This window comes from Medicago truncatula, chromosome 2 (assembly GCF_003473485.1).
Source record: "Medicago truncatula cultivar Jemalong A17 chromosome 2, MtrunA17r5.0-ANR, whole genome shotgun sequence".
NCBI classification, from domain to species: domain Eukaryota; kingdom Viridiplantae; phylum Streptophyta; class Magnoliopsida; order Fabales; family Fabaceae; genus Medicago; species Medicago truncatula.
This window is the reverse complement of record NC_053043.1, coordinates 21,724,293-21,796,381: the sequence shown is the minus strand read 5'-3', so window position 1 is coordinate 21,796,381 and position 72,089 is coordinate 21,724,293. Positions and strand designations below refer to the sequence as shown.

General features: G+C 33.9%; 6 protein-coding genes across 8 annotated transcripts; 4 read left to right on the top strand and 2 right to left on the bottom strand.

The window, feature by feature from the left end:
- The first annotated feature begins 9,259 nt into the window (after positions 1 to 9,259).
- Positions 9,260 to 13,621, top strand: LOC11418299 (pentatricopeptide repeat-containing protein At2g30780). 2 transcript variants are annotated; one of them, XM_003595525.4, is made up of 3 exons: positions 9,260 to 9,775; positions 10,410 to 12,255; positions 13,083 to 13,621. In XM_003595525.4, the coding sequence occupies exons 1-2, from the start codon at positions 9,365 to 9,367 to the stop codon at positions 11,541 to 11,543; spliced, it is 1,545 nt and encodes a 514-aa protein (XP_003595573.2). In that variant the 5' UTR covers positions 9,260 to 9,364; the 3' UTR covers positions 11,544 to 12,255; positions 13,083 to 13,621. The 2 variants fall into 2 exon arrangements, with proteins under 2 accessions (XP_003595573.2, XP_024631402.1); XM_024775634.2 differs by having other exon boundaries at positions 10,410 to 12,263.
- A 5,147-nt stretch (positions 13,622 to 18,768) lies between these two features.
- On the top strand, positions 18,769 to 19,347 carry LOC11417692 (uncharacterized). The gene has a single exon (XM_003595524.1). The coding sequence runs from the start codon at positions 18,769 to 18,771 to the stop codon at positions 19,345 to 19,347; it is 579 nt and encodes a 192-aa protein (XP_003595572.1).
- A 113-nt stretch (positions 19,348 to 19,460) lies between these two features.
- Positions 19,461 to 23,531, bottom strand: LOC11417317 (phytochrome E). Its single transcript, XM_003595523.2, has 4 exons — positions 21,515 to 23,531; positions 20,381 to 21,188; positions 19,912 to 20,205; positions 19,461 to 19,713 (listed from the first exon to the last, which is right to left on the bottom strand). The coding sequence occupies exons 1-4, from the start codon at positions 23,529 to 23,531 to the stop codon at positions 19,464 to 19,466; spliced, it is 3,369 nt and encodes a 1,122-aa protein (XP_003595571.1). The 3' UTR covers positions 19,461 to 19,463.
- A 20,416-nt stretch (positions 23,532 to 43,947) lies between these two features.
- On the top strand, positions 43,948 to 44,793 carry LOC112419382 (uncharacterized). The gene is made up of 2 exons (XM_024777019.1): positions 43,948 to 44,175; positions 44,269 to 44,793. The coding sequence occupies exons 1-2, from the start codon at positions 43,948 to 43,950 to the stop codon at positions 44,791 to 44,793; spliced, it is 753 nt and encodes a 250-aa protein (XP_024632787.1).
- A 3,964-nt stretch (positions 44,794 to 48,757) lies between these two features.
- Positions 48,758 to 57,039, top strand: LOC11411659 (CTD small phosphatase-like protein). Of its 2 annotated transcripts, none has more exons than XM_003595517.4 (7): positions 48,758 to 48,916; positions 50,714 to 50,972; positions 52,398 to 52,498; positions 53,374 to 53,467; positions 54,104 to 54,625; positions 55,762 to 56,099; positions 56,527 to 57,039. In XM_003595517.4, the coding sequence occupies exons 2-7, from the start codon at positions 50,804 to 50,806 to the stop codon at positions 56,683 to 56,685; spliced, it is 1,383 nt and encodes a 460-aa protein (XP_003595565.1). In that variant the 5' UTR covers positions 48,758 to 48,916; positions 50,714 to 50,803; the 3' UTR covers positions 56,686 to 57,039. The 2 variants fall into 2 exon arrangements, with proteins under 2 accessions (XP_003595565.1, XP_003595566.1); XM_003595518.4 differs by having other exon boundaries at positions 52,398 to 52,525.
- A 4,977-nt stretch (positions 57,040 to 62,016) lies between these two features.
- LOC11411658 (polygalacturonase) lies at positions 62,017 to 65,414 on the bottom strand. Its single transcript, XM_003595515.4, has 4 exons — positions 64,936 to 65,414; positions 63,942 to 64,231; positions 63,144 to 63,369; positions 62,017 to 62,402 (listed from the first exon to the last, which is right to left on the bottom strand). The coding sequence occupies exons 1-4, from the start codon at positions 65,371 to 65,373 to the stop codon at positions 62,181 to 62,183; spliced, it is 1,176 nt and encodes a 391-aa protein (XP_003595563.1). The 5' UTR covers positions 65,374 to 65,414; the 3' UTR covers positions 62,017 to 62,180.
- Between the last annotated feature and the right edge of the window lie 6,675 nt (positions 65,415 to 72,089).

The following is a 72,089-nucleotide window of genomic DNA, read 5'->3' as shown; positions in this document are numbered from 1 at the left end:
CAACCAAGTTTCATATCCTAATCAACCAAGCCAAGACAAACTATGCCCTGTAATTTATTATTTTGTTAAACATACTCTAATATCATAGGTTAAATGCAGAATTTCAAATATGCAAATAGAGAAATATCATGGAATACCCCAAGTGAATAACTAAAATTTTTGGCATTCTTCTCCCAGCACCAAGTTTCATTAAAGAACAACTTAAAGTTTATAATATGTTTCGTTAAAGAACAACTTTGAACACCAAAGGCATACCAAAAGAGAAAATTCACTCACCCATACATACTTTTTCTTACAGCTACGTCAATTCAAAATAGTTCTGAACTAATACAAAAAACAATAGAGTTGCATCATATGATGGCTGCAAGATACACTTTATGCAGAAAAATTGCAGTAGGAATCAATAGGGTTAGAAACACTTTAAATCCTTAACACCAAAGATTAATGAATAACAAAACAAAATGCATGCACCATTTTTTCTTCAATTTATTACATGTTTAATATCCAACCAAGAATATATTCTTATAAATTATAAAAAATAAAAATAACTTTGGTAGTACCATTCCATATAGTCAATAATTTTCTGTTATTTGTTAGGCCAACTCATCTCATCATCTTTAAGAGAAAATCACAAAATAACAGAACTTGAAAACTGTTATTACACCGAACACCAATACTTTTTCCCACCTCTAAAATATCTTCCTCCATTACCTTCGCATTTCCATGAAGAACAACTCAATTCTCCCAATCTTTAGATTTATCGGAAGTTGCTTCATATCGGAAGTTGCTTGTCCATCCTCAAATTCATTGTCCATCTAAAAAAACAAAATAATCAAACCCAGAATCAGAATCAGAAAATCACAAAACAGTCAAGGCTAAAGTGCACTTTTTCCCCTAACTTTCAAAAACTTGCAATTTTGGCCCCCTAAGATTTTTTTTCTTCTTCTGATTTTTTAATTCTTTTTTAATTTATTTAATTTAAAAATTAATTTTTTGGTTTTTTAATTTTTTTTAATTAACTAATTACACATGTGGTCTGCCATGTAGGCGTTGAATAAGTCAAAATTGATCAAAATGACCAAAGATGCAAAGGGGCTAAATTTTTAGGGGCCAAAATTGCAAGTTTTTGAAAGTTAGAGGAAAAAGTGCACTTTAGCCAATAATCAAACCCAAAATAATCCAACAACATTAATTAGCATAATCCATAATCAGAAAATCAATAAAAAAACAAAATAATCGAACCCAGAAAATCACAAAAAAAAAACCAATGAACACAAAATCATAGAAACAACATGCAACATGCAACCCTAATCACCATCTACTCAATTTTTTTTTTGGAAAATCAAAAACTTTAACATGCAATCTAGAAAACCTGAAGAAGAAAACGTAAATTTGGAGGAAGAAGACGGTGGAGATTGGTGTGTTTGACGGCAAGATCGACGGCGACGGCAGAAACGGCGAGGTCGCGGGTGTGTGTAACGCATTTTAGAGAGAAACGTTTCTTTTTAAAGAGAGAGAATGTGTGCCTATTAAAAGAGAACTTCTATGGTACACTCACAATTTTGAGTGTACCGGTGCTCTTGTTTCACAAAATATATAAATTAACGATCACTTTAATGAAATAAAAATGTATTTTTCAATATTTATATTTTAGAAAATATCATTTCATAAGAAAAACCATCATTTCATTGTTTATAATGATCATATTAAAAATTCTTAAAAATTAAATTTTATTTTGTCGAAGCTTTTGGTAAATAAAATTTAATTATCTTAGTTGTCAATGATAGAAAATAGTAATTATTTTTCTTCAAAAAAACAACTCATTTATTATTAATTTTACGACTTGGTGTACCGATACACCCGAATTTATTGGGTGTACCATAGAATTTGCCCTATTAAAATGGTAAAAATTAGTGAATAAGAGAATTTAGCCTATATATAATTACCAAATCCACCAATTAGTGAATTACCAAAATGCCCCTCAAAAGGGCAAAATGGTAAAAAAAACTGACATTAACTTTTATAAATAGTATAGTAGATAATTAACAAATGAGAATAGTTTAGGTTCTTATGAGATGTTTTATGATGATTGTGTTTAATGTGGGAAATACTTGAGTGATTCTGCATTTTCGTGACTTTGATGACTTTAGTGTATTTCAGAAGAGAGAATGATAGATGAGTGATTAAAATAAATTATTTTGATGAGGAAAAATTATTGGTTAGGAAAGAGATAGAGACAAAGTCACCAAAATCACCCAAATTAAAATCACTTATGTGTTTCCTATTGATAACGATTCCTCCATAATAGGAGGGGTCCTTGAATCAAGATATGTTCATGTATTTTCGAAAGGAATCTTATATTATCAATTTTCATCTCATCTTTGAAAACTTAATCGTATAACTAAGAAGGAGGGGGATTTGGGATAATATTCAAATCATAGTATATCTTAAATCATAAATAGACCCTAATTTCCAAGCTATTTTTTTTTATCATTGTATATCTTAAATCATAATAAACTCTTCACACTACAAATTTTTATATTTGCTAATTAACCTTAGAAAATTAAATTAATTCAACATAGTAGTTTTTATGGGACGATATTTTTATTAAGATGATATATTCGTGCACTTGTGGTGTATCACTTTAGGAGTCTTACATTGAAAATTAGGATCATAAATCTTTACGAGGATTGATAAGTGTTTTTATGGATGTTGGGAAGTTCCCAACCAAGTGTAGAGGTTTGTAATTTGTCGTCATGAAGCAACAAGGTTGAAGAAACCGATGAGACTCAATAGATCATGTAGGAATTGTAAAAGTGATTGCTCATCTCCACCTTTATATGCTCAAATTAGTCAAAATACATTACTGAAAGATTGCTCGTGGTAGTGTATTTTCAAATCAAAGTAATACTTAGACCAGTGCGAAGTTTGATTATCTTATTGAAAAATAAATGTGGCAGTTGATTATGATATGAAATAATAGTTGTTGTTCAGCATGAGTTAATCTTTTCAAAAGACAACGACGACGATAACAACAATCAAATATTATCCTACTAAGACTTTCTTTTGGAGTTTGGAGGGGAGGGGTAAGAAAGGCTTTGAGGGGTGAAAAATATTAAGGAAAATGGAAAATTCTTTCACATTTTTTTGAAAGAGTGTTTTTTTAGAGAATGATAAATCAATGTTTAACAACATATATTAAATTTGATTAATTCATATAAACCCTCCAAAACTGCCCAAAACCCTCCTCTAATACAACTTTTTAGTTCCCCTAAATGAGGAGAGTTTTATATTATGAAGAAAAATTAATCCTCCAAAGCCCTTCCGTCCCGATGTCCTCTGTTTCTTCCACTTGCTCCTTCCTTTTTTTTTTTTAAACCCTCCCTTCCCTTCCCCTTCAAACTCGCAAACAATGCTTGAATGGGGTCGACTACATGGACCAAAATATGTCATATTGTTCTATCATAAACCAAATTTAGATCCAACTCATTAATCTATAAATATTTCCTAATAGTTTATCTTATAGTTTTTCTAGATCTTTCTATACCTCTTGTAATATGTCTATCTTCTATTTGATTTACTCTTCTTACTACATAATCTACATGTTTTTTATTTACATGTCCTAACCACCTAAACCTTTTTTTCCACAATATTTCATACTATAGGTGCTACCTCAACTATCTTTACAATGTTGTAATTTCTAATCTTATCTCATCTAGTCTTACCACACATCCAACTCAACATCTTTATCTCAACACACTTACTTTATTCTCGTGTTGGTTATTAACAGCTCAATACTATGTTCCATAAAACATCGTTGGTCTGACAACTGTCTAATATTTTTCACTTCAACTTAAACGGTACATTTGTATCACATAAATAAGATGAGATATCATTTGTTTAAAACCAAAAAAAGCAAAACAAATAGGAAGGAAATTTGCAACAAATTTTTTGGCTCCAAAAAGTTGTCTAAGAAATTTAAGAACTTTTATAAATAAGATACACTCTTAAAAACTCACTTTCAATAAAATGTCGCATTCTAAGGGGTTGAATGAGCAATCAACCATCTTGGACAAAAGATTTAGTGACTTTTTGGAGCAAAAACCACCTTATCTTTCATCTACCTCAATGATGAAACATCATAATATACACTAAAGTCAACTTGGTGAAGTATCTTAAACTTGTTTGAAAATTGTTATTCTGACTTTGAAACCTTCCTTATAACACATGAAAATTTCAAAAAAGCCCCTAGTGGTAGTTAACTACCGTTGTGAGATCTGGCAACAGTTAACTGCCGCTGAGGCCAGCGGTGGCTAACTACCGCTATAGCCAGCGGTTGTTAACTGTTGTTGCGTTCTTGGTTCAATTTCCAGCAGATAGCCTTCCATTTTCCCACATTTGAACATGTTTTTACACATACTTAAACAAATTTTTTCACTCCTTTCATCCAATTTCAAATTCATCAATATAAAAGGTACGAAGTAATTAACATGATAAAATTAAAACACAAGAAATAGTATAAAAGGCATGTATGTAATTGTCATAGAAATATCACAAGGTACAAATAGTGGCATAATAATACATCACCATTATCAAAGTCAAAATGTACATGAAAAAAATAGCCTAATGATAATCAACTCTGCTGCCTACGATGCCTCTGCCCCCTGAGATGCCTGACAATTCGATATGTAAGGGCAGGGCGACCAGTACTACCAATCCGGATCATCTCCTGCACAAGCTCCTCTTTAGTCATCTCTTCCTGCATGGCCACAACATTATCAGCCACCTGCACGACATCCCTGATGATTGTCAATGTGTCAGGGATCTCTCTACCATGCTCCTCCTCTATAATCTGCTCCACGTTCGCCAGCCTGGGAGGAGATCCTTCATCAGGTGGGATAATCTGACGGTGAGTGACTTTGGCATACCAAGCCATGTATCCAGGCTCATGTTGCCATGGTCTCCCACACCTTTGTCTCCAATCAAGGTAGAACCCCGCAATAGGGTCTATCAACACAGGAGCCAGCATCTCCTTAGGAATCTCAGCGACATCTGACGGATGTTTGGGAATGTCATGTACAAAGGAAAACTGCCACTTAACCCGCTCTGGTAAATGACAGTACACCCTCTTCTTCCCGCACATAAGCCATCCCGAGTAAGTGACAATAAGCTGAAATGGATGCATCTCTCTGTGATCATCATATGTAGACCACCTCACTTCATCCACCTCTAAGCGATCCAGGAGTACGCGATAATGGTGCACAAATGTATGCCCTCTGGTAGTAAGTCATCTCCCCGCACATGGTCTTTCCGGCTTCCAACTCTTGTTTTTCTTCCTTGAGTACGGACCTGGCAAATGCTCCAAAATTCATCCCTTCAACAAAAAAATAATGCACAAAAATAAATATTCGAGTTAAATATTAAATAAATATAATACATTATAAAAGCTTTGCAAAAATATTTAAATAAAATCCTAAATAAAGGTAGTCGAACTTAGGAAAAAAATAATCCAACCTGAGGAAAAAATATAAAATAAATTCATAAATAAATGAAGATAAATATTAAATTATTACCGTAAGAAGGGTCACACAACCAGCCATCGTCTTGTTATTCAAACGAATAGAATCATTAAGATAATCATATAGGTAAGCTAAGGTCATCTCTTCCCATGACCACTTCCCAATCGCCTACAAGTCCACCATACAATCAAAGCTCTCTCACCTTTCTCCATGAATTTATACACTTATACTCCTCATCATACCACATCTGAAAATCAAATGAATTAAGACATTATCACTATAAATTTCAAAGAATTTAAACATTTACGCTAATTTTTTTTTAAGAATTTAAACACTTACATTAAGATGGTTCACCCAAAGAAGAATCGCCACGTGCCTCGCATAGTCGGACAACAAATGTGTGGTCTCAGGACCTCCAGGAAAGGGAGGCCCTACAACAGGGCAGGATGGTATCAACGGAGCACGAAGACGACGTTGCCGAGGCTCGGGCTCAGGCTCAGGCACAATATCATCTGCCTCAAGATAATCTGCCTCAGCATCCTCGTCCTCTGCCACCTCCTCATCCTCTGCCTCCTCCTGCATCCGATTGTATACCTCAAATCCCCCCGCATACTCGACATACTCATGCGCTTGTGTCGGATCAACCACTCGGGAGGAGTAATCTATCTGTGACTGTGAGCTATCTCCAACTAGCCTCGGGTCCCTGCGTTTTCGAGTCTTTGGAACATACGAGTTTTGCTCCTCCCGATCTTTCTGATGGCTAGCGGTGGTCGCCTGTTTACCTTTACGCATCCTGGCCTCTCTTATAAGTCGTTGCTGCTCACCCTCCTCCTTAACCATATCTGTACAAAAAAAATATTAAAAATAACATAAATAAGTGGACAATGTATTTAGAAAATTCCTAAAAACTATACACTTTTATGGTAACACAACCTAAGGCATGGAACAATGGATCTAACCCTCACATTATACATAACACTAAAATGCAATTACATATCACCAAAACAAACTTATGTATAACATTATGTAATTCTTCAAACTTGACAAAAAAAAAAGGTAAAAATCCAAGCTTAGAATCATTATAACATATATACATTATAAAATTTAACATATTTGCAGAAAAATTACACACAAAAAAAAAGCAAGATTATCTCACTTAGGCATTTCATCAAACACCTTAAGTGCATTCTAAATTAGTAGCAGAATTAGTGCTATTTGAACAACTAAACAACTACATTGTACCTAAACTTACTCTAAGCAACAATGCCAGCATAAACAATCCATTACAACATTAAATTCTATCATAATTTGCAATTTCTAAACCTAACCTAACCACTAACATTTTGCTAAAATTATGAATATAACACCCTAAACAACCTTCATTGCATGTAAATAGGAATAAAGGTACTTACTTGAAGCAAATTCGAGGATTTTCGTGCAAATAAAGATTTGGGTGATTTTTGGTTATATTTGAGAAGGTTTGCATGTGTTTCTGTAAACTAGAATTTGGAGTTCCTGCGTTCTTAAGATACAGATCCCAGCGGCAGTTAACTGCCGTTGAGGCCAACGGTAGTTAACTACCGCTGAGGATATTTTATGATTTTTCATGTGTTATTAGGAAGATTGTGAAGTCAGAACATCAATTTTCAACTTGTTTTCCACATATGCTTTATAACATGGGTTGTGGGCTGGTTAACTAAACCAAACCCACAACAAGTTGTTACACGGTCAGTCTCTCCCCACACACAACATCAGGGACCGAGCCAGAAAAAAAAATATTGAGGGTGGCAGAAATATATCCTTTAAAAAAAAATATTCACAGTAATTAGTCTCTATTATTAATAATTGTATAAAACTTAATTTTAATAAAAAATTTAATCAAATTTCCTTTGAAGTTGCAAATACACACAAAAAGCATCGGTTTAGATCATGATAATCTTTGATTATTTGGAAAACTACACTTTCATACTTAATCTTTTTTTTTTTCTTAATTTAGTCATTTATGTTATAAAATGTTAATAACTATAATTTTATAAGAGATTTTTTCAGTGAAATATGAGCTTTAGGTTTGTATGACAAAGATTTGGATATATCTATGAGTTTTTGATGTTTTTTTTTTTTTAGTTTTTGAAAATAAATTATAAAAAAGGATAATTATGTTGACATTTTATAACAAAAAGGACTAAATTAAGATAAAAAAAATAAAGAACGAAAGTGTTACCTGTTTTAAGTTAAGGGGCAAATTGTGTAATTTTGCCTTGATTATTTGATAAAACTCTTCCCTGTTTTTTTTTTTTATGAAATCAAAATGGAATTAAATCACTAAGAGTGATTCATCTCGCATAAGATGTGCGAAAGAGAATCACCGAACAAGTTACAAGGTTAAGGTCTGTTACCAAAACAAATCCTGTAGTGTGGGTAAAAATTCTATTGTTTTTTTTCTTCCAAACAACCCAACAGCCGGCGTGCCAGATCATTTGGAGAAAAGAATGAGTAAACCACGGTAATCCCGCCAAGTGTCCAAACTGATGAAGATGTTCACGGATGGACTCTGGAGGTGTGAAATTGATGTCGATCCACTGGTAAACAAGGTGCCACAAGCTGCCAAAAATGTCACATATGAAGAAAAGGTGAACTGTATTCTCCGGGCAGCCACACTCGCCAACACAAAGCATGCCATCATGATGGAGGACTCTCCTACAAAAATGTTTATCTTTGGTAGGGAGTCTATTGCGAAGTAGTCGCCAAACGAACACGGAAACCTTTAACGGAACATGTTTCAACCAAGCTGCGTCAAAAAGACATGTCTCCATTGATGTGTCGGGCATCGTAAGATACTGATAAGTACCCTTAACGGAATAACCATTAATAGGATCAAGAATCCACCACCACCTGTCAAGAGAAGAATCCTGCAAAACAACATTACACAACAAGGACGGGCACTCCATAACAGAATCCTTTTCCCACGCCAAAACACGCCTCCTCCACTCCTAGGCTCCACCTCCGACCCCCACCATCTCCTTGCTATCTCCCTCACCGTCACCCCTTTGTTTTCAACCAGATCAAAAAGACGGGGAAATTGCTCGCGTAAAGACGCGCCCTCCACCTAATTACCTAACCAAAAATAAGTGTTACTTCCTCCACCGACCATCCTACGGACATTATCCTCGAACCAACTCCCTACCCCCAGCCCCACACCACTACGAATATCACACATCATCATCCACCAAAACGAAATGTCCCCCCGTCCTTCAACCGCCCTCCCTCCTCTCCTATCTCGCCTTTAAAACTCGATACCATAACCCCTCCTTATCAACAAACATACCCACCACCACTTCCCTAACAACGCTACATTAAATTCCCTCAACCTCCTGACACCTAACTCTCCCTCCTCCTTGGATAAGCATACATTATCCCAGTCAACCCATGTAATTTTCCTAACATCCTCACCACCCTCCAAATTTTTTTTTAAATAAAGATTCGATAGAAGAAATTATACTTGCGGGGGTTTGAAAAAAGAAAGAAAGTAAACCGGCGTTGCAATATATTTTTTAATATAACTAGTCAAATTATATCATCGAGAAAACCATCTCTCATTAAGTGTGGAGAATTGAGAGTTCAAAACCTCATTCCCTACCCATAATATCTCTGGTGGTAGATACCAATTGAACTACACTCGTCGTAAGACAACATTTTACTTTTATTGTAAAACACGATAGCGAGCCGCTTGGGTTTTAATATAACCATGTTCCGTCCTTGCACAATGCAATTTTTTTCCTTCTCTCTCACATTTTGGGTTTTAATCTCTCTCTGTAAAACCCTACCAAAATCCTTCACCATCAACAATGAAACATTTTTGGAGATTCACTTTGAAAGCATCAAAATCTTCCAAATTCAACCAATTGCATACCCTTTCAAATCCCACATTCATCAAAAGATATTCGAATTCCAATACGCCGCAAAATCCAAACAAGGTCTTAGACCTAGTTTCATTTCTCAAACCTTCAACATCCATTCCAAATCCAGAATCCACAGAACAAATACCAAACCAAGCCTTAGACCTTGTTTCACTGTTCAAACCTCTAAATCAAGAGGATAAAGTCGCAATTTTGGTCAAAGATTTGATTTGTGTAGCTTCTGATTCTGTTAGTGTTACGTCTATTTTGGATGAGAATTCTGAATTTTTGATTGGATCTCACCCTGTTTATATTCAACTTTTGAATCAATTGGATTCAAAACCTTCCCTTTTACTTGAGGTAATTTTATTCACATCCTTCAAAGCAATGCAGTTGTAGTTTGCAATGTAATTTTAGTTTGTTCTAATTCCATTATTATACATTGCAATACTTAGGCCTGTTTGATTAACTTATTTTAGACTGTTTGGATTGGCTGATTATGTTCATAAGCTGTTTTCAGCTTATTTTCATTGGATCTCCAAGCTAACTTTTAATACAGTTTATTCCTTATACCAAAATAATTTAGTTTTATATTTTGTTATTGAAACCATAAGGGCTGAACATGATAAGGGCTTATGCTATAAGCTGCAAAATAAGCCATTTATTCAAACAGGGTTTTAATACTAAGGGATTGTATGTTTTGGCTTATTAGCTTATTTGACCTTATCTACTGGCATAAGTTTTGTGAGACTGTTTAGAAGAACTTTTGAAAACAACCAATGACATTTTTCAGCTTATTTTTTTTTATGTTTTTCAAGATAGCTTGTGTTATAAGCTGCAAATAAGTTGTTTATATAAACAGGCCCTGAATAGGAACCGATAGCGATTTGTTTAAATTCTGATAACATAGCCCTATAGCTTCTATTTAACAACAGTGTTTTAAAGTAAATAAATGTTACTTACGCCTTGTGTTGTTAAAAAAATCAACTTTCAGGTGATTAATTGGAGAAGGAAGAGAAAGGTATCTTTTTCTGATGCTTGCAGGAATTCCATGCAGGCACATGAGTATTCAAAGGGCATTAAAGCGGCAGGAAGATCTAGGAATATTGATCTTGCTGTTGCGCTATTTAAGGAGGCAGAATTTAAGGGTGTGAAGATAACCAGCACTTACAATGCACTAATGGGTGCTTATATGTTCAATGGTCTTTCTGATAAATGCTACTCTTTGTTTCTTGACATGAAAAAGGATCCAACTTGCTTTCCTTCTGTTGCTACGTACAATATTGTTATATCTGTTTTTGGTCGCTTGATGCTCATTGATCACATGGAAGCAACATTCAAGGAGATGAATGAGTTACCCCTCGCACCTAATATATCCACTTATAATTATTTAATTGGTGGATACATCTCCACTTGGATGTGGGGTGATATGGAGAGAGTTTTTCAAGTGTTAAATTCAGGCCCTGTTGAGCCTAATATGAAAACTTACCTGTTAATGATTCGTGGTTATGCACACTTGGGTAATCTGGAGAAGATGGAAAAGATATATTCACTGGTAAAGGATAATGTAAACGACATGCCGATTATCAGGGTTATGATATGTGCCTATTGCAAAAGTTCTGATGCAGATAAAATGAATAAAGTAAAGGCGTTGTTAAAGTTGATCCCTGAAAAAGAATACAGGCCATGGTTAAATGTGTTGTTGATTAAGCTTTATGCCGAGGGGAACTGTTTAGAGGAAATGGATAATGCAATAAACGAGGCATTTGAGCGCAGAACCGTTGTTACGACCATGGGTATTATGAGGTGCATAATTACAGCTTATTTTCGGAACAATGCGATAGAAAGCCTTGAAAAATTCACCAGACGTTCTGTACTTGCAGGGTGGAGAATGTGCTACTCCTTGTATCATTCTAAGCTGGTCATGTATGGTTCACAAAAGAACCTTAGAGAAATGCAAAATGTCCTTGAGGAAATGGATAGCGTCAACATACAACGCACCAAGAAAACAATGTGGATAATGTACAAAGCTTACTGGAATTGTGGTCAGAGATCCATGGTTTTGAAAATATTGGGACAAATGTTCAAGCATGGTCATGAAGTTCCCATTGATGCATTTCCATCATAATTTATATTGCTGAGGTGCATCACATATGTCATTACTGTAGCTATAAACATGTTCTGTAGATAAACACGAAGATATTCCTGAATTAGATAAACACGAAGATATTCCTGAATTTGTCTACAGTTTTAGGAAAAAGGGCCTGCAACTCGTTGAATATATTTGATGATTGGATTGGATTGCGTTCAAGGAATTTCTGTAAATATGGTTATACATGATCTTTTTATTATTTATTTTTCTTACCAAATGGACTTCTTCAGCGAGGGGTTACAATCTCAAATAATCTGCAGGCATGCATCAATTCGCTGCTAGTAATAAAAGCAAGCCTTGTAAGGGTGAATTTGCAATTTAGGTCTAATTTTTCTGAAATGAACGCACTGCTCACCAAATACCACCAAGGTTGAATGAGCCAATGCAGAACATGGCCTCTGTTGTGATGGAACATGATAGTGAAGATGGAGGTAAATTAGACAGTCCTGATCCAAAACCATTTGCTACCTGCAGTTCATGAGATGTCAGAGAAGCAAACATGCACAACAAATTTATTCATTCCATCTTAGAGTGTGATGGCTTCATATGTTGTCAATGACTGCCACTGCCAGAGACATCTTCATTCAGTTTTGATTAAGGTGATTGAACAAAATCAAGTTTGTCTGAAAAGAATATGTGGAAAAGAGTACCGAAGAAACTCATGCTCTTGAGATTGTTCAGTGTCAAGGTCCGTGGGTATGCCTTTATTGAATTTTTTTGAATTATCAATTCTGAATCTTTAGATTTTGATAAGCATAAATTGTTCTAATCAAATCAAATCTAATATGTAAATTATAATGATGCAGTGATTCTATAAATTGTGTCTTGATATAACATTATTCCTTGATATAATGTTTTCATATAACATTATCTTTTGTTGACAGATCAATTTGTTTAATTTTTTTCCTATGATCATTTTTCTGATATAATTTGTCCTGGTTTTTGTGTTGAATTCAGACTAAACATATTACTAAAATTCCCACCCCATACAAATGTCTGTGTGTGTGTGTGTTTTCGAAAAAGCGAACTAATTAAATAACAGCAAAATTAGCGCTTTGTCAGAACAATGTTTTGATAAAATATCTAAAACAAAAAAGTCATAGACCTCCCAGATAGAAATCCTCATCTTGCATTAAATTAAACATGTTCTGTCCCTTGGTCTCAAACGCTATATCTTCCATATGCTTCAACTCTGCAATTGCAGAGGTTAAAAATTTATGTGTTGCAAATTTTTTTTATAATGTCGGTGCATAGTAATTAAATTATATATTTTAATGTATATATAAGGATGTTAAAGTTTTCTTATTTACTTATATGCCTATTAAGAATGATATTTTTGATGAATTATACTTGATACAAATCTCAGCCAAATTTGTTTGTTAAACATGTCAGGATTAATGTGGAGCATCCCATAAATTTTTCAATGCTTAGTGTGTTTACTTAATGCTTATAATCCATATTAAGTTTCTTGTTAATTTATGTTGAAGTGTAACTATGTTTCTTGTCCACCACCAGGAGATAGATACTTGAAACCATGGATAATTCCACTACGCAAAGTCAGTAAAGGAAAGGTGCCATATTCTAGCCGGTGATTGTTTATGGGATGTGATGACAAATGAAAAACTTGTGATGTTACTAAAAAATGAATCCTTCTTTGGCGTTAGTAAAATGATAATGATTTATCAACCGGACTAGGCAATGTAGTTGATCCTGCTGCTCGGTATGCTAGAGTTCAAGAGAAAAACAACCTTGTAAGAGTCCAAAATTTGCCTTTCAAAGGGGAGGCAAAGATACGGATTTGAAGGCTCAGACAGTTCAAGAGAAAAACGTATTTACATCCATACTACATTTTTTCTTCTTCAAATATCAGGCAAAGATGATACTCTTCTTTAGGAATGTTTATGGCTATACTACATTTTTTCTTCAAGTATTTCTCAGTTGCAGCATGTTTATTTAGCCCTTCAGTTTTTCATGGATTCAATCCATTTTACATACACTTAATTTACAGTACTATAATGTTAAGGGTTATTTCTAAATGACATCATACTATGAAACTGGGTATATGATATGGATAAGTTACGTCAATAAAATGTTATAGAAGTATCCGATTAAACTTTTTTTTTTTTGTAGTTTTAAAATTAGTTATGATGCTTTGCGCTTACACATAATTTGTTTTTTAAGTTAAGGGTTATTTCTAAATGACATTACATTATGAAGTCCGGATACGTAGTGCGGGTACAATGCATGGGTATGCAAAAAAAAAAATTAAGGATATGAAACGGCAAAATTATGTTAATAAAATATCCTATGAGTATATGTTACAAGACTGATATTTTTATGTGTCAAATCTCTGTGAAAATCAAATAGCGCAAAAAAATTAGGATTTTAACTTTAAGGTTGATATCTTAGAAATTCTAAAAAGTCTACTCATTTGTTCAGTTTACACAACCATTGTTAAATCAAGTGTAAGAACAAATTAACTTGTTTGTTGTTAGGGCAAACATTTTAGAAAAGTCTCTCGTCTGCGTGCTTTAGCATAGAAGTCCCTTGGTGAAACCTTGAGCACTTATGAAGTCTCTTGGAGTTGTCCTTGAGTAAGGAAAAGTCTTAAGCAGTTGTCCTTAACCAAAGGGAACTCTCTTGGAGTTGTCCTTCAGTTGAAGTCTTTAGGTAGTGTCCTAGAGCATAGAAGTCTCTTGCAGTTGTGCTTGAGCAAAAAAAAAAGTCTCTTGGTTGTGTCCTTGAGCGAGTTGTAATCCAGAGTGATTATAGTGAAATCTCTTTGAAAGTATAAGGGGATTGGACTACTCCTGTGTTGTGGGAGGAACATGTATAAATTGTTATGTGTATGTCTTCTCTCTCTCTGACTCTTTTATCTTTCTGTTTTGTATTTTCGCTGCATTCAGACTCGGAGTCAAAATCAACAATATCAAATTCTGACCAGGATTTTATATAAGTATCCGATTAAATTTTTTTTTTTTTTTTAAAATTAATTATGATGCTTTGAGCTTACACATAATTCTTTTTTTTTTTTTTAAGTTAAGGGTTATTTCTAAATGACATCACATTATAAAGTCCGGATACGTAGTGCGGATACAATGCATGGGTATGCGAAAAAAAATTAAGGATATGAAACGGCAAAATTATGTTAATAAAATATCCTATAAGTATATGTTACAAGACTATGATATCTTTATGTGTCAAATCTCTGTGAAAATCAAATAGCACAAAAAATTTAGGATTTTAACTTTAAGGTTGATATCTTAGAAATTCTAAAAAGTCTACTCATTTGTTCAGTTTACACAACCATTGTTAAATCAAGTGTAAGAACAAATTAACTTGTTTGCTGTTAGGGCAAACATTTTAGAAAAGTCTCTCGACTGCGTGCTTGACCATATAAGTCTCTTGATGAAACCTTTAGCGCTTAGGAAGTCTCTTGGAGTTGTCCTTGAGTAAGGAAAAGTCTTAAGTAGTTGTGTTTAAGCAAAGGGAACTCTCTTGGAGTTGTCCTTCAGAAGAAGTCTTTAGATAGTGTCCTAGAGTATAGAAGTTTCTTGCAGCTGTGCTTGAGCAAAAAGAAGTTGCTTGGTTGTGTCCTTGAGCAAGCTGTAATCGAGAGTGATTATAGTGAAATCCCTTGGAAGTGCAATGGGACTGGACTACTCCTGTGTTGTGGGAGGAACCGATATAAATTGGTTTATGTCTGTCTTCTCTCTCTCTGACTCTTTTATCTTTCTGTTTTGTATTTCCGCTGCATTCAGGCCCTGAGTCAGAATCAGCAGCATCAAATTCTGGTTAGGTTCTTATAAACACTTAGAAAAAGATATCATCAAAAAGGCCAACAAAATCCCCTCGCCCCCTTCTTGTGTGTTTTTCTCACCTTTAGATCAGGGAGCTATATCATTTGAAATAAAAGTGATCAATTCTTACTCCTAAAGATTTTGAGGTAAATCAGTTTGATAGAAAGAAGCTCTGCGCTATAGCTTTAAATTTCGCAAGTAAATAATTTCATAACATCACCATGTCGAAACCACAAGATTACAATCCTTGAAAGAAAGTGGTGAGCCAAAAGAATCGTATAGTAATCTAACTCTAAACCTCTAGAATCTAGAAATCATGCTCATCTATGAAAAAGATGAGATGGAATGAGAACTCTAAAGTTGCTAACTCTAGAATATTTTTTGTTATTGTGTTTGATTATTTTATGGTCCAACCTTTCTTTATGTGTGCCAGATCGTTATAATATTGATTCTTAGTTGCAAAGTTTTAAATGTCTCAACCTTCCGTTTTGTTAACAGTGCTACTGTAATGTACAAAACATATTTTTGGTTGCCCCAACAAAAAAATAAGGAATTGGGATGGATTATTATAAAATAAAAAATAAACATTACTACTGATTATAAACTAGTGAACGAAAAAAAAAATACTGATTGCATTATCTTTTCTTGCACAATAGTTAATATTTGTTTTAATTATTTTTTTTTGAAAGGAACTATTTCTATTTATATTTTTTTAAAACATAATATAATTCTACTTTGGTTTAGGTTTAAAAGCTCGTAGTCAATTTTATCAAAGAAAATTTTGTGGTAAACTTTTATAAAAAAAAAATAAATAAAAAAAAAGATATCATAGTCTGTTAGCAGTTTATTTTCAATGGTAACAAAAAAATTATAGATTTTTTATCAAAAATAATATTGATTCTATATATTCCCCCTTTATTTTGATAGATATATTTTCGAAAATAAAAGGCTCAACTCGTTCATTAAAACATTCTAAAAAATTAAAAATACTCACCACCTATATATTCATACTTGTTAAGTATTGATTCAAACATTACCTATTCTTTGGTAAAATGAAAAACCCTAACATTACCTTTTTGGATGAATCTTGCTACAACAGAGCATCACATGCAATTTGAGAGTCAACTACACTATGAAAGGTAAGAACCTTGATACAACTTTCTTTGTTATTGCATTTGAGAATTTGTTGTTACATTTTCTTGTTTTTTCTTTATTATATTGCTTTGAATTTGTTATGATCTTGATGAGTTTCTTGAATATTTGTTGTTATTAAATTTGGTTATTTTATGTTCCAGCCTTTCTTTATGTGTGTCAGATCTATAATATTGATTCTTAGTTGTAAAATTTTGGATGTCTCGACCTTCTTTTTTGTTAATAATGTTACAATAATAGACAACATATCATTGGTTTCCCCAACAACAACAAAAATAAAGAATTGAACTGAGTTATTATAAAATATAAAATAAACATGACCACGAATCTAAAACAGTGAATGAAAAAAGAATACTGATTTTTTTTTTTTCTATCACAATAGTTAATATCTGTTTTAGTTATATTTTTTGTGAAAGGTTTTGTTTTAATTATATTTTATTGAAAAATAAATTTTTAACAAATAATATGATTCCAGATTGGTTTAGGGTTTAAGATATTGTAGTTAATTTTTATCAAAGAAAATTTCTTGGTAAACTTTTATCAAAAGAAAAAATATATTGATTCTTTTATTAAATAAAAACAAGATTGATTCTATATATTTTTCAAGTTTATTTTTGAAATTAATAGGCCCAGCTTTTTCGTTAAAATATATTCTAAAAAAAATAAAAATATATCCAACTCACTACCTATAAAATTCATACTTGTTAAGTGTTCAAACATTATTTGTTCTTCGGTGAAAAAGAAAAACCCTAAAATTACCTTTTTCTCCGAATCTTGCTATAACAAAGCATCATACGTAGTTTGAGAGTCAACAATACTGTGAAAGGTAAGAACCTTGGAACAACTTTCTTTGTTATTATGTTTGAGAATTTGCTGTTTTGTTTTCTTGATTTTTCTTTATTATATTGCTTTGATTGTTTTATGATCTTGATGAGTTTTTTAAAATTTGTTTTTATTGTGTTTGATTATTTTATGTTCCAACCTTTCTTTATGTGCCCTAGATCATTATAATATTGATTCTTAGTTGTAAAGTTTTGAATGTTACATTAATAGACACATATCATTGGTTGCCCCAACAAGAAAATAAAAGAATTTCCTTCAAAAAAGAAAATAAAAGAATTGTAATGGGTTATTATAAAATATAAATTAAACATTACCACTGATTATAAACTAGTGAACAAAAAAATAATATTGATTATATTATCTTTTCTAGCACAATAGTTAATATCTATTTTAATTATATTTTTTTGAAAGAATTTGTTTTAATTTATATATTTTTTGAAAAGTAAATATTTTAACGCATAGTATGATTTCACTATATCGTAGTCAATTTTTATCAAAGAACATTTTATGGTAAAATTTTATAATAAAAAAATATATTTTGTAGCCTGTTAGCTATTTATTTCCAAAGGTAAAAAAAATGTATTGATTCTTTTGTAAAATATAAAAGATTGATTCTATATATTTCACATAAGTAAATATATTTTGTTTCATTTTCTTGTTTTTTCTTTATCATATTGCTTTGATTGTTTTATGGTTTTGATGAGTTTCTTGATGATTTGTTGTTATTGTATTTGAGTATTTTATGTTCCAGCCTTTTTTATGTGTGCAAGATCATTATAATATTGATTCTTAGTTCCTAAGTTTTGAATGTCTCAATCTTCCTTTTTGTTAATAATGTTTACTAGTAATGATTTTCTTTGAATTCTTTTTTTTTTTAAGGAAATTTTCTTTGAATTCTTATAAAATATCTAATATATATTCAATATAGACTTAACCATCCTAAACCTTCGTAAACCCCCCTCTCAAAGAAAACCTAAGGCTTTGTTTGCGAGTTCGAGGAGAAGGGAGGTGAGAGCTTTGCTTAAGAAGGAAAAAACACATATAAAGAATGAAGTGTTTTGGGAGGGGAAGGCTTTGTAAGTTTTAGTTTTCTAAATAATACAAAATTCTCATATTTTGGGGGAAACTGAAAAATTGTATTGGAGGAAGATTTTATAAGGTTTATATTAATTCTTCAAACTTAATACATGTTTTTAATTATATTTATCGAGTTCTAAATAATACAAATTCCTTTTAGAGGGTTTTCTAAATAATACAAATTCCTTTAAGAAAAAAAAAGTGATTTTGTGCAATTAAATTAAGTTCATAACGAAATACCAAGAGAATTAGAGCCTAACATAGTTTCTGTTTTAATTTGTTCCACCAAGTTATTTTTTATTAACACTTTTTCATTTTAATTTGTAGAAATGGGTCGTCCACGTGGAAAATTAACTTTGAAACAAATTCAAGATAAAAGAGCTCGGAAATTAGCTTTCAATCATAGAAGCAAGAGATTGGCAAAAAAAGTTTCTAAATTTTCTAACAAGTTTGGAGTTGAAGCTTGCTTGATTGTATATGATGGTTCTGGTGAAGGTAGACCAATAACTATGCCACAAGATTCGACAATTGTTCGGTCCATGCTTGAAAACTATGAGCAACAAAAGATTGAGAGTATAACTACAAAGATCTTTGATGTGAAGGACTATTTTGCAAATAAGAAGAATAAGATTGAAGGTGAGATTTCCAAAGTGCAGAAAGAGATTGTGAAGAACAAGTATCCAACTTGGGATCCATGTTTCATTAACATGGATGGTGAACAACTCAAAGCCTTCACTGCTATTGTAAATGCCAAGATTGAAGCTTGTGATCAAAGAATTAGCATGCTGAAAACTATGCACCAAGGTGATCAAACTAGTGCCTTGCATGACACTCCTCAAAGGCAGCATACCCTTCATTACGGGAGTGCCCGTCTGGACGCTAGTAATAATAATGACAATAGATTCTAAATGCACAAATCAAATCTGATTTCATTGCATAATAGTGTTTTCAACTTCAATATTAAGGCATCTATTTTGACCAAGTATTAGCCTGAACAAGTAGAATACAATGTTTTAAAGCTAGATTACAAACTTCTTATCATGCTTGTCTCTGTTTTCAAATTCCTTTGTCTTTCTTTTCTTGTTCTTAGTTCAAGGTCAATGAGGAAATAGCACTTATTTTGTTCTCTTACATAGTGGACATCACCATTCATCCTACTAAGGATTTTCCTTGACATAAATAGCCCTAGACCTTCCTGTGTAGTCCATTGATTCTCGCCGTAAAACATATCGTGTAGAATGGAAGAAGGAAGTCCTTGACCAGAATGTGTCATTCTGCATAAAAAATACGAAAATTTAAGCATCTAGTCTACATAATAATCTAACTTTGATACTTTCTTCGAAGTAACAAAAGGAAGAAATCAAGAAAGTATAATATATGACAAACACATCACTGAAAGGGAAATGTAACAGAAAACAAATTAACCAACTTTAAACGATGATTGAACGAAAATAAATTCATGGTTGCTGTACCTGAACTTTAAATGGATAAACTCATTCCCATCTTGTATTATTTTTAAACCAGGTGTAATCTTCATTTCTATCCAGCCGTTTGGAGACGGTGTATGGCTAACTATATTGTGCAAAATGTCAGACAAGACCATCTGAAGTCTAATTTGATCGCCGTAAAGAGAAAGTGTTTGGATTTTGTCGGATATTTCGTGAAACATCTGTAAATCCTTTCCTTTTATCAGCATCATGACTTGACTAACAACGGCATCTAAAATATTTCCCAGAAGAAATTCTTTCATGTTTAGCTTCCAAGTGCTGCTAGTTTTTTTTTAGCATAAGATGTGTCAAAATATAGTTAGACTTGATTGCAAGTATGCATGCAACATTTATAAAACTGAAATTTTGAACATCGAAAATAAGAAGTGAAGAAACGAAAGTTAAAGCTCAAACATATAATTCATTAATGTTAAAATGAAACAAGAACTCTTACCCTTCGTTAATACTTCCTAAATCTATATCCTCAATAATCGCCATTATTTGTCTTTCACAAGCTTCGCTAGTGTCAAGAAGTTGTTTCTGGTTTTCGGAGATGCCTGTATTTTCCAAAAGTTTGTGTGTGAATCGGATACCATTTAAAGGATTCTTCATCTCTTGAAGTATATAAGCTAACTCCTTAGACTTCGAGATCCTTTGTCTGCATTTAGACCTGTGTCCTTGAAAGGGTTGATTCAAATCTTCTGTCACAACATGCAAGAAGCAGAAACAACCGATTATATCTTCACTTGCATCTGTCCTTTTGTTTGTTGTTATATAAGTCTCTATAAACTTTCCATTTCTATCATAAAATCCGAATGGCGACTTCTCAGAATCTTGGCCACTTATTCCGTGATACAATAAAATCATAAAATCGGTTAGTGCATCTTGACCTTTCAATCGACAAAAACTTCCAAAAATTTCACCAAGAAGCATTTTCCCTATGACCTCGTCTTTTTTCCATCCGGTTACCCTTTCCATGGCTACATTCCATTCAGAGCAGCAAGCATTCTCATCAGAAGCGAATATTGGTGGAATCAGCGGATTAAGACTATGCATGATAGCTTTGTAATCGCCTTCCAACTTGATGAATTTCTTTACAATCACTTTTTCAAAAGTGATGTCTTGACCTACAAAGCCTACCCCAACAATAGCATTTGTGTAGTCTCTACTTATGCAAGAACTGATCATGAGATATACAACTTCCTTTTCTTGATGAAGCACAAAACGGTTTATTTTCAACTCAACATTTTTGTTATCTTGACCTGAAAATAGCATCATTAATCAAAATATATATCCTATTATATACTGAATTTTTCTTCAAAAACAAAAATATAAAACCAAATGAAGAAAAAACTATAAATTTTTCAACAATGGCAGGTTTTAGAGTGAAAATCAGAGATGGTTTGTTACATGATTTGAATATTTTAAAACATCATGGTGAAAACAAATTCTAATATATGGCCACATTAGCTGCTAACAAAAACAACAAAGCAATTTATTCAAACCATGAATAGAGAAAGATATTTGATCAATTTAATAATGTTAAGATTCCAGATTTACTAAAAAAAATCTACAAGAACTGGTTTACCTTGCAAAGCTCTTCTCAGAATATTTGTCAGAGTTTCTCGTGAGTCCACATGCACAACTTCATTTTCTAGGGATTTTCCCATAGCTTCACTGGTCGGCAGACCTGTCAATTCAGCAATTTTAACATTCCATCCGTTGATCAGGCCGTCTGAATCAACCCCAAATATTGGGACTGCTGCTGTTTCAATTAATCTCACCATTTCAAGTGCTATTGAACTGATTTCATGCGACCCTCCGATTAGAGCGTCACTTTTCTCAAAATCTTTTAGAGTCTTTGGACAAGTATTGTCTGTGTCTTGGAATAAATCTTGCATGATTAGTTGCAATGAGTGAATTGCGTTGATTTCTGATATTTCCCAAGGCAAACTTTTACTTTTAAGTACTTCAAGAAAAGCCTTAAACGATGTTCTTGGGTTCATTTTTCCTCCATCATCCTTATCAGTTGGATGGTGCTTGGCTCCTCCCCATTGTATTTCCTTAGCAGTGTGAGACCTGAACCAGAACAAGATATGCCTTTGGTTGATTCGTGCCGAGGCCATGCCACAAACTGCATCCCCCAACAAAGTAGCACCTGGATAACCAGCGTCGACCAAACTTTCAGTGGTCAAACCTGTTGAGTCGCTATAATTACTAAGTAACCATTCTGCTATGTCTTTCACCTGTAATTTAGTTGGGGTTATGCCTAACAACCAACAGTTTTCATCATAATACAAGGCAGCCCCATCACACTTCACAAGATCCATGATACTTGGGGATTGAGTCACAATACCAAATGGTGCATCGCGTAGGAGCATGTCACACAGCATGGTTTGTGTTTTAAGAATTCGCTTCTCTTCCATTTGTGAGGCCAGTTGAATCTCCATGTAAAGCTGCATTCCAAAAGTGTGCATTACAAACTCACAAGCATGGCGAACCGGGAAAGACACATGGTGTGGTGAAGTGTGATGACAAACTAGTAAACCCCAAAGCCTGGTTGTATCCTTTTCATTGATTACAACCGCCATCACAAGAGAGGCAATTGAGCCCATGTTAGCCATGTACTGTTTGTGACAGTCATGTGGTGACCTAAGGGTTGAGTTGACCAAGCAAAGAGGTTTTTTTAGTTCACGACTCTGAATGACCTTAACCGGCTTTGCATGGCAATCATAAATCAACCTGACTCGATTTTGTTTGAACAAAAACCGAGCAGCTTGAGGGATATCTATGGAAGGGTAATGCAACCCCAAATAAGACTCTAAATCAGACCTCCTGGTCTCAGATACAACCTCACCGTGATCATCCTCATGAAACTTATAAATCATAACCCTTTCATATCCAGTAAGCTTTTGAACTTCCTCAACAACAGTATCACACAACAAACTAATGTCTTCCCGACGACAAGATTGCAGCCTCGAAATTGCACTAACAGCCATCTTCTGTGATTGAAATGACCCCGAGAGTGACAAGGCAGGACCACTAGACCTTGCAGGCTCCAAATCAATCAAAACCCCAACATCAATCCTATGCAGTATGGCATAAAATGGCTTCTCTGTAGTCCTTGCACGGACCCAAATAGGGTTCAAACGTGAAATTTCCCTAGAAGCCACAGCTTTTACTAGGGAAGACCCTGAAGGGGGAGTAAACAGTGTTGTGGCATCAACACCAATTAGACCCATAAAATGTTCTGAACCAATATCACCTAACAATTGAAAGCAATTTTCACTGTAACCTATGATTCTAAATGTGGATTCTTCAATTACTACCAGACAACCAAAGGGTTGGATAAAGCCACCCCTTTGGATTCTAGACAAATATGTAATCATTTTCTCCTCAGAAACTAACCTGGGAGGATCAAGAATAGTCTTTGAGTATTCAAATGATTTGCCATAAACTCTAGATTGCTCAAACTCTGCAAGAAGCTCGGCATCTACACCATATTGAGCAAGTGTCTTCTCCGTCTCTTTGTTGGTGTTCATCTTGCTTTCAGCCGATGAACTCAAGCTTACGCCTTTCAATTTCTCTTTGCTTCCAAAACTCATTCTCAAGATTGCAAAACTCGAAAGGTAGTACGCTGGTGTTCTATATATCTATTTGTGTCTTATGCATGCATGATATAACTTTTATTTTGGAATGGAATGAGTTTCTACGTTCTGACAAACACACAATGAATTTCCAGGTGCATTCATCCAATATATTTAATGTATTTAATACATGCACTTAAAGCTCCTTGTGTCTCATGCATTCCTCTCGGTCCAATACCGATTCATGCAAAAATCGTATTTTGTGCATTGTTTTAATGTCAAACTATTGAAGGAGTAATTGATAAACATGAAATTGAAGAGTAAAGTAATATCAAATCAATAACATAAAAATTAAGTCAGAATACAATAACTTCCATAATGTCAACTTTAAGAAATTGGTATGTTGCATTCAGCATGCTGACAACAGTGACAAGAGGTTAGTCATCGTAATAGTATGATACTGTTAACAGGTGAGCAATATCAAAATGCAAAATGAAACCCGTTTCTTCTTAATCTGCAAAACCAGTTTCTTATGAATTTTTGAAAGGGAGAGAGAGAGAAGAGATGAGAGAGGAACAGAGAAGTTTTTTTTAATCTTTTTTTAGAATAATGACATTTTATTATATTTAATTATAAAAATTAAATAAAAAACTGGTGCATATTTGGCGATTTCAACGACATTCTGGATGATGATAGTGAAAAAAGAGGCCGCAATACTAGACCTCGTTGGCTAATTAATGGCTTCCGACAAGCTGTTCTTGACTCGGGTTTGTTAGATGTTCAGGTTGAAGGCTACCCGTTTACGTGGTTTAAAAGTCTTGGTACGCCACGCGCGATGGAAGAAAGGTTAGATCGTGCTCTTGCTAATAATTCTTGGTTGAATTTATTTCCGGAAGCTACTGTAGAAACTCTTGTGGCACCTGCTTCTGATCATTATCCCATCCTCCTTAACCGTACTGTGCCTCATCCTCATCTCAACAAACGTCATTTTCGTTATGAAAATGCGTGGCACTTGGAACCGGGGTTTAAGGATCTGGTTACTGATTCTTGGCTGGTATACTCTAGCAATCCTCTCATTCCAAAATTGTCCTCTTGTGCCGAAGATATGTCAGCTTGGAGTAAAGCTCATTGTAATAAGCTGAAAATTGATATTGAAGATTGTCGCCGTCAAATGAAAAATATTCGACTGAATTCTTCAGGTGATGCCAAGTTCAGATGTTTTAATTACGGAAGAGAATGCAGCGCTTACTAGCTCAAGATGATGCATATTGGCGTCAACGTGCCAAGACTCATTGGTACCGGGATGGAGACTGCAACACAAAATTTTTCCATGCATCAGCCACCGCTAGGAAGAAGTTAAATTGTATTATTTTTTCAACAGAGTTTCAAACTAAAAGGACCTATTTAAAACTTTTGAAATGGTGACGGTGAAATAGTTTATCAACTAAAAGGACCTTTTTGAAACTTAAAGGACTAACTTGAGAATTCTATCAAACTAAAAGGACTAAAAGTGGTATTTGGCCAATTTTTTATACTAAAACTTATATTCATGTAAAATAATCGAAGAAAATCAGTATTGATTACTCTTCATTATTATATTATTATAAAAGTCACAATTTTTTTAAAATAATACATGTGATCAAAATAAAAAAAATGTAAAATTTTCCTATAAAATTGAATCATATTCATTTCCATTGAATTTATACAACATTGTCTCACTTTTTTACTCTTCATCTTTTATGAGATACATATCTTTGAAGTATCTTTGTGTATCTGTAGAGTTTTTTTTTTTTTTTTTGGTGAAGGTCATAAAAAAACAAAAAACAAAAGCTAACTAGAAATCGAAAGCATCAAAGTTGAGCAATGAGAGCAGCTCATCAGGAGGTGTCGCCCAAGTTGTTACTCCAAGAGTAGAGTTCCTCCCCAACCTAGCCAAAAAGTCTGCACATACATTGTCTTCACGGAGCACATGTTTGAACACCAAACTTGGGAGATGATCCAACAAACTTATTATTTTAGCTAGTAAAGAAGCATAAGCATGGAATGAGTGAGATTGTCTGTCCATAAGTAGGTTTATGATCTCAGTGGAGTCTGTCTCACACTCAACATGCAATCGAATTGTTTATCAACAAGACCAAACCGTTATAAATTCCAAACAACTCAGCAATAAGCGCATCACCGATGACACCACTTTGGTCACAACTTCCGTCCACATTAAGTTTAAATTTACCGGATGGGGGAGTTTAAAGTTTGTTGCTGCTATATGGTGGATATGGCGCTGGAGGAACAACATTGTTTTGGGTGATAAAACTTGGAAAGCCAGCGATGTGATCCGACAAATTAACCTCGTGGTTGAGGATATGGTTTTGTTATCTACAACTAATAATAGAAGCAAGGTGTATTTGTGGAGTATCATATAAGTATCCCATCAAATATATTTTTAAAATTAAAATAATTAATTCTGATACTTCGGTTACGTATCCGTGGAGTATCGGTATCTGATACGTATCCGATACGGATATGTCTTTATTTTGGAGTATCCGATTTTCATAAAACGAAGTCTAATATTTGTTTTTTTAGTGAAAAAGTCTAATAACTGTTTTTTTTTTTTAAGGAAAGTCTAATAATTGTTGTTGCCAAAGAAAAATGTCAATGTAACAAAAAAAAATGTCGATAAAAATAAAAACAAATAGACTGAATTTAAAACAAATACGCGTGAAAATTGACTTTTATTATAAATCGGGTTTGATGGAAAACCGGTTTCAAAACGGATCCTAACTGGATCCGACCTATATCCAAATTGGTATGTTCCAGAAGACCAGTTTTTGGAGATGTGGTTTCAAGAGTAAAACCAAAATCAATAAAAACATATATTATTTGGAGAGGTTTAGTTTGATTTTTAAACCATGCACACCCCTATATATAATCAACTAAAAACATATTGTTACAGTATCAATAAAAAATATATATTATTTGATTTTTTATTTTTTATTATAATGTTAAAAAAATATTCATAATAATTGATCCTCTAAAAAAGATAATATTAATAATACTAGCTCGTATTTTCCCCCTTTTCTAAGAATTATTTTGGGGAAGTGAAAATAATATTAATAGTGATGGCACTAATATTAACTCAAATTTTTTTCTTTGTAGTCAATATTTTTCAAAAATGTAAAAGTCAAATCTTTTTTTTTTTTTTTGAATAAAAGTCAAATCTTCCAGCTGTTACTTGAGATTCTAGTTATATAGTTTAATCTTGTAATTAGCATATAATTAGAGAGTTAGTTCATCTCTATAAATACCCATTGTACTCTTCTTTTATGTTACGTTGAATGAAAGCTATTTTCACTTTCTCATTTCAATAATATGGTATCTAGAGCTTTTCTTTCCATTTCCATGGCGGAAAGTTGTTAGAAAGTTTGTTACAGCTTCATCTTCATCCTTTTATGAATCTTCACCTTTGTTTGACGATTCTTTGTGATTTTTGTCCCTTTCTTCACCATTCTTCTTCGTTTTCCTTTGAATCGGTGAATTTCTTCGTTTTTCGTCATGGTTCGTCAAAATCAACCGGACACTGAATCCGTTTTCTATGTTCATCCAAGTGAAGGACCGAATTCTGTTCTTATTTCACCTCCATTGGATGGATCGAATTACCTCGCTTGGAGTCGTTCCATGATTCGTGCGTTTGGCGCGAAGAACAAATTGAAGTTCATTGATGGATCCATGGAGATTCCTGATGAAGATGATTTGAATCGCAACGCTTGGGAACGTTGCAATCATCTTGTTCAATCCTGGATTATCAACTCTGTTTCACCTCAAATTGCTCAAACTCTCGTTTTCCATGAAAACGCCATTGATGCTTGGTCAGATCTTAAGGAACGCTTCTCCAAAGCTGATCGAATTCGCATAGCTTCTCTTCGCTTTAAAATCAACAAAATGAAGCAAGGTTCTAAATCAGTGTTAGAATACTTCACTGAAATGAAAACTCTGTGGGAAGAGTTGAATTCTCATTGACCTATGCCTCATTGTACTTGTCCACATCCTTGCCGTTGCGCTGCTATGAGAGAAGCTCGTTGTTACAGACTAGAAGACCAAGTCATCCAGTTTTTGACTGGTTTGAATGATCAATTCAACGTTGTTAAGACACAAGTGCTCATGCTAGATCCACTTCCTTCTATTAACAAGGTCTATTCATTGGTTGTTCAGGAAGAAAGCAATAATCTCTCATTAACTTCTTCCATTAATGAACCTTTCTCTGTTGTTAATGCCACTGATTCACGTAAACCTCAAGGTAGAGGTAGAGGATATTCTTCTGGTTTTAGGCCACCAAGACAATGCACTTTTTGTGGCAAAACTAATCATACTGTGGAGTATTGTTATCAGAAGCATGGACACCCTAATTTCCCTAAACAACATTCTTCTGTGAATGCCTCAAGTAGTAATGATAAAGTTGAGGTTCAACCAGGAAGTTGCAATACTTCTTCTACCAGTTTCAATATTTCTCAGGAAAAGTATGATCAACTTCTTAGCTTGTTACAACAAGTGAATTTGCTTCCTGCAGCTTCCACACCTTCTTCATTTGCCAGTGCCAATCATATTCATACTTCATTTGTTCCAGACTCCACACAGTCAGTATATCTTCCATTTTCTCTTGTTCTATTAATTCTAAATCTGATGTCTGGTTTTTAGACTCTGGTGCTAATGAGCATATTGTTAATAATACTCATTGGTTCACTTCATTTCACAAAATCAATCCTAGACCTGTTAATTTACCTAATGGTTCCTCTGTTTTGGTTGAATATGCTGGCACTATCCATTTTACACCTCAATTTTATCTTGAGAATGTTTTGTATTCTCCATCTTTTACTCTTAATCTCATTTCCATTTTCAAAGTGTGTTCCTCTTTGAATTGTTATGCTATTTTTCACAACAAACAATGTTTATTACAGGACCTTCACTCCCGGAAGATGATTGGTTTGGGTGAACAATTTGGAGGTCTCTATAGATTAGTTTTAGATTCTTCTCAAATTCCTTCACATAATAAAATCTCTGTCAATCATGTTGACACTGATAAGTTTACTATTCCTACATCTGCCTTATGGCACTTTAGACTTGGTCATGTTTCCCCTAAAAGACTTATTCATATGTCTCAATTGTATCCCACTTTAACTGTTGATGTTCATGCAACTTGTGATATTTGTCATTTTGCAAAACAAAAGAAGTTACCCTTTTCCAATAGCATTTCAGTTGCTTCTAGTAAATTTGAGTTGTTACACTTTGATATTTGGGGTCCTTTATCCATAACATCTATTCATAATCATAGATACTTTCTTACCATTCTTGATGACTATAGTAGATATGTTTGGATAGTTTTATTGAAATCTAAGTCTGAAGTTTCTCAGCATGTCAAAAATTTCATTAACCTCATTCAAACTCAATACAATATTACTCCTAAAACTGTCAGATCAGATAATGGCCCAGAGTTTTTACTTCATTCCTTTTATGCTTCTAAGGGCATTGTGCATCACAGATCCTGTGTTGAAACTCCCCAACAGAATGGGAGAGTTGAGAGAAAGCACCAATATATTTTGAATGTAGGCAGAGCTCTTCTTTACCAATCCAAATTACCTGTTTCTTATTGGTCTTATGCCCTCCTACATGCCACTTTTATCATCAATAGAGTTACTTCTCCCACTCTCCACAATAAATCTCCTTATCAACTTCTTCATGACACCATACCTGCTGAACACACTTTCAAAGTGTTTGGTTCTCTTTGCTACTCCACTACCCTTCATTCACATAGAACCAAATTATCTGCTAGAGCAAGAAAATCTGTTTTTTTAGGATATACTGTTGGTTTTAAAGGGTATGTTCTTTTAGACATCCATACTAGAGAGATTCACATCTCTAGACATGTTCAATTCTATGAACATATTTTACCTTATCCTGCTACTTCATCATCTATAACCACTGCTTGGGAATATTTCTCTTCTGATACCTTTTCCTCAAGCAATCCCATTTCTGACACTCCTATCACTTTACCTTCATCTCCTCCACCATTTATAGATGTTGATATTCCACCAACTGATCATGAACATCCCATTTCATCTATACCATCTCCATCCCCACCTATCATCAGAAAATCTATTAGAAATACTCACCCACCCACTCATTTACAAGATTATGTTTGTAATACTTCCACTGCCTTTGTATTGTCTGACAATTCTTTTGTTCACCACCCCATTTCCCATTACTATTCATACAATAACTTGTCTTCTTGTCATTGTGCTTTTGCTATGTCTCTTGATTCACACACTGAACCAACCACATATGCTGAGGCAAGCAAATTTGATTGTTGGAAGCAAGCTATGAAAGTTGAATTGTCTGCTCTTGAGAATACTAAAACATGGAGACTGGTTGATCTACCACCTAATGTCAAACCTATAGGTTGCAGATGGATATATAAAATCAAGTATCATGCAGATGGCTCTATTGAGAGGTACAAAGCACTCCTTGTTGCTAAAGGATACAATCAAATTAAGGGTTTGGACTACTTTGACACTTATTCACCAGTTGCTAAATTAACAACTGTGAGAACTGTTATTGCTTTAGCCTCTATGAATCACTGGCACATTCATCAACTTGATGTCAATAATGCTTTTTTACATGGTGATCTGCAAGAAGACGTTTATATGCTTGTTCCACAAGGCATCACTCCCTCCAAACCAAATCAAGTTTGCAAACTCATTAAATCCCTATATGGTCTTAAACAAGCAAGCAGAAAGTGGTATGAGAAGCTCACTTCTTTGCTTATACATCATCATTATGTTCAATCTGCTTCTGATCACTCTCTCTTCATCAAGAAGACTGCTTCTTCATTCACAATTTTACTTGTGTATGTTGATGATGTGATCCTAGCTGGAAATTCTATCTCTGAATTCCAAGATATTAAAGCCATTCTGCATTCTTCTTTTAAGATCAAGGATCTTGGCCAGTTAAAATACTTTCTTGGTTTAGAGGTTGCTCATTCTTCACAAGGAATCTCTCTTTGTCAAAGAAAGTATTGTCTTGATCTTTTAACTAATACATGATTTTTAGCTTCCAAACCTATTTCTACGCCATCTGACCCTTCCTGCAAATTACACACTGATTCTAGTTCTCCTTATGATGATGTTCCCTCCTATAGAAGACTCATAGGAAGACTGCTTTACCTTACAAACACCAGACCAAATATCACTTATGCTACACAACAACTCAGTCAATTTTTAAATTCTCCTACTGCAAAACACTACACAGCTGCTACAAGAATCTTGAAATACTTGAAATATTCTCCTGGTCAAGGCTTGTTCTTTCCTAGAAATTCTTCTTTATTCCTGACAGGATATTCAGATGCTGATTGGGCTGGTTGTTTAGATTCCAGAAGGTCTATATCTGGACAATGCTTCTTCCTTGGTAAATCTCTCATTTCTTGGAGAACCAAAAAGCAGTTGACTGTTTCCAGATCTTCCTCAGAAGCAGAATATAGAGCTTTGGGTGCAGCTACTTGTGAATTGCAGTGGCTTCTCTACCTTCTTCAGGATCTTCATGTCACCACAGTTAAACTCCAAGTACTTTATTGTGATAATCAAAGTGCTTTGCATATAGCAGCAAATCCTGTGTTTCATGAAAGAACAAAACACCTTGAAATTGACTGTCACTTAGTTAGAGAGAAACTGCAAGTTGGAATCATGAAGCTTCTACCTGTCTCTTCCAATGATCAATTAGCAGACTTCTTTACAAAGCCATTGCTTCCACAACCTTTTCACCATCTCCTAATCAAGCTGGGAATGCTTAATATATACCATTCTCCAGCTTGTGGGGGGATATTAGAGCAAGAAGAACAACAAAGCCAAGATATTCCAACTGTTACTTGAGATTCTAGTTATATAGTTTAATCTTGTAATTAGCATATAATTAGAGAGTTAGTTCATCTCTATAAATACTCATTGTACTCTCCTTTTATGTTATGTTGAATGAAAGCTATTTTCACTTTCTCATTTCAATAATATGAATAAAAGTCAAATCTTTTTTTATTAATACAAACAATAATATAAAATTATGAAATGTGATTATATATATTGAACAACCATGTTAGTGAAAGGTATCACGAGAAATAAATCATAAGGTGAAATCTTTTACGATGGCCTTTCGCATCCATCAACTTTTTCTTTTATTCATATTATGTCATGCTGCAATTTCGCTCTCAGGTAATGGAAAAATGTTATTCTTGACTATTTAATTGAATTTATGATAAAATTTTCAAATTCAAAATATAAATTATATTGTTCCATCTATTTGTTTTCATAGTCCTAATTACAACAACAAACAAACAAAAAAAACTTTACTTGTTAAGGACGAGTAAAAGTTTAAACCTATTATTGTATTTTTTTTCCTGATATTTTTAAATTTGTAAAATGAGGCTTTGAAAAGGGTGGAACTCGTATTGTTTACCTTAACCAATGTTTACGTTGTTGTTGCTACAAGGATTAGTTCTTGTAACCATAAGTATACCTAAATAAATTAAATAAAACGTGTATTAAATATTGCGATATTTAATACGGGTAAAAAATATTTGATTACAAATATTAGAATTTGCAATAATATTGTGAACTACTAAAAAATCTTTGAATCATTGTATTTGATTACAAATGTTAGTTAAACTTCATTGGTTTGTTCTTCTGAGTTGTGAAATTTATTCACCGAAACTATTCAACAGTTAAATTTGCATAAATTATAAAATCACGACTGAATTATCACATAATCTCCCCACCCACACACACACCCCCCGAAATGGTATCATGGAAGCATTTATAGTTGGAGAAATGATATTTGTACAATCATTTAGTGACAACTTTTAGACAATTTTCTCTCTCATACTTACATTATATTCTTACTCTCTCTTTTTCTTTTTCTCTCTCTATTGCTTTTGACCAATGGGAAGAGAGAATAAGAAGGTTGTCAAAAAGATTGTACCAAATGGTTGTTAAAATATCATTGCTCTTCTAGTTAAGGACATTGAATCAATCAAGTCATCCATCCAAAATGGAATAAAAAAACATAGATACTTCGTCTATTCGAGATCTCTTTTTCATACAACCATTCATGTCTAATCACTTACTCTTAAAGCTTATTAGGTCATGCTATTAGTTAACCTAATTTTTTCCCTCTAAATCCATGCCATTAATTGCTAATGACCTAATTTTTCCCTCCTATTACATGTTAAATTTGAATTTCAAATTTTTGCTTCACAATTGTTATTTTCCCTCTTCTATGCGTGTCTTATTGATGTTTGGGAATAGCACTGTTACCATGCTATTAAATATGACGTTTATAATATCCTTGGCAGTTTCCAAAGCATTTATTTGCATCTATTCACTCTCCCTTTTATACGTGGAAGACAGAAGAATTTTTTTCAAACTTTCCCTGCTTGATATAAGTAAAGCATTAAATTGTGTGTATTGGAAACTAATCTTCCCATAATTATCCACCATATCTCATGCTATAAATGTACACTCCTCAAACGGTGCCATACAATTCTCCTGGTCATTACCTTAAAAAAAAAAAAAAAAAAACTCCTGGTTATTTGACATGCTAATTCTTCTTCTGTCTATTTCACTTTCTCTTTCCTCTTTACCCCTTCATTTTCTAGGTCTCAATCCTTTCTCCCTCATCTAATCCATCTCTTTCTCTCATGAGCATCCTTCATAACAGCTCCTGCAATTTTTGCTTTCTACTTCTCTATTTCCTCCTGTAATCGGATCTCAAACTGCTGCTCTTCCTAATACGCTGAAATCCAGATTAGTATATCTCTTAAGAAGGTTTGTGCGTGGTAGCTGCTTGCAGCAGTGATGGCTTATGTGACAGTGTTTACTTGTGGTGGCTCACAGAAGGAAAAAAAAAGTTTGTTTCTCAATATCTAAAGGAACTATAGTTTTGGATTAAGTTTCAGGAAAATGAGTAAATAACGAGACTAAATTTTTTATACTATTTGGCTTCAAGGTCATATGTAAATATTTCAGTTAATATATGCATAATATTTCAATTTGGCAGCTGTATCTTGAGTGGGGAGTAGATCTATCAGTATCGACATTATATTTTAAGCTGTTTTTCTTCTCACCACTTTCATTTGGACTGCTGCTGTATTTGTTGAGTGGTGTAATTTGGTTACGTGATCAACTTATTAACATTGAACACATGACAGCAGTCACTACTTTAACCACTAGGCTGCTCACATTTTTGCTGAAATAATGGTTTTAAAGTAACTAACATTAGCGGTTCCTTTTTTTTAGCAGTTCCTTTTCATATTTTTATAGCAGTTCATTTCTTATTATTATTATTATTATTATTATTATTATTATTATGATTTAGGCTTCTTTATTATTTATAGCAGTTCATGTATTTTTATAGCAGTTCATCTCTGTGTTGTGCTTTTTGATTGTATCATGAAAATGTATCGAAGAACATATGTTGGAACTAAGTTTAACATCATGCAGAATATATTAGTATTATTTGGTTTGTAGGTGGGTGTTGTATAAGGAGAAGAAGCAACGCTGGAGCGAGTCAAAGGAATAGGTGTTGTTTTGTTTTATAAATGATAAAGTGTTGGTTGACATACCATGGTTTTCATGTAATATGATTCTAAGTATGAGACTTAGCCTATCTTTATGTGCCAGTATTATTTTGTTTTTTCTTAAAGAATTATGTACTTCCATATAAATTTTTGTTTTGCCAAAAAAAAAAAAAGGTACTTGCATTAAGAGAAGAAAACGTAACAAATATAAGTTGCATTATTTTTACGGGGATGTTAAGTTACTTTCTTTAAGTAAAAAAAATTCTAATTTATTTTCTTTATATTTTGTAAAATTGTCATTGAAGGCGTAGTTTGTAAAACTTTATTTGCTTTGTTTTCTTTGACTATTAGAGATTATTTGGTGAAGGTAATAATATTCATGAAGTTATCATTTCATATTTATCATTTGACTTTTCTATTAATTTGCAAAATAATGAATATGCAAATCAATGAATTAAATGCTTGAAATAGATAATATTGATCAATATCTTAAGGTTTAATAATAGCAATATACATTACACGTTACTTTTAGTTTTGTTTTTTAGTTAAATTCATAACTATAATTTTATTTATGTCAATTATTATTTTACTGTTTCATATTTATCATAACTGTAATTTTAGTTAAACCTGGTCATTTGCAACTGTTTTTGCCATTATGATGTGGATTCAAGAAGGATTCACCATACAAGGATCTTTGACCTAAGTGTAAATTTCTTGAATTGAGATAGAAAATGAAGGAAAATGATAGAAAATCTAAGAAAATTGACCAAACTAGGAATAGAAAGAAAACATACAAATGGAATTAGATGAGAAGTGGGAAGAACGATCGCCACATTCAAGATGAACGATAAGATCGAATCGCGGATCCGCCACAAGAATAAGATGCTCTTGATAAGGATCTAGAATTGGTTCATCCAAGAACCTAGAAGAGCAATTCTAACTCTCCCTTCAATCAAAGATTGAAAATATCAAATTGTATTAACCTCCTTCAAAATGATAACAAAGTTGTTATTTATACCTACTCATTGGCCATCACCTATAAGGCCCAATAAGGAACTAGAAAAACAAGGAGCATTATACAACTCCAAATTAAAAGTAATCTAAATTTTAAAACTAAACTATTTATTACAAACAAGATTCACTAAAGAAAGTGTAAGATAGTATGGATTATTATGGGAACAATCTTGGTGTCCAAAAATAATGAGATTTGATCTTCAAGATTTTCCCTTAATTTCTTCACCCTAGCCCTTGTCATGGGGCCACCAACTCCTTTGATATCAACTTGTTGACTCTTGTAACTCGTTCCTTGATCCTTATTATGCTCCCCCTCTTCAAGACAATTCGTCCTCGAATTTAATGGCTCATCACCTACATCAAAAGGAGACAAGTCACTAACATTAAAAGTGGCACTAACAGTATACTCACCGGGGAGGTCAAGCTTGTAAGCATTGTCATTAAAGCGCTCTAGCACTTGAAAAGGACCATCACCCCTTGGCTACAGTTTGGATTTCCTTAGAGAAGGAAATCTTTCCTTCCTGAGATGTACCCAAACCCAATCACCTGGTTCAAAGACCATTCGTTTCTTACTCTTGTTGGCACTTCTAGCATAGTGCTCAATCTTCTTTTCAATGTTGCTTTTTACTTGAGCATGCAAATCCTGAACATACTTGGCCCTAGCCTCTGCATCTTTATGCACCAGATCAGTACTAATAGGCAAAGGAAGTAAATCAAGTGGAGTAAGTGGTTTAAAACCATAAGCAATCTCAAAAGGTGAGAAAGAAGTAGTATTATGTGGCACCCTGTTATATGCAAACTCAATAAAAGGCAAACATTCTTCCCAAGATTTCAAATTTGATTTTAAAAATGTTCTAAGTAAGGTGCCAAGTGTTCTATTAACCACTTCAGTTTGCCCATCGGTTTGAGGGTGGCATGTAGTGGAAAATAGAAGCTTGGTGCCTAACTTAGCCCACAAAGTCTTCCAAAAATGACTCAAAAACTTAGAATCTCTATCCGACACAATGGATTTTGGAATGCCATGCAATCTAACAACCTCTTTAAAAAATAAATTTGCAATATGACAAGAATCATCCACCTTGTGACAAGGAATAAAATGTGCCATTTTTGAAAATCTATCCACAACAACAAAAATAGAATCACGACCAAACTTGTTTTTGGGCAGCCCCAAAACAAAGTCCATGGATAGGTCAACCCAAGGAGAAGAGGGAATGGGAAGGGGAGTGTATAAACCATGTGGCATTGCCTTTGATTTGGCTCTTTTATAAACAATACACCTAGAACAAATTAAATGTATGTCATGCTTCATTTTTGGCCAATAAAAGTGATCATGCAGCATGTCATATGTCTTATGTTCCCCAAAATGTCCCATCAATCCGCCCTCATGCACTTCCCTCACAAGTAATTCACGCAAAGAGCACTTAGGAATGCATAAGCGACTGCCATTAAACAAATATCCATCATGTCTAAAGAAGCTATCATGTGACATCAATTCACAATCAAGGAAAATACCAGCAAAATCCTCATCAACAGCATATAAATTTCTAATATGTTCAAAGCCTAGAAGTCTAGTTTGAAGAGTAGAGATTAAAGAGTACCTCCTTGAAAGAGCATCCGCCACCACATTAGCTTTACTTTTCTTGTGCTTTATGACATATGGAAACTGCTCCAAAAATTCAACCCATTTGGCATGTCTTTTGCTTAGTTTACCTTGACCTTTGAGATACTTTAAGGACTCGTGATCACTATGGATAACAAACTCCTTAGGAAACAAATAATGTTGCCAAGTATGTAATGCTCTAACTAAGGCATACAGCTCTTTGTCATAAGTGGAATAGTTAGCATGTGCTCCACTTAATTTTTCACTAAAATAAGCAATGGGATGCCCTTCTTGTAACAAAACAGCCCCTATGCCAATGTTAGATGCATCACATTCAATTTCAAAAGTTTTTCAAAATTAGGCAAAGACAAAACAGGGGCATTCATCAATATATCCTTAAGAGCATTGAAAGCCTCTTCTTGTTCTTTACCCCATGAAAATACCACATTCTTTTTCACAATTTCATTTAAGGGAGCAGCCAAAGTGCTAAAATTAGGTACAAAACGCCTATAGAAACTAGCTAAGCCATGAAAGCTCCTCACTTCACTCATACGCTTAGGCCGCGGCCAATCCTTGATAGCCTTGATCTTTTCCTCATCAACTTTGACACCTTGAGCACTTACTACAGAGCCTAGGAATATCACTTCACTTTTACAAAAAGTACACTTTTCAAAATTAGCATATAATTTTTCATCCCTCAAAACCATAGTTTTAAAACTCGGCTCGGTCATCGACTCGGTAGGGGTACCGGGTCACTGGGTCAATGGTCGAATCACTGGGTCACTGGTTGAACTGCATGACTGAATCGGATTAAATCGGATAACTCGGTTAAATGACTCGGTCTTAAGATTAAATATTTATAGGTATTTAACTAGATTAAAATACATATCAAACTAGATTTATACTTTATAAAAAATTAATGTTAACTTGTAATTGTCAAAAACATTACATTGCCTTTTAAAAAATATAAATATATAATTATTCACAAATATATAAATAAATAACATTGCTTTATATTTTTGGTTAGACACTTTTGTAATTGCAGGTTCTTAGAAACATTACAATTGGGCTTATTTGAGTAGCCCATTATACACCACAAAGTGAAAACCTAAAGATATAGCTATAACACAAACCATGAACATTAGCCGCCGCATGGCATAACATAGCAACAATATAACTTTTCTTTCTCATTCCATTCTATGCTTGTTTGAGTCTTCAATGGAGCTTTCAACAAAAATCTGCAAGGGAATTCATATGCGGTTTCAGTTACTTCTCTCTTTCCAATCGCAGCTTAAGACCAAAATCCCCAAACCTTTCTTCTTCCATTTTTTTTTTCCTTTCCTGAGAATGTTAAACATTGGACCGGCCGGTTCTTTAAACCGACCGAGTCACCGGTTTTGACCGGTTTTTATCGAGTCGTGCTGGTTTATGCCGGTCTGATTGCATGACCGATCCAATGAGAAGCTCGAACCGGACACCTCACCGGTTAACGGTCGGACCGACCGGTCCGGTCCGGTTTTTAAAACTATGCTCAAAACTAGCAATACACTTCGCAAATGTTCAATATGATCATTCAAATTCAAGCTATACACAAGAATGTCATCAAAGTAAACTACAACAAATTTTCCAATGAAATGCCTTAAAATATGGTTCATCAATCGCATAAAAGTACTAGGGGCATTGGTTAGACCGAATGGCATCACTAGCCACTCATAAAGGCCAAATTTAGTTTTAAAGGCTGTTTTCCACTCATCCCCTTCTCTAATTCGAATTTGATGATAACCACTTTTTAAGTCAATTTTGGAAAAGACACACGCACCATGTAACTCATCTAACATATCATCAAGCCTAGGAATAGGATGCCTATACTTGATGGTGATGTTATTAATGGCACGACAATTGGTGCACATGCGCCATGTACCATCTTTCTTTGGTACCAAAATTACCGGCATGGCACAAGGACTTAGGCTATCTTGAAACCAACCATTTTCCAAAAGTTTATGGACTTGTGTTTCAATTTCTTTAGTTTGTTCCGGATTACTCCTATAAGGAGGCCTGTTAGGCAAAGAAGCACTAGGAATCAAATCAATGTGGTGTTCAATGCCTCTAAGAGGAGGTAGGCCATGAGGGAGTTCCTTAGGGAACACATCAGCAAAATCTTTCAAAAGGTAATTCAAGGAAGAAGGAATAACATCATGTGAGGCAGACAAACACAAATCATTGCAATAAAGAAAGTATATAGGTTTTCTACTCAATAAAGCTTTCCCAACCACATGCTCTCTAATAAACAAACTTTCAACTCTAGGTGTGGGGTCATGATTATGCGATTCATTAGCATGCATGATGGATTTGCCACTTTTCTCTTTAATCTCCTTTTCCCTTTTTAGTTTCAAGGTCAATTCATCTTGACAAATTTCCTTGGGACTAAGAGGTAAAAGAGATATTTTATGCTTTTTATGAACAAAAGTGAAAGTGTTAGCTTTTCCATCATGAAAAACATTTCTATCAAATTGCCAAGGTCGCCCCAACAAGATGTGGCCAGCTTCCATAGGCACTACATCACATAATATCTCATCATTATATTTGCCTATGCTAAAATTAACCAAAACCTGTTTATCTACTAAAAGTTCCACACCTTCCTTTAGCCATTGAAGCTTATATGGCCGTGGATGTGGGGTTGTTTCCAAACCAAGTTTTGTGACTAATCTAGTGCTAGCCACATTTGTACAACTACCACTGTCAATAATCAAAGAGCAGACTTTTCCACTAACTAGGCATCTAGTATGAAAAATGTTTTCCCTTTGAGAATTATCATTATCCTTAATCTGGACTCCAAGGAGTCTTCTAACCATAAGCAAATCTCCTTCAACAGGAGCTACTTCACATTCAATTTCATTGTCACTTGAAGATGAATGTGAAGAAGAATGAGATGAAGAGGAAGCGGTTTCATACAAATCTTTACCTAATGAAATCATAGACCTTTTATTAGGGCAATTTGATGCTATGTGACCTCTTCCCAAACATTTGAAACATTTAATTGAGGAATGAGAAGAATTAGGAGGTGGGTCTTTATATTTAGAAGACTTACCTTCTTTGGCAGAAGCCAATGTGGATAATTCTTCCTTCTTGTGCTTTTCCTTCCAATGCGAGGAGTCTTTGTTTGAGGAATGTTTTTTATAAGTGCTCTGATACCACTTGATGTGGATCCAAGAAGGATTCACCATACAAGGATCTTTGACCTAAGTGTAAATTTCTTGAATTGAGATAGAAAATGAAGGAAAATGATAGAAAATCTAAGAAAATTGACCAAACTAGGAATAGAAAGAAAACATACAAATGGAATTAGATGAGAAGTGGGAAGAACGATCGCCACATTCAAGATGAACGATAAGATCGAATCGCGGATCCGCCACAAGAATAAGATGCTCTTGATAAGGATCTAGAATTGGTTCATCCAAGAACCTAGAAGAGCAATTCTAACTCTCCCTTCAATCAAAGATTGAAAATATCAAATTGTATTAACCTCCTTCAAAATGATAACAAAGTTGTTATTTATACCTACTCATTGGCCATCACCTATAAGGCCCAATAAGGAACTAGAAAAACAAGGAGCATTATACAACTCCAAATTAAAAGTAATCTAAATTTTAAAACTAAACTATTTATTACAAACAAGATTCACTAAAGAAAGTGTAAGATAGTATGGATTATTATTGGGAACAATCTTGGTGTCCAAAATAATGAGATTTGATCTTCAAGATTTTCCCTTAATTTCTTCACCCTAGCCCTTGTCATGGGGCCACCAACTCCTTTGATATCAACTTGTTGACTCTTGTAACTCGTTCCTTGATCCTCATTACATTATGACACACATTTTGGTTGAATTAATTTCGTTTTTAAAATAAGTATTCACGACATAGGGCCCACATTATGCTTAATCTCTTTTGCCTAATACATGTTTTGGCGCCTTGCAATTTTGCTCTAATCACCCAACTGCCTGTATTAAATGACCTGGTGTTGGCCCCCACAAAGTATTTGCAAGCAAATGATTCATTAATTATTCTGCCAGCCATGTAATGCTTAGGAACAAATGCAACCGTTTTTTTTTTTGTTTAACCAATGCAAACTATCTGCATGCCCTAGGTATCATTCAATGCCATCTAAGTGAAGATGCCTTCAAACACTCCAAACCTCCTCAGATAAACGAGCCAACTAATTTTGCATTGAAGCAATCCATATTTGTGCTGCTCAAGATGATAAGTTGGTTTGCTGGTAGAGCTTACAACTCATACACTCATTAATGTGCAGACTTTCAACTGCATTTTTTGTGCTCAATGTAAGTTTGTCTTGCAATTCCCTTGACATCTGATTAATTACACACCATTGAGACATACAACTTATAGACAACATTTATTTCTTTGTCTCAAGGCCAAATCGAATTGCTCAAGTCCTATGATCTATTCCTATAAATATGAGTTACTCTGAGTTTTGTTTGTTCCATTCTCTCAAAATATACTTTAAGTTCATATCAGAGTGCATCCGAAACTATCACGTTAGAAAGCCAATCTTGCATACTCACTCATGGCAAACAAAGGTTAGTTTTCATGTTTTCATGTATGGTTTTGTTTGTAACATGACATATCTTCGTAAATACTGATGATGTTGTTGGTTTGTAGGAAAAGCTCCAAAGCTAAGGAAATTTGATGAGATTGTTGGTGGAAAAATTGAGTTCCAGATCCAAGGTAGAGTGCTTAACCTGTGGACTACTCCTGACCGTTTCAACACAACTGATGTTGGCATGATTCATATGATACTGGTGGATGCTGAGGTAATAGAGTCAGTCTGTAATTGATATAATCATATAAGCGATTTAGATACGCGCATTGCACTTTACAGACTGCTTCGTGTTTTATTTTCATTATACAGTGATTTAATTCAATCTGTTTTGCTTTTGTTTTGTTGTAAGGCATGAAAGTTCATGCAAGTGTGAGAAAAAATTTGTTACCTATGTTTAAGGATCACTTTGAAGAAAGGTAGTCTACACTTTGCTCCAATTGTTTTGCAAATGACCCATGTTCGTTTGAAACTTATAATTTACATCGAATAACTGTACTGCCGTGTGATTGTGCTCCTACAGAATGAATGAGGCGAACATGGAATTTACTGAAGTAGATAGTTAGATGACTGGACCTATTGTTGTTCCGTTGGCTGATGATTTGCTCGCTACTCCGAGAACGACTATCGAAGATTTGATTGAATCAACTGAGATGTTTATTACTTTTTCATATACGGCTTCATTTAATTATGTAAGATCCCTCCTGTATCATACACACTATATATAACTGTAAATGCCTGATTTATATGTAGAAATGCGTGGGAGCTGTTTTGGCACGGACATGTGAGCTTGAGGTCGATGCTAGGTGGTTCTATATATCGTGCATGCACTAAATGTGCATCAAGGATTACCGTTATCAATGGACAGATTTGTTGTGATAAGTGTAGCAAGAGTATGGGAAAGAGAGGTTCTGAGGATGTGGAGTCATTAGATGACATTGTTCTTACTGCATACGACACATCTACAACTAAGGAGCTGAGGATTGTGTCTGTCAAGGTTGAAGATTCTGATTGATTGTCATGCAACTTCACAATGTCTGCGTTTCTTTTAAATGTGTTATGTGGTTTTCTGTTTGTTCCCAGTTAGACTCATCTATGGTCTTCTTATTCTGTTTTGTTGTTTCTTAATTTAACATGCATAATATTGCATGTAATTTTGGATGTATAATGACTCTTTTGAATTGTCTAATGGATTTGGTTCTACTATGTATTCTCAATTAATATTTGAAAGCAAGCTGTTACGTTTTACATAAATTCATCATTGCAACTTCCATCGTTTGTGGTTTACAAAGGTTGATCTGCATAATGGTGTTTTGTATCCTCAATGGCCTCTGTGACATGTTTACTGCAACCATAGTTACAATCTTATTTGAAGACAGATAATTAATTATTCTATATAGACAGATAATTAAAAATGTTCCTTGATTTAGAATCTGAACTATTTGTAATGAAGCAGGCGCATAGCAAATTTAAAATAGCTCACAAATGAACTACTTTTAGAGATTATAATAATTAACCCTCACAATATGAATGTGTATTTATGTGATTTTGTTATGGCTGCCGTAATTTCAATTTTGAATACAGAAAATATATTATGTTTATTACTTAGGAAACATCTGTAATTACCGTTACCGTAATTTATAATCTATGTACTCCATGTTTATAACAGAGTCTATATATTCTGTTAAGTTATTACTCAGGAAATATATTCTGTTATGGTTGCATATTGAACGAGAGTCTATAACAGACCCGCGCGATAGCGTGGGTTTAAAGTCTAGTATGAATTAATATTGTTTAGATCCCTCTAACACATACTCCCTCCGGTCCTTATTATAAGAAACAAAATCAAAAAACATCAAAACCAATATAATCATTGATTAAAGAAACTTTTTGAATATTTTTACAAATATACCCTCATAAAAAAATTGTGAAACATTAAATACACACACTAATATTAAAAAGAGAAGTATCTTTTAAACAATTAATACACCTTAAAAGTTGTGAATTTTTCTTATAAATTGGACCAAATTTTTTTTTTGAAAATTTTCTTATGATAAGGACCTAAGGGAGTATTAGATAATACGATGGAAATAAAATTGATATTTTTTCTTTTAAAAATTTATATAAGACGAATTAAAGTATTATAGGAATACAATGGATACATGAACTTTTCATTGAACCATTAAATTAATATTTATTTTCATTCCCATCTTTATTGGTTTAGTAGTTCAGTTTAGTTAGTTTTAGCTTCTGATGTGCAGCTTCTGATGTCTTCAGAAGCAGAGTCTAGTAACAAACCATGGTTAGCGTGTTAACCAAGGTAGTTAGTTTGTTAGAGGAGTTTGTTACAACGTCCAGTTGTATATATACTTACTCATGTGTTATAAATATATGACAATTCATTCAATAAAATTACACAAGTCTTTTACTCATATCTCTTTTTTCTCTCAAAATCATAGAAACCCATAATCTCAATTCCATCTTCTTCAATTGAACACAGTTTTAAGTGCTAGTTTCATTCTAATTTCATACATTGTTCCATCAAATTGGTATAACAGAGCCTGGTTCGTTCATTGTTGTTAGAGAATTCGTGAAGAATGGCAACTCATAACAACAACATTCCTACGCATCTACCAATCTTTGAAGACAAGAACTTTGATCAATGGATCGTGAAGATGAAGGTGATCTTCAGGTTCCAGGATGTACTTGAAGTTGTGAATGAAGGGATACCAGCACTGGCAGCGAATGCAACTGATGTACAACAAGCAGCACATAAAGAATTGCAAAAGAAAGATGGAAAAGCTTTGTTCTTGATGCATCAGAGTGTAAGCAATGAGATCTTTGAGAAGATCATGCATTATGAAAGCGCGTAGGAGACATGGGATGCATTAGAGAAACTGTATTCTGGTGATGGTAAGTTGAAGAAGGTGAGACTTCAAGCTTTGAGAAGACAGTATGAAGTGTTGACAATGGAAGAAGAAGAATTTGTTAGTCAATACTTTGATAAGGTGATCAATCTTACAAATCAGATGACAAGGAATGGTGAAACTGTCACTGATGTGATGAAGGTGGAAAAGGTTCTCAGAACCTTAACATCAAGATTTGATCACATTGTAGTGGCCCTAGAGGAATCTAAAGACTTAGATTCTATGAAGATAGAGGAACTGCAGGCAAGTCTTGAAGCACATGAGTTAAGGTTGATTGATAGGAATAGAGAAAGAGGAAAAAGTGTATCATCTGATCAAGCTTTGCAAGCTCAGTATGAGAAGAGAGAAAAATTCAAGAAAGGGAAGAAATCCTGGAACAATCAATCTCATAAGGATGGTGAAGGTTCTAGCAAGAATCAAGAAAAGAATGATGCAAAGTTTGATCAAAAGAAGAAAGATAAGAAAGACATTCAATCCTATAATTGTCAGAAAATCTTCAATATCTTGATATGTTAGAGCTATTTTGCTAATGCTATATCAATGTCTTTCATCAACGACAAGATCTGTTTGATGGTGGTCGAAAATCTTCAACATCTTGATGTGTTAGAGCTATGTTTTTAAGTTGGTTGATTGATCTTTTATGCTTTTAGATTTTTATTGAATATAATGCTTGAGTTTAATTTTTGATAATTTCATTTCTCCCCATTCTAAAAATTTGAATTTTTTAATATTTCATGAATATTATGCAAACGAAGCTTTAGATCAGAAAAAATGAGGGGAAATTGGAAAAAAAATTGATTTGAACTAATGATGTAAAAAACAAGTATGTTAATGTCCAACCTGAAAAACGGATATTTAATATAAGAGCAATGATACATGAACCACCTTATGTGGATGTACCACTTTTAGCTGTAACACATCAACATTCTCTCTTCCTCCACATCCAACCATCATAGACCACCGATGTCATTTTCTCTCTCACAGCCGCCGGTTTATCCATCGGCCACCATATCCCCCTCTCCACTGAACTCACAAACCAGCGATGACGACAACGTCGAAATACAAAAAAACTCAGATATGCGCCAATAGTTCCAAATTTTGTCACCACCATCACCAAAATCAAGAGACTGCATAAAACACACAACAACCTTGCATTTTGATTTGTTTTTTTTACTGGTCTGCGTTTTCAGATCTACTGTGAAAGAGAAAAAAGGGAGGCGGCGGCGATGAGAGAGACTGCGATAAAGATGTCCGACGGTGCTGAGGCGGAGGGCGACTGCGAGATGGTCAGAGAAGAAAGGAAGATATTTCTGTAAAAGGCAACCTAAATGGGTTTTTGTAACCATAAGGATGTCTAAATAAATTAAATATAAACATGTATCACCTTTCCGACTTAGAATTTGCAAGATTAATTTTTATAAAAGAGAGTATTATTAGAAAGAAAAATGAGAACAAAGATAATTTGTGGGCCTAATATCTAAACCCAATGTAACAAGAAAAAAAAAAGTGAGAAATAAGCTAAAAATACTACTACCACAACAAAGTCTTAAAGACCGAGGATCAAAGAAAACATTCATAGTAAGAAAATCAAGTGTCTAAGCACTTAAACATAGAGTTTCGAAGAGATATCCAATCCACAAAGGGAAAATTGAAGCAACATTCTCTGTAGAAAAAACAAGCTCCAAAGATCTACCAACAGAGAGTTGGAAATTAAGAAGCTGTAAGTCCGAACCGGCTAAAATCCGATAATTATTGTCTCAAAAACTATAATAATTAGAGTTGTGTAGATGAAGAAAAAAAGAAGCAGGAAGAATGAAATTGAAACTCGAATTCCTAACTCATTTTTATTTTATTTTGGCATTTTGTGATTCACCCTCTCTTCTAGGTTTCATTGTTTCTTTATATTTGTGACGACGACCAAACCTACCGCAATATGAGGTCGCCATCAATCCCTCTCCTTTTCTCCTTCTCTGTCTTCTTGCTACTTGAGTGGCTTAGTACTAGACTTCGGTGCTTTTCCATTCTTTTTGCTCGAGCTTTGTCATCCGATTGAAGTCTTCTTGTCCCACTTTTTAGCATTGTTTCACGTCATTTTAAATGAGGTTATTTTTTTACCGGTCACCGTTGCCTCTTGGCGAAGCTGTTAGTGTTGTTGTCCTTTTGTTCGCTTTGGTGCAATTTGATCACATATTTAGACCTGATCTGAATCCATTAACATTAAGATAGGAAAATCATTGTAAATTTGTGGTTATCTCTATCATCTTATTCATATTTTCGTTTTCGTTTTTTTAAAAAAAAAAATACATAAATGCACTCACAGTGTCTTTCTCACATCTAAATTCACTGAACCTCAGTCTATTTGAAACCACAAAACATGATTTTATGTTTCCTATAATCAAGACTAGGGTTGGGCATAATTGACCGATTCGAACATAACCGATCGACCCACATGGATTGAAGTGCTAACAGGCCGATTATGTCCGATCTTTGGATCCAATGGGTTGTCTTTTTTGGATTTGCGGATTACGTCGGTTCAGGTCGGGTGGTTTCTTTCTTCCATCGGTGATCGAACCCAACCAAACCATATGTGTGTTAAATGATAGGCCTTATGCACCACAAAAAAAAACTAAAACGCCAAACGAAACAACCCTAACACTAGATCCTTCTCTATCACTTTCTCTCTCTGCATCTGACATTCTTCTCCTTCCCGCAACATATCTTCATTCTCCATCACTCAACAAAAGTTCTCTCTCAACCACCACACCATCCTCTCATAATAATCTTTCATGACTGTTTTGCTAACCCTCAAAATGTTTGGGTTGTGGTTGTTGAGAGCTAGATTTATGTCATTTTTATATTTTGCTAATGCTAGATCAATGTCCTTCATCAACGACAAGATATGTTTGATGGTGGTCAAAAATCTTCAACATCTTGATGTGTTAGAGCTATGTTTTTAAGTTGGTTGATTGATCTTTTATGTTTTTGGATCTTTATTGAATATAATTCTTGAGTTTATTTTTTGATAATTCCATTTCTCCTCATTCTAAAAATTTGAATATTTGAATATTTTATGAACATCATGCAAACGAAGCTTTAGACCAGAAAAAAATGAGGGAAAATTGAAAGAAAAAAAGAAGTTGATTTGAACAATTGATTTAAAAAGACAAGTATGTTAATGTCCAATCTGAAAAACTGATATTTAATATAAGAGCAATGATACATATACGTACCACCTTATGTGGTGGCTACCATTGTTGTACCACTTTTAGCTGGCGCATTTTATATTTATAATTAAAAAATCATGTTTATTCCTATTTGGCATTTATTTTTTATTTATTTATTTTATTAATCAACTAAGAACAACACATCAACATTCTCTCTTCCTCCACATCCAACCACTCTCTTTTCCTTTGTCTACCTCACCGACCGCCGACCATCGACCACCGTCGTGTTCGTCTCTCTCACCCCAACCATCATAGACCACTGATATCATTTTCTCTCTCACAGCCGCCGGTTTATCCATCGGCCACCATATCCCCCTCTCCACCGAACTCACAAACCGGCGACGACGACAACGCCGAAATACAAAAAAACTCAGATCTGCGTCAACAGTTCCAACTTTTGTCACCACCATCACCAAAATCCATAGACCGCATAAAAAACACAACAACCTTGTATTTTGGTTCATTTTTTATTACTGATCTGCGTTTTTAGATCTACTGTGATAGAGAAGAAAGGGAGGCGGCGGTGAGAGAGACTGAGATAAAGATGTCCGACGATGTTGGGGCGGAGGGCGACGGCGAGATGGTCGGAGGAGAAAGGGAGTGATTTCTATAAAAGAGGTTGAGAGAGTTGGAAAGAGAGTGTGAGGGACCGAGGGCGATGCAAGTGAGGAGAGAGAATGGTTGGTGGAAATAAGTGATAAATAATATATATATATTTTTTTTAAAGAAATGCCACATAAGGGTGGTACAAGAGTGGTATGGGAGAAAGGGTGTCTACCAAACATAATCCTTAATATAATTTTGTTAAGAGCTTCATCCATCATGTGTTGGTTGAACTAATTTGAAGGTTTGAACCTGAACCAACCTGTATCGATGTCCATCCCTATAAATAATTAAGTCAGAAGATAATTATGATTAAATAGATTTTTATTGAGAAAATAAATAAAAGACTTTCAATTCTTCCTAAAATGCAAAATATTTGACCAACAAAGTTGACCTCAAGCTTCACTAACAGCCACAAAAAGAACAAGAAAGAAAGAAGCCATAACATTGAACTTGAAAGACCAACCAAGCAAGTTGAAGAACAGAACTCGAAAGTAACATCCACGCACTCCGCAACGCGCGTATGACAGCGCCACACCCTCTCTTTCCGCGAAGCAGCACGTGTCGACGCGTCTTCTTTAGCTGGTACAACACTCCACGTGGCACATTCCCAACCGTGAAATCACCAGATATCATCCCAGCCGTCAAAAACATTACCCAACAGCGCATACTCACGAACATACACTAAACCATTTCTCTTCTCTCTCTTTCTCTTTTCAGTTCTCTCTGACTCGCGGTAACGAAAATTCAATGGAATTTTAGAGAGAGAAAGTAGAGAGAGAAAGTGTTTAGTTCAGTTGCTTCTATCAAAGGTATTCAATCTCTTCTTGTGTTGTACTTTGTTTTATTCACTTTCTTTATCAAAATTACACTTATTTTTTGTTGCTTTGATCTTTGAACTGTTTTTTAATTTTGTTAGTTAAAATAACTAATTCTGTTGCATAACTGTTAATATTGTTAGTTTTCTCGGTTTTTGGACCGGATATCAAGTTTTAATTTTTTTTTTATTAGTTTCATTTTTTTATATTTTGTTTGTTATGAATTATGAAAGTTTTCTAAGTTGACTTCAGATTTGGTGTGTCAATTAATCACTTTTTGTGTGATTAGATTTTGACTTGTCATTTTTTGTGGATGAATTCTGGTTAGTTTTGTGTGTGTTGGAAAATTGGAATTGGAAATTAACTAGCCATGTTAACAAGCATCAGAAAGTGATCAAAATATGCATTTTTATTTACTTTTGATTGTGTATATAATTTTTATAACTTGATTTTGAAGCTCAACAATATATTTTTTATACGAATTTGGTGTTTGTGTTTATATATTTGGGTCAAATAGAAAAAATCATACACCTGAAGTGTGTGTGGAGAAGTGTGGGAATCTTGGGTTGGTAGTTGGAACCCACACCCCAATACACCAAATGTCCCTCCAGCTACTAATTGAGTTGTACTAACTGAAGTTCTACATATGGATAGACGTTTGCATTTTTATACACTTAGGCCCGTTTGGATTGAGCTTATGAAAAATAACTTATGCAAATAAATAAGCTTTTATATTAATTCATAAGCTCTCACTAACGAAAATTTTATCTTCATAAGTTGTTTTTTCATAAACTATCTTAACAAGCTTATGAATAATAAATAAAAGCTTATTTATTTGCATAAGATGTTTTGCATAAACTCAAAATAAGCTCAATCCAAACAGGCCAATATACTAGTGCTTATCTACTGACATAAGTTCTGACATTGTTCATTTGTTGTTTTCAACTTATTTTCATAAGTTCTCTTATATAACTTATGAAAAGATCATGTTTATACAAAAACACTTTAATGTAATTTTATCTTTTTTCTATAAAATAGCTTATGCATTGTGTTATAAGCGGCAAATAAGTTGTTTATATCCAAACAGGTCCTGAGTTTTCTATATGGCTTCAAAGCATTTTCCATTAGGCTTTTTTTGCTTCTTGGTAAAATCATTATTAGGTCTGCAATTTTACTTTATACATGTTTTTTTTTTGTTGTCTTGGATGTCTTCAATGTTCGAGTAATTTGTCCTAATTAATTGACATGGAATGTAAATATATTTGAATATAAGGTTTGGGATTTTACTTTTATACATGCTCATCTTTGTTTTCTGGATGTTTGAGTAATTTGTCAAACTAAGATTTGGGTAAACCCAATATTTGAGTATTACCCTTACAGCTTAATTTTTTTTGGATTGGTCACTGGTTCATCTTGTATTTTATTAAAGAGATAAGGCGTAAAAAGTGTTTATAAAATATGGATACCCTTACCTTACAAATTGGTTTTGCGGGATAGAATTAAAATCTCTTAAAATTCTAATTTATTTTAAATTTTGTTATACTTATGTACTATCTTGTTATCCGTCACCTATATTTTCTTAATGATATCATCATCTATTATAACCCAAAGAAGAAAAGAGTTGGCTTTTAAGTTTACTGTTCTTACATTCACATTTCTCAGTGCTAATACTAATTAATTGCTCGGTCCTTGTGTATCAGTTTTTCTATCAAAATATCTGCAATGAATATTTTTTGTCTACGGATTATATAATTCACAGCTTGGTATCTTTGTTCCCGTTTTTTGCAACAGCCTCGGCTGCTTTCACAGTCAAGAGGGACCTTGGTTCCCCACAGATGTGCCGAAAGCAAGATTGCTGTACCTATTATAAGCGCAAATCAAATGCCATCCCTAAAAATGAAGAGCAAAGTAAGTGTGAGCTGTTTGACAGAGAGAAAGGATCTTCAAATCTGTCCGAAATCAAAAGTAATCTCCAAAAACTCATGTTCTAAAATGATGATTTCTGCGCAAGATGCAGAGCTCGATGCAACTATTCAGAATTGTATAGATGGTAAGAAGATACTTGAGATGGCTTAACTTTAATCTTTCTTTGATGTTTCTGTCTAAGTATCTATGTGATTTATTTTTTCCTTACTAGTGTCTTTAAGAAGGACCCTTGTTTTTGCTGCATTTGTTCTTTTTCGGTATCTTTTTACAGCTTTTCAACATACAATACATAACATGCTGCTTGTAGGATCTTTATTGGTGGCTTGCATGGCCTATATTTTGTCTTAATTTGTATCTTCTCTTAATAAGTATTAAAATGAAGATTGATATGATATAAGTGTTCTACTAAAAAGGTAATTTATGATCATTTATGTACTTGTACATGTTACTATCTCCATCCCTCCTAAATATAGGATTCTCTTGAGTTTTTTTCTTGTACCTTTTTATTAACCCCCTTTCAAATTTCTAAGTGCATTAGTTATTTTTTTACCAACATACCCCTAATTATGTTACATCTTTTTCTCCAATGTGTAATTAATACTCTTATGCAAACATTTAATGTTCTCTCTCATAAAGGGTAAAATTGTAAAACTATACAAATTGTCAATAAATAATACTACAACAACTTTCTTAATTCCCATTATTTACTCAAGGGGGTCCTATATTTAGGGATAGAGGTAGTATTTAGGAATGTGAATCTTCTCAGATGACTGTGTTATATAAAAAGTCTTCCTGCATAGGTTGCCGCACCCTTACACTTAGTCACTTACTCACAAGTTGTTCTATGAAAGGCGTTAATGTCAATCTCTCACTACATGACACACACCAGAGGACAGAGAGAAAATACATATAGCACAATATACTAAAAAGAAAAGAAAATCCTCACTTAGACTAAATGGTTTATCAGTCTTTGCCTTGGTCAGGTGAGTTGAGCCTTTGGAGCCAATTAGAAGAGGAGGTAAAAGAACTGTCTGTAATGTGATGTAACTATGGACTTACCATCGAGTTGAATTGTCCAATTTGGTTTATGCTCTGAACTTTAAAGCATTTCTAAAGATGTGGCCTCAGAATTTCTATAGGGTCATAAATTTGTTCTTCTGTCACAATAAAAATCATGGGAGTTAAGATTTAGCTGCTAGGTATCAGAATCTTCGGATCAGAGTTTCCAAAACTGTATGTGTGAAAAGTCTATTATTAAAATGTGGAGTAGAGAAAATTGTTTCTATGATCTTCCAATAGTATAAAAGACAAGTACTTAATTTTTTAGATGAATGAAGTGGCCAGGTATGATATGAAGTAGGCCCATAGAATTGTGTATCCATTTTTTATTGTTAATTTTCGTTCTTGATATAGTTAATTTTGATTCTGTTATAATAGGCAGTATCACTTTCTGTCACTTGCAAATTACAATCTTCTTTGATTTATGCCGTTTTTAGATTGTAATTATTTTGATTCCATACATTTGATAGTTCTTGCTATTTGTCTATAGTTTCTTCAAGGACGCTACCTAAAGACAATGCAAGTAATCAATCTAATGACGGCAAAGAATTTCTGGAAGATGAAGACTCTGAATCTCAACACCAATTTTCTGTATGTTCCTCTGTCCTGGGAAGAATGGTAGAGTTTGGTTTTATTTAATTAGATTATATTTATTTGGATCTTGTGATATCCCCATTTCTTTCTTGCTGTAATATTAAGTTTTCCTGCACGTACCACATAGACTTCCGTCCCAGTCTAATAAATTTATACTTTTAGTTGTCCAGCACTTGATACAATATGTTCAGTTAAGTATATTAAAAGATATATTTGCATTAGCAGAGCATAATCAAGAGCTAAAAAATATTCTCCCTCTCTTACCTACATTGAAAAGTAGAATGTCCATAATTTAATGCATGAATAAATGAGATATTTTATAGGTCAAAATATTAACTATTTATTTTAGAACTAACTTTTTTGTTTTAATCTAGTTTGAGTTTTAAATTAACTAAATAAGAATCAATTTTTTTTTTTTGTGTGTAAACCCTCCGCTCTGGTTCCTAAGGGTAAGTAAAGCTTGGCCAAGAATTGTTTCACCCATACCGAACTTGGGTTCTCTCGAACACTTCATCCTTTGGTGGAGCTCATTAACCACTTGAGCCCAATCATTGGTTAATAAGAATTAAGTTTTAGGAAATATCAAATACCAGGATTTTAAAACTGGTTGTACATGGTTATCTACTTTGTGAAGGTGGCCAAACCCCATCGTCAACTAATGTTGGGCATACACTAATAAACATACCAACGAATTATATCTCCTCTCCTTGATAAAAGGAAACTTTCCATTTCCCAACTAGATAGATGCTTCAACTATAAGATTTAACTTTTCAGTTGAAATGTTGTTATAATTTCCTTTGAATGACGATGTTATTATATATTCTATACTTGTTTCCATTTACAATTGTCGTAACTCATTATCGTTTTTCTAGGAACTGACCGATCCCTGTACAGACAACTTAGATACAATTTTTTCTCCTGCTTTTGAGCCCATTGAAGTCCATTTACAACATTATACTGAAAAAGGTACAGGGATGAAAACTCTGTTATATGTGTTGTGTGTGTTCTTCTTTGCTTCTGACACTCTGATAGAACATGATTGGATATGTTTTCTTTTTTATTTCTGATTTTATCATACAACTCTATTTAATACCCCAATAGTTAAATAATAAAATACCACTAGGATTAAAAATATGATTTTTATAAAATAAAACATCAAAATTTTTTAAGTAATGGGATTTACAATCCAGCATGATTTCCCAAGCAGACCAAATTAATATGTTTGGTTTTCAAGCTCTGCTACATTTAAAACCGATCAAATGGTTTGACCTAATAGCTTGGACTTCTAGGATAGTTGGTTGGGTTCATAATATGGTATCCGAGCCTCTAACTGAATAAAAGTTAAATTTCACCACAAGCTTGAGCAGTTGAGTGGTCTTGTGCATTGTCGACGATATAAGCCTGAAGGAATCACGTGTTGGGGGGTGTGCTAGATATATAACCATTCATGTGTTTTCACATAATAGCTTAAGCTTTCTTATAGAGGGTTCATTCCAGTGTCTTTTAGAATGAATTGACTGCATCACAATGTACGGCTACTTTATTGCTATTTCGTTGTTAATTGTTATTATTTATATTCTGACATCTACGACTGTCTTTTAGGGAGCTTTGGTGATATTAACATGGCAGGAGTGGGAGCTGATGAGGGAAGAAATATTTGTGACTTTGAAACATGTGATGTGTCTGACTTCTACATTTCTGACATGATCATTACAAGCTTACCCTTTTGTGGAAATTCATTGGATGATGATGTCGGTGAAACAACCTTCCTATCTGATTGTGGATCATCCGATCCATCCGTGTTTTGTGCTTCAGAACAGTACATGATCCTGCCTGCTCATGACGATGATGCTAAAGTTGGCTGCACGACAGATATCTTGTCATGTGAAGAAGCCATTATGGTTCGTGAAAGTGCTAGCTTGTATTCTGCTATAGCTCAGATAAGATCCTGCAACCAGGAGTCTAATGTTAAAGATGACTTGGATAAGGCAGAGTGCTTTGATCCACAGTCATTTATCAAGAATTTACCAGAACTATCAGAAGTAGAATTAAATGGCCAGCCCACATTGGCTCCTAAGCAATCTCCAAGAAGAAAGTCAGTAACCCTAGTGCTTGATTTAGATGGTAAGAAATTACATTAACATGTTCAGTGCTGATTACTAATAACATAAAATTATTGAATGTAGCATTGGCAAAACTGATACCATTGACATAAAAGATGTATGAGTCATATGTCCAGTCCACCCTTTCTTATGAATATGATGACATGAGTACGCTGACAAGTTGCTTGTAAATGTGGTTTACAGTGTCTCTCTAAAGATATAAGAATAAATTTTGGGTGATTTATCTTTCATTTTTGTGGTGTTTAATCTACAATGAAGATATATATTTTTCAATCCAAAGCTTGGTATTGCTAATACCAAGCTGCTAAAGATATAAGAATAAATTTTGGATGATTTATCTTCTAGTTTTATCTTCTATTTTTTTGGTGTTTAATCTACAAAGAAGATATGTATATATATTTTTCAATGCATAGCTTGGTATTGCTAATACTGTTGCTGTTTCAATTCTTTCAACAATAAATAAAGTTCATGATAACAGTACCAAGTAAAAGTTTCATAAGAATCAGATGCTTAGTGTTCATATCAAAGTTTGATTTTAAAGTAGAAAACAGCAAGCATGACTGACTAGAGGTGTTGTCAAAGTTTATACCTATTGTTAACTTCAAATTAGCAAAAATTTAGTAGAAACAATTATCGCTTTTAAAGTAGAAAACAGCAAGCTCGATTGATTTGTGCCTATGAAGCACGAATACAGACACTGGACACGACACAAACACTGACACGCCGACACTGCTAATAATTTGAGAAAATCACATAATTCAGTGTAATTATGTGCCGGTGTCGTGTTGTGTTGGTGTCAGGCACGACACGTGTCCAACACCGGGACACGTCTAATCTGTGGAGTGTCCGTGCTTCATAGTATTTTGTGCTGATATCAAAGTTTGCCAGTGCAACAATATTGGTTTGTACTTGTATGCAAAAAAAAAAAAAAATCACTACAGTTGACACAACTAAATTAGATTGAATTCATTGGATTAATTTAAAACTCACTTAGTTCAACTAAAAACTTTGAGAGAATGATGTATCACATCATTTTATTGATAAGAGTTCGATTTTTCACGTTCTTTTTTATGTTTTATTTCCAAAATATTTATGAAATTTCTGTTCACTCTAGCGTCGTGCATTCTTTATGTGCAGAGACCCTTGTTCATTCTACGCTGGAGCATTGTGATGATGCAGATTTCACTTTTAACATTTTCTTCAATATGAAAGATTACATAGTATACGTAAAACAGAGGCCTTTCCTCCACAAATTCTTGGAGCGAGTATCAGATATGTTTGAGGTAGTTATTTTTACAGCCAGCCAAAGCATTTATGCAAATCAACTACTTGATATATTGGATCCAGATGAAAAGTTTATTTCTCGCCGTTTGTATCGAGAGTCGTGCATGTTTTCAGATGGAAATTACACAAAAGATCTTACTATATTGGGTATTGATCTTGCAAAAGTTGTCATAATTGATAATTCACCTCAGGTATACAATATATCACTCTCCTTTGTTGGTTCAAGTTTTCAACAATATATCTCTTTTAGTTCCCTAATTTTAAGCAGTTCTCTGTTTCTGTTTAGTATTGATGTCTGATGACAATATTATTTTGAAACTCGGGACTGTTGAGGAGAAGGGAAGGAGGGGGAAGTGTTCATCCTCCTTCCCCGTCATATCTTCAAAATTATTCCGACTTAACTTTGGCCCAGGGTTAAGGCTTATTTTACATTTAAAAGGAACAGCATCTTCTCTGCTCATTTCAACACTCAAACAAGAGAAAATAACGACCTTATTCCCTTGCCCCATTCCCCATACTAAACATCTATTGGGTACTTTCTGGCCTGGATGGGGGAAGGGAAGAAATATGTTATCTGCATTTGATGTTTAATACTTTCACTCTCGCAACGCATTTCAGGTTTTCCGTTTGCAAGTGAATAATGGTATCCCCATAAAGAGTTGGTTTGATGATCCATCAGATTGTGCACTGATGTCATTACTTCCCTTTCTAGAGACATTGGCTGATGCTGATGATGTGCGTCCTATTATTGCAAAGAGATACGGTAACAAAGAATAAGGTTTCTCCTTAGACCAAATATAACAGCTTTTCTACTTTTCTAGGTTTAGGAAATTTGGCCTCTAATTAGTTGCTAAAGGTTCCTTCCATTCAAGTTGAAATGAATTAACCTATACAATAAACAATTGGCTGTCTTATTGTTACGTACACAGTTGGTTCTCTTTTCTTCTCTCAGTTGACCGATCTGGAGTTCTCTATTGCGCTTGAAAGGTAGTTGTAGCAAGCATTTCCTTTACTTCTTTCACTCTAGTGTTTGTACAGTCAAAGTTTGAATATTATGTGTTGTTGTACATGAAATTTATCATATTATGGAATATAGTTCTGAAAGTTACATGTTTAATTTTCTATCTTGCATATGAAGTGCCAACAACTTGTCCTGTCAGCTAATAGAAACGGAAACTGTGATGTCATTAAGTTTTTCTTGATCATTGTTATCTATAGACATTTAGATTTCATACAACCATCTGCAATTGTGATTCTAGTATTATTATGTGTATCATTGTGTGTGAAGGAGGCATAAATTAGCTAACCACCCACAAAAGTATTGAAGACATTGTTCAACAATCCTAAAAATACTAGGAAAAACTTGTGAGGAATTACAACAGATTGAAGGGAGTCTAAAGATAACTGAAATTACAAAAATCAAGTTAAAAAGTTGCATTGCATGGATAAGATTGAATGGCACGTTTATTGGTCTTTCAAGCAATAACTATCATCCATAGTAACCCATTAGAAACATTAAGCACTGTCATGAAATATATGACCATACCTATATGTATGAAACATCAGAACATTTATGAAAATAACCGAATAATGTAGTATTGAGGATTTTCAAAGTGGCAAACTTATTTCATTTTAAGTTTCAGCCTTTTTGAAGCATGTAAAAGAGATTTCAGAAGAAGAATGTGAAATTAGTTGCATTCATGATCTTTAAGTTTTTGTTAAGTTGTTACTTGAAGACAAATAAATAGTTTTTGTACTAGATCTCTGTACGCCCTTATGGAAAGAGCACTTGGACTTGATGCATGGACAATGCGCAGGCTCACTTACCTTGTATTGAAATTGAACTTTTATTATTAGAATGTAGGCAACAAGGATCAACCTCTAAACGATTTGGTCAGAGAGGTCTTGATATCATGTTTTAGAATTTAGGTTAGGCCTAACCCAACTCAAAAAGCTAGCTCAAGGGGTAAGGATTAGGTAAGCCTTACAAAAACTACTTTGGCCTAACTCAATACACTTCACACCCAACACAATTTAGGGATGAACAATAGTCAATAATGATTTGTTTATCTTCAGAACAAGGGATGGTCATAGTGTCTGTTGTTGTTTTCTGCATATATCTGATTCAGTATTCATGTCATTTTGTCAAACTATAAAATGGCATCCATACCTAAACTTCCAATGTCTCATTTTATGTGAATGTGAGTTATATTATTAAGGTTTGTAAGAGTTTCTGCTTAGGTGGTTTGTGTATGTGTAGTTAAACTTGAAGAAGCACTTATAAGGAGAATTGTCCAGATGGATAGTCCAATAGATTTAGATAGAGGACAACCAAGGAAAACTATAAGTCAAACCATTAAGAGAGATTTAGAGGTAAATGGCATATCTCTTGACCCAATACTTGACAGCATTTTATGTTTTTTTTTTTTTACAGCGACAGCATTTTATGTTGTTGATTGGTCCATTTAGCCGATTTGATCTAGTGGAAAAAGAGCTTTGTTGTCGTTATAAGGATAAACATTAAACAATGTTAGCAACACATTCTTTGTGATTAGTCCATTTGGGTTGTAATTTAGGAATCAGAAAATGATGTTTTTAATAGTGGGTCCAAAAGAGTGTTGTTAGCATTTTTATAAGGATATCCCTATGCACCTATTCTAATCATTTGTATTTGTGAGGTATGGGAAGCCTTAAGGCTTGATTAAGATCTGGTTGATTAATTTCGCTATATTGATAGAGAAATTTGAATAAAATTTTTTATGCTCTCAAGGCTTCAACTAATGTCCTAATAGAAATCTCACGTATAATTTAGAGAATAGCTGTCTCCTAATAAAAGTACTTTGGAAACTTTTTATTTGTACATTGGTTCAATAAAAGTGAGGGGTAACCTTGGCGCAACTGGTGAAGTTGTTGTCATGTGACTGAAAGGTCACGGGTTCAAGTCCTGGAGACAGCCTCTTGTGTAAAACAGGGTAAGGTTGCGTACAATACACCAAATGGTGGGACCCCTTCCCGGACCCTGCATATGCGGGAGCTCTAGTGCACCGGGTTGCCCTTTTATTGGTTCAATAAAAGTGCTGTTTTTGACATGAAAACCTTGCTGTAATGTGAAACATGAATGTTTGAGCCTCTGTACATGATATTTACATTAGTAATGTTTAAGCATATTTTCGTCTAATTCTGGATAGATCTGCAAACTGCTCTTCATCGCCTTTTCTATTTATAAAGTAGTTTGGCAATCTATCATGTCGAAGTCGGAAATAATTTCCCTTGAGCTGACAATATCAGAGAGGTAATAAACTAGCTTCTTTTTCTTTAACTACTTTCCTAAACTTTGATCAAACTAACTAGTTATAAAAAATTTGTATTCAATATTATCCGTTGGGTTCTGACTTAAGGAATAATGTAATTTAAATAGTCTTCTTTGCTTCCAAGTGGCTTTTTGCAGTGTTTTACCATTCGTGATGCTTTGGTTGTTTTGATAATTTGACCTATCTATCAATTTCCTTGATATTATGCCTGTGCCGGAGGTTTGTATTCAAGAAATAGTTGGCACAAGTAGAAAGAGATATTATAATTCGGTTAACATCCTAAATTGTCACACTGGCTATTCTGTATATAATAGATGGCTATCACTGCTTTGATGATTGTCTGCTAGCTCTTGCTATCATTCTTTCATGATATTGCCATCCATTGTCTGCAGGTGTGTGAAGATTTTTTTTTAATAGATTATCTCTATTGGCTGTCTGATAGGTATGTAAATATTGATCACTTAGTATAGGAGTTTTGCAGGTGATTGTTAATTCTTCTGCCATAATGTTTTACACGTTTCGCCTTCAAAACCTTAAGCAAGTTGGTACAAAAATTGTAAACTCCTATCTGAAGTGTTCAGTCTTTGTTATTTCCCTTTTCCCTATCTGTTTCATTTTTGGCCATTTGTTATTTGTCATTTACAATTTGTCATGATTGTAAAGACAAACACAAGTAATTCTCATTTTCCTCTTGCTTTGGTGTTAAAAAAATTTGGTTCAGGTAATTAGAGATCACTCTAGCCTGAATATTGTTGGATTGGTTAATAATACAAGTAACAATCTAAGAAAATGTATTGTTATTCACGATTTATGATAAGAAACTGTCACATTATATGTATATATGATACAAGTACGGTAGATTATTATATAGATAATAAATCATTAATTTTGATTAGATTGATATTACTAGATTGGTTAACCCAAAGAGCCAATCGGAGTCGCTGGGTTCAAACTTGGAACAAATTTGAAATAGTTTGGTTCGGTAACGTGTATATGATTTTAAATTCCCAAATTCCATCTGTTGAAACAATTTGAGTTTGTATTCAGTTTATTGAATGTAGTTGACTAATTTTATGGATTGAATCTAGAAATGTTTCAATTTAGTTCATGTCTTTGAATTTAGTCTCAATGTTTAAAAATTGTCGTGAACTAGAATTTACCATTTTTCTTCAGGTTAGGCCCTCTTTGTAATAAAAAAAGAAAGAATATATTGGTTAAAAAATAAAATAAATTATGTTTGTTTAATGACAGTGATTATCTAAATCAACCTGCTCATCAATAAGTTAACTGATTCAGGTTTGAAATAAAAATCTCTGATTTTAACTTAAAACCTAATGAATTTTGACCATGTAACAAATTTTGACCAAAATTGATCAAAAATAAATTGTGCACACTTTACATCACGACATAAACTCAAAAAATTCAACTGCATTAAAAAAAAAATGCCTCATCTGAAGTTCCACTGATGGGTGGTATTTGAGGGAGCTTTACCCTAGCTTGTTTGTGGCTAACTAGTTTTGGAGACGAAGCTACTTTTAAGGGGGTTAATACTGTGAAACCCTTTGTTTTCTAATGTAATAAAGCCCTAAGTTGAGTTTAGTAAATTTAAAGTATGTGTATTATAATTCTTTTTTCATGTGTTATTATGTGCGCTTAAATTCCATCATCTAACTTCCGATGTCTCGTCTAGTTAGCTGATAGAATAGCATTACATTTTGATAATGTGTGTGATTCAAACCTATTTCGATGTCTAGAAACTAGCATCTGCACATGCCTATAACCATGTCCTTTTTACAAAAAAGTATATGTCACATTTTTTAAATTAAACGATGTAAAATAGATTGCACATCATAAAAGCAGCAATAATACATTAATATAACGAAATAAGATTTATATCATGGAATGTGATAAGAAATGACTTGGTGAATTCAAAGGTGGATCATAGTTTTCTTGATTACTTGAGAATGAAACAATTACAACAATTTAGAGATCATATGAGAGAGTATGATAAGCTACTAAGAACTCTATCTCATAGGATGATAACTAACTTTCCTATAATCAAGGGAAGCAGTTATGACAATTTTACTAACCGAAAACTAGCTAGAGCTTTGATAGCTTGTGTTGCAAGTAATTGAGATGTATGGTGTTCTTCTTCCTTATCATGTGGCAAACTTAATTCTAAGGCTTTTAGTGTTATGTTTCAACAATGAATTTATATCATATCAAACATAGTACCACACATTTATAAACAATGCTTTATTTAACTAAGTTGAATTGTTTAGAAGACTCTATAGGTTTTTGCAAAGAATATCTTGGCAAATATAAGGATCATAATGCCACATTCTAAATCTTCACACAACACTTGAATATCAAAGGTTTACTAAATCATTCTACAAAATTAGAGCCAATTTGCAAAATACTACTTTGGAAATAGTTTTACAAAATATAAATCCTCTAAAAAAAGTTTTACAAGATATAGAAATATTAAAATACAACACATGAGATAGATTAGTATTGAAAGACTAGTTGGAAGGAAAAAACGGATAAGACGTTTTCACCGGTGGTATATAAAACGAGATCATATTACCAAAACAACTTATAATATGAGATAGATTAGTATTGAAAAACTAGTTGGAAGAAAAGAACACATCTTGTGTGCCTCATAAATTCTCCGACGAAGGTTTATCACTAAAACAGTTTCATACAAATTGTAGTATCGAAGGACAACTTATTTTTGTATAACAGTACATGAATTGGAGTGAAAGAACTATAATACTAGTATATGAAGATATATATTCAATTCAATATTGATGAATTCTATAAGTTCTTGATGAGGAACTCAAATCACACAAGTTTCCTCTAAAAAACAATATTCATGTTATTCACAATAATGCAAAGAAAATTTTTAAGAATGATAATTTACACTTATAATCAACTTTTTTTTTATTTAAATTTTTTTATTCAAAGGCAACTTTTTGGAATGACTAAACCAAGGGTACTTCCTCCAGCATTTCTACAAGATGAAGAAGTTTTAGATCCTTTTAGATAAATGAGGTTTATATCTTGCAATTTGAGACCCAAACATGGGTTGCTTTGACTGCAATCAAATTTGATAGCTACTGGACTTGCTGAAGTTCCCTTTATGTGTTGATATGATACACTGCTTATCTTCACCCCAGAATTCTGTATTCAAATATATATTTATAAACAACAAATAAAAGTTATGTTTAATAATAGCTATTATGTATTATTGAATTTGAAAATAAATATGTAATTTTTTTACTTTAAATCTTGTAAGAAATTGCTGCTAGTATTAATGCACACATGGAAAGTTTTGTGCATTAATTGAGGTTAGCTCGATTAAATTATGGCGATCTATCCTAATTTTGATAAGTGGAGGATGTCGAATTCGAACCCACATCCAACCACATCAAATATCCCAACAAATATCATCTAAGCTATACTTACCTAAGGATTCATCTAAGTTAAATGCATTAATCATTATTCTCATAATTAATTATTTCGCCTCGTCCAAAGACTCGTGTTTGGGAGTTGTGGACCGTCAATATCTAATTAAGGACACAACACCCCTCTAGAAGGGCTTGAGCAACCCTAGGCACGTCCCCCTAAGGCCGCGGGCCTCATAAGGTTTCTAGAAGCATCTAGAATGCTTGAACATGACTTAGGGACCATGTTACTTGGGGCCTAAGTCACGGAAACAAAGCCCAAAAAAGGGTATAAATAACCCATCGAGAGCATTCTCAAGGCAGAATCTAAACAGTTCTAAACTTCAGTTTTAAATATTGTACTCACTGCAAATACAATGCAAAAATGGCTTCATCTAATCAAATAATAAAAAAATATTTTATCATCCTAAGTAGGAGAAATGTAGTAATTGGTATTAGTAATGTGTAGAGAAATAACCTGGTGAGGACAATCAGTTTTGGTGCAGTATCTTTGATCGATAATGATGGGATAGTAGACATTTTGCATGATGAGATTCCTAAAATTAATATCTCTTGCATATCCATTGTTTGGTTTTGCCCATGATTTTATTCTAACCCCATTTTGTGTTTTGGTAAACACTGAATCAGTCACTGTCACGTTCTCAACTCCTGCCTCATTTGAATCGCTGCCCAAACTTCCAATGCTACAATTAAAGACCAATGAAAATTGAAGGATTTATTAATTTATGGATCGATACATTTAAAAAGGATAATAGTTACTTTACTATTTTATTTTTTTGGGTTTCCTGTTGGGACATCATATTGAGCCGTGAACAAAGCAATTTAAAGAGACACCACAATTTAACGCAAAACATGAAGGCAATGAGTTTATGGGTCCGGTCATCTTCATTGGAGTAATTCTAATTTAGGCACGTCATATACTAATGTAAGTATCACTCCGTCGGCGAGAATTGAAATATTGTTTTGTCGCGTTGTAAAAGTCAAGAGTCTTGTGCTAGACTCAACTTCATTGGTTATATATTTTTTTCATTGATTACTATTGATCAAGATTTAAAAAAACTTTTTGCTTTTTATTAGATTTTCACCTAAATTTCGTCTTTATTTTTTCCTTTTTGCTAGCTTAAAATAGTAGGATAGTTGCTCAATAGACATCTTAAAATTGCTCATTAAACAAAAAAAAAAAAAAAAACGAGATCAAATATTACAATCCAATCATATTTTACGAAATTTAAAGGTGATGGGAAAAATGAATTACCTAATGCCATGACCAGGGCCACATGCAATACGATCAATCCACACATGAGTTGTACCCTGATTTATGGATATACAATCATCACCAGTCATTATAGTAGAATGGCTTATAGTAACTCCAGTTGAAAATTGCACATTTATTCCATCTGTGTTTGGACTTCTACTAGGAGCCCTAATTTTCACATCTTTTATTACAACATTTTTGCAATGGTCCACTGCAATGTGTATTGCCTTGCTGTTTAATGATGTTAATCCACTAACCAATACATTTTTGGACCAACTGAATGATATAGACTGCACTTTCAGATAATATTTGTTAGTCCAATAATACTCCGTAAACATAGCTCAGTTGTCAGAGACATGTATATATGCTGTGGCCGGGGCAGTGAACTTTTTAATCGTTAGTTCCACTCTTTCTTAATTTGAACTTTGAATAAATGATTAATTTAGTCATTGAAATTATCAAAGATATTGTCCCCCAAAATGATAAATTGAAAATTCTTGAGATGCATAGTACACGTCAATGATGAAATTCTAAACAAAATAATAAAAGATTATATACACCATCATGCAATTGTATTTTATACTCTCAATCTGTGTCAATCACAATGGATCGATTATTTAAAACATTTGACTTTAATCATAACTATTTTAAAATTCACAAATATGAATAGTTGTGATTTATTGACAGCATAAAACTTTTACCTTATCTGTCTTTAAAAATTAGGTTAAACTGCACTTTTCACTCCCTAAATTTTAAAATGTTGCGATTTTGACTCCCTGTTAAAAAAAATGGCCCCTTATCTTCTAAAAAAGTTGCGATTTTAGCCCCTGTTCTGGGACACGTGGCTTCTTCTCAACAATTTTGGGACGAAAGGGCCAAAATTGTCATTTTTTTAACAGGAGATCAAAATCGCAACATTTTAAAACTTAGGGGGCAGAAAGTGCAGTTTAGCCTAAAAATTAAACATATAATACTCAAACATGGATATACATACCCTTGCTGCAGCAGGACAACTCCTTCCAGCTTTTCTACACCGCCAATAACCAGCACCTTTTCCATCAAAAGTTCCACCATAAATTGAAACCCAATTAACTTTCATAAACAAGATCCAATATCCAGAATTACCAAGTGACTCATATTTTGAAGGTGCAACTATAGTACCATCAATTTTAAAATCAATCTTGTTCAAACAAGGACCCCAAAAACTCACTTGTTTTAACAAGAAACTTCCTTGAGGAACATAAATTGTGGATGCTTCATTTGATTTGCATGCTAAAGACCATGCACTTAGAAAAGGTTTTGTTGAGTCTTGTGTGCCATCAGATTTTGCACCAAAGCTAGCCACATTGATAGAGGCAGCATTTGAAGTTTCAAACAAGATGCTGAATGTGGCTAAAAATAGAAAGATGATGTGAATTTTTAGATGAACCATGGCAATGATGAAAATATGATAGGATTGCTAGAGTTAAGAATTATTCATTTATATTTATACACTTAATTGTAAGAGGTGAATATGGGGGACAAGGTGTAAGAAGATATTTATTATCACATGGTTTGAAGTACAAATCAAGCTTATTATGTGTTAAGTTGCTTAATAATCTCATATTTTCAAGCCTTAATTCGTTGTAAGCATATGTGCTCAAGGCTTTCGTATTTGGCTTATAGATTATGAGGTATGAGGTTTCCTGCCCCGTATATGGGTGTAGGAACCAAATCAAAATATCATGAACCCAAAAATTCAATTCAAACCCTTAAATTGGTTCAATTTTTCCACAAAAAGAAAAACAAATCGGTTTAATTTTTGTTCTTCTATGTATTCAAGTTGACGCAGTTGGAAGCGTAGGTTAGCCAACGCTAAACTTAGATTGAAAAAAACAAGTTTGCAAGCGACAAACTTATGAAAATAGGGTTCCTGAATCCATCACAAATTGAGAAAACTCTCTTGAAATATTATTGAACGAATAAAAGTTATCTCTTAAGCTACAACTGTTAAACTTAAATATGAAAATAACAAATCTTAAAGGGCCAAAAAATAACAAACTGAAAACAAAACAAACAAATAATAAAATTAGGCTGAAATAATAAAATACTAATAAATTAGTATGAAAACCCTCATTCATCACAAGTCCAAACTGAATCAAATTTGACTTATATGTGTGTGTGTGTGTATATATATATATATATATATTAATTTACCGTCATTTAAAATCAAGGGTTAATAGTGTTTTTATCCCTGTAATATATGTCATTTTCGGTTTTCGTCCCTATAAAATTTTCGGTTTGATTTGTGTCCTCGTAAAATTTTTATTTTCCGGAAAACAACCTCAATAGGCCATTTTCAGAATTTTTTTCAAGAAATTTTGGTTTTTGAATGGCCTATTAAGGGTGTTTTCCGGAAAAAAAAAATATTTTACAAGGATGCAAATCAAACCGAAAATTTTATAGGGACGAAAACCGAAAATGACTTATATTACAGGGGTGAAAAACACTATTAACCCTACAAGGGATGAGTCAAGGAAATAAATATTTTCAAATTGCAGTGGCACTATCTGATTTTTACAACTCCGAGTTCAACTACGAAGGGTTAGGAGCGAAGCTTTGGTTATTTTTCTGAACAGGTGCACTTAGATTGGCCACCATAGCAAGAATCCTGGATGATGATAAAGCCATTTTGTTCTTTTGAAGAAATTTGAAAAGGATTGAAAGATTGTTTAAAGTTTTTCTCGGAGGTGAAACTTTTCTAGATGCGCAGAAAATGGTGTTTTTCTTTTCTCTGAGAGTTCTTGAGAGGGAATGAGAGAGAAAGAAATGCAAAAATTGAAGAAGGTAGAAGAAGAAAGTATTTATACTTTCTAAAGAAAGAGAAAAGTAGAAAAATTTTGAGTTATCAACCAATAAAAAGTTGTTGTGTGGTCGAAACCTAGGAAAATTGGTTGCATATTGAGGCCATTGATTGACACTTGAGGTTCTTAGGTTGATGAAGTGGCCCACTAACTTAATATAAGGTGGCGCACTAACTCCCTAAAATGGCGCAATGATGCTTTTGAGACCGAAAAGACAATTTTGAAGTGATGTCATGATAGTAGTGACATCATTTTTCTTGGAAACATGAAAAGTTTTCAAAAATGTCAATCTTCTATTTCATTCAAAATTCATTTGAAAATGACATTTTTTGGGGTAATTTGTTAGCCTGTGTTTTAATGCTTGTTTTCGACAGGCAATTTATTTAGTTGAAGAGAAGCTTATTTCAATTTAAACTATAGGGAACTGCGTTCGACAAGGTATGATGGATGTTAACATGTTCAGAGTACTTGAGTTCGACTAAATGGAGTTCATATTTCCTTTGAAGAGGCAAGATCAAGGATCCAGGACACGTGGAAACAAGTCAAGTATGTCGAAGATGTGTAGTGTAGGACCGTTGGTAGTTTCAGTTATTTTACTTATGTATATATAGAAGTTTTTCATTGAAAATAGGGGTCACAAATCATTATCAGAATTCTTGCACTCGAATCATCCAAGTCTAAGAGAGAGAAAAGTAACAAGAATGTATGTACATTGATTTGATGAACCATTTTTATTAATGCAATACAAATTTATTTCTTTTAAATCTTTTTACTTTCATCTTTGAAGTTTAAGTTTCCTTTCAAAAGTTCTACAAACTTGTTTCATTATGTAGAATTAAATATTAATCTTCATCTTCTATATGTTTCATCTTAAGAACATCATGAACATTTTTTGAAAAAACATTGCACAACGTGTCCTATAATATTTATTTTGATCCTGCAAGTAATAAATTTAAAACTAGCGTCTTATTTACCAAAAACACCGGTAAATAGTTGTTTGGAGACATGATACATGATGTCATGTATCTCCATGTCAATATGATGTCTAATGAAAGACGTTGTCATTACTACTAGAATATTAGGTCTTTTTATCGGTTGTACTTCAAAAAATGCTAGGAGTCATGGAAGTTGACATTCCCAACGTTTGAGAAGGTTTGTTTGGTCGTGAATGTCTTGAATTTATGCTTGCTAAAGATGACGGTTGTTCCGTATTGGTTACAAGAAGGGGGTTGAATTGTGTTGGCTTTTCTGATTCTTTTTCTAAGTGTTAACATTGGTCAGAATCTGATGGGTTCAGAGTACGACTCAGAGTCTGAGTGCATCGGATAAAACAGAACACAGAGATAAGAGAGAGAGGAGGGGGGGGGGGGGGGGGGGGGGGGGGAGCATACACAAGCAATTTATATTGGTTCCTCCCACAACATGGGAGTAATCCAGTCCCCTTGCACTTCTAAGAGATTTCACTATAATCTTACTAGATTACAATTGCTCAAGGACTCTTCCAAGAGACTTCCAAATACTCAAGCACACTTGCAACTTGCAAAAGACTTCCAAATGCTCAAGGTCACACCAAGAGACTTTTAATGCTTAATCACTACTGAAAGAGACTTCCACTGCTCAAGTATAACTATAAGAGACTTCATATTTCTCAAGGACACTTCCAAGAGACTTTTAAAGATCAAGCACGCATGCTAGAGACTTCCAACACTCAATCACAACTGAAAGGCAGATATAGTTGTCATACCCCAATTTTTGACCCAAGATACCACTTACACGTGTCATTTAACTCCGACCGATCTCAGCCTTTCGAGCAAAAATTCAGCAGGGAGGTATTTTAAAATACCTCATATATGATTCCGAGTCGGGCCCTCTTCTCTCAATTTTCATTTAATTTTAATTTCCATCTTTTATTAACTTTAAATTCGTTTTTTAATCTTTATTTTATCTCATCTTTGTTTTTTATTTTTAATCCTTTAGATGTCCCAAAAAATTAATCAAAAACCATTGTCGGATAATATCCAAACAGCTCACCCACAGTTCATTCACACAGCTCAAAACAGGCTGTCATGTTCCTCTCCAAGCAACAAAATTCTGCTCTATAAATACAACACACAAACCAGCCAAGAAAGGAGGGGGGCCCAACAGACAAAAACACAGAATTTCAATTGCAAAAACCTGCAATCACAATATCCAAAAACCAATCACAGAAAAAAAAACCCAACTCATTTCAAACCATCACCGATCCATAAACAAACAAAGAACCACACATCACAAACTGTTTCACGCTCACAGAACCTTTTTTTTCAACGAACAAAACACAAATCCAGTAGCCATAAACCCCAAATCACAAATCCAATCAACCACAAACCAAATCTAAACAGCACAAACACAAAATCATCATCAACCGCAAATCCATACAACCAAGTCTGACCCATACAAGAATCTCACAAACCGAAACACAAATCGGCTTAAGCTTTAAAGGTTACTTTTTCTTTCTTTCGTCTCTTTTAGATCTAGGGTTGAAAGGTTTGATTTTGGGAATTTTAAGGCTAAAAACGTATAGAGGAGAGAGAGTAGAAGAGAAAGAACAAAAAATAATAAAAAAGAGGAGTACATAATCACTCCGGCGCGGCCATCTTGGCCGGCCGGCCCCCGCGCCAGCCACCGGAGAAGAAGGTGGCGACGGAGAAGAATTCTAGAGAGAAGGCAGAGCCTCTCTCTCTAGAAATAAGAGAAGGGAGAGAAGTTTGAAATAAAAATGATTAAAAAAACCGGAGCTGTGTATTTATAAAAGGGATTGGACCGGTTCAACCCCTGAACCGGTCTGAACCGGTCTATTCCAGACCCACACGCGCCCGGCCTCACCCAAGGCCCAAATCCTCTTCATTTTATTTTCTGCACCCTCCTTTACTGCTCACACACGCCCCATCATCTCATTTTTCTAATTTCTTTTTCATGCATTTTAATTCTTTCTCTATCTGTTAATCCAGAGTACTCTGGCCCTATATTAACTATTAATATTATATTTTTGTTTAATTTAATTATTCTCCAGAACAATCTGGTCCTTGTTAATTAAATTAATCCAGAGTGCTCTGGTCCTCAATTAACTGTCAATATTATATTTTGTTATTCTCCAGAGTAATCTGGTCCCTGTTAATTAAATTAATCCAGAGTGCTCTGGTCCTCAATTAACTGTCAATATTATATTTTGTTATTCTCCAGAATAATCTGGTCCTTGTTAATTAATTTAATCCAGAGTGCTCTGGTCCTAAATTATTTGTTAATATTATATTTTTGTTTAATTTAATCATTCTCCAGAGTGCTCGGGTCCCCTGCTTTTATTTTCATAACTTCGTTAGTTTAATTTTATTTACTATTTCAAAACAACAAAAACATTCAAATATCAAAAAATCACAAAAAGAACTTTTCACAAAAAAAACCTTGATCTTAAATCAAGTGACCGTCTTTTTATTTTATTTTTCTTAATCAAATTTCAAATCAATTCTAATTCAACTTCAAGTCAATTTCTTTCAATCTAAAATACACAAATCAATTCTCATTTGCCACTTGGCTTTTTTTTTTTCTTTTCAAAAACTAATAAAAAACACAAAATAAATCAAACGTCAATTTCTACCCCGAACTACGAGGTTTTGATCCCTCACGGGTACGTAGACAGAGGACCTTGTCCTTCCAAATCAATTAAAAAACAATTTCCTTTTTTTTCTTTTCAACTTTCAACTCAAAAACAATTTTCTTTTTTTTTTTCTTTTCAACTAAAATCAATTTTCATTTTCTTTTCAATTCTATTTTCATCTCTTCAAAAGCAAGCAAGTTTAAGCACAAAAAGTTGAATAAAAATCAAGAGGTTCTCGTAGAGTACTACGAATATTTAGGGTGCTAACACCTTCCCTAAATATAACCAACCCCCGAACCCTAAATCTTTTCAAAATGGGTGGTTTGGAACATTTTTCCCTTAAAAAAAATTTGTTCAGTCGTGAGATAAAAACTGAGTCAAACGCTAATCAAATGGCCTTTGACCTCCGAAAAATGGCGCGACAGAAATGGCGACTTCACTGGGGATCCCCCCTAAGAGGGTTAAGCCTAACTTGGCTTTACTTAATCTTTTTGTGCTAGTACTTGCTAAAAAATAATAAATCAAATAAAAAGATGGAAATATGTGTATATATGTTCTTTTTTTTTCCTTTTTCTTTCTTGTAACGTGAGTGGTGAGATAAGTCCTATCCCGGGCTTGAAGGAAAAATAAGATAGGAGTGGTAGAATCATAGTGACATTCCGAGAGTATTCTCGTGTTTTGGAACATGTGATATGACCACGCTTAGCGGAGGAGCTTGAAGTGATATATGTCGGCGTGTGTTTTCACGTTTAGACTTTATTGCTCTTAAGTTTCCATCGAAGCTAAGGACCTTTTAGTAACCCTTAACCCATCTTGGCTTTTAAGACGTAGTGCGGTGGCTAACCAAGTGTTGTCTGGGAATTAGTCGACACGCGATGCTACACTCAAACGAGACTTTCCTACGAACGTTGTTGGACTGGGTGTTGTCCCGTCACCCAATGAAATTTGGAGGGGGTTGTAGACTTTGGGAACTTGGTAGAACCTGTGATACAAGTACAATTTAAACCATAGTCCTTACCAAATAGCATTGTACCCTTGACTCCAACCTTATGGATTCAACCTTACCATGTTTTCTAGCATAAACATACATGCATGCATACATGCATAAATACTTTTTTTTTTTTCATTAAACATCGAAGGACTTATATAACCTTTTTGTAAACATTAAAGATATGGAGAATGCTATAAGGAGAACTCATAGGTATGAATTCAAGAAACCAGATTTAGAGAGCTTAAGAAATCTAGGGAGGATGGTGAAGAATCCAGAACACTTTCGAAACCGGTATGGATATCTGCTCAATATTCTCAGGACGAATGTTGATGAGGGGCTCATCAACACTTTAGTCCAGTTCTATGATCCACTCTATCATTGCTTTACATTCTCGGATTACCAGCTTGTTCCCACACTTGAAGAATATTCCCACTGGGTCGGTTTACCAGTACTCGACCAAGTACCCTTCCATGGTCTTGAACCCGGTCCTAAAATCCCAGCCATTGCAAATGCCCTTCACCTTGAGATAGCTGATATAAAGAACAAATTCATCACCAGAGCCGGTCTCCAGTGTCTACCCTACAACTTCCTCTACCAAAAAGCCACCATTTGTTTTGAAAGATCTGAGACCGATGCTTTTGAGGCTATCCTTGCTTTACTCATCTATGGTATTGTGCTCT

Excerpts from the sequence above, each read along its gene's own strand:
- LOC11418299 (XM_003595525.4), top strand. The coding sequence starts at position 9,365 with ATGAAACATTTTTGGAGATTCACTTTGAAAGCATCAAAATCTTCCAAA. Across the intron at positions 9,776-10,409 it reads AACCTTCCCTTTTACTTGAG|GTGATTAATTGGAGAAGGAA; the intron begins GTAATTTTATTC and ends ATCAACTTTCAG.
- LOC11417692 (XM_003595524.1), top strand. The coding sequence starts at position 18,769 with ATGGGTCGTCCACGTGGAAAATTAACTTTGAAACAAATTCAAGATAAA.
- LOC11417317 (XM_003595523.2), bottom strand. The coding sequence starts at position 23,531 with ATGAGTTTTGGAAGCAAAGAGAAATTGAAAGGCGTAAGCTTGAGTTCA. Across the intron at positions 21,189-21,514 it reads TCTGAGAAGAGCTTTGCAAG|GTCAAGATAACAAAAATGTT; the intron begins GTAAACCAGTTC and ends TGCTATTTTCAG. Across the intron at positions 20,206-20,380 it reads TTAGGAAGTATTAACGAAGG|CACTTGGAAGCTAAACATGA; the intron begins GTAAGAGTTCTT and ends AAAAACTAGCAG.
- LOC112419382 (XM_024777019.1), top strand. The coding sequence starts at position 43,948 with ATGGCAACTCATAACAACAACATTCCTACGCATCTACCAATCTTTGAA. Across the intron at positions 44,176-44,268 it reads TGTTCTTGATGCATCAGAGT|TTGAAGAAGGTGAGACTTCA; the intron begins GTAAGCAATGAG and ends GGTGATGGTAAG.
- LOC11411659 (XM_003595518.4), top strand. The coding sequence starts at position 50,804 with ATGCCATCCCTAAAAATGAAGAGCAAAGTAAGTGTGAGCTGTTTGACA. Across the intron at positions 52,526-53,373 it reads CCTCTGTCCTGGGAAGAATG|GAACTGACCGATCCCTGTAC; the intron begins GTAGAGTTTGGT and ends TCGTTTTTCTAG. Across the intron at positions 54,626-55,761 it reads CCTAGTGCTTGATTTAGATG|AGACCCTTGTTCATTCTACG; the intron begins GTAAGAAATTAC and ends CTTTATGTGCAG.
- LOC11411658 (XM_003595515.4), bottom strand. The coding sequence starts at position 65,373 with ATGGTTCATCTAAAAATTCACATCATCTTTCTATTTTTAGCCACATTC. Across the intron at positions 64,232-64,935 it reads GTTGTCCTGCTGCAGCAAGG|TCTATATCATTCAGTTGGTC; the intron begins GTATGTATATCC and ends CTGAAAGTGCAG. Across the intron at positions 63,370-63,941 it reads GGCCCTGGTCATGGCATTAG|CATTGGAAGTTTGGGCAGCG; the intron begins GTAATTCATTTT and ends CTTTAATTGTAG.